Source organism: Lathyrus oleraceus, chromosome 3 (assembly GCF_024323335.1).
Source record: "Lathyrus oleraceus cultivar Zhongwan6 chromosome 3, CAAS_Psat_ZW6_1.0, whole genome shotgun sequence".
Taxonomy (NCBI): Eukaryota; Viridiplantae; Streptophyta; class Magnoliopsida; order Fabales; family Fabaceae; genus Lathyrus; species Lathyrus oleraceus.
In genome coordinates, this window is record NC_066581.1 from 288,106,979 (window position 1) to 288,179,067 (window position 72,089).

General features: G+C 35.8%; 6 protein-coding genes across 6 annotated transcripts; 4 read left to right on the top strand and 2 right to left on the bottom strand.

Annotated features, from left to right (window-relative positions):
- Positions 1-6,398: 6,398 nt before the first annotated feature.
- Positions 6,399-7,058, top strand: LOC127129170 (kiwellin-1-like). The gene has a single exon (XM_051058451.1). It carries the CDS (start codon positions 6,399-6,401, stop codon positions 6,966-6,968), a length of 570 nt encoding a protein of 189 aa, XP_050914408.1. The 3' UTR covers positions 6,969-7,058.
- Positions 7,059-33,351: 26,293 nt separating this feature from the next.
- Positions 33,352-33,981, top strand: LOC127127105 (kiwellin-1). Its single transcript, XM_051056221.1, has one exon. The coding sequence runs from the start codon at positions 33,352-33,354 to the stop codon at positions 33,916-33,918; it is 567 nt and encodes a 188-aa protein (XP_050912178.1). The 3' UTR covers positions 33,919-33,981.
- An 8,781-nt stretch (positions 33,982-42,762) lies between these two features.
- LOC127130902 (uncharacterized) lies at positions 42,763-45,069 on the top strand. The gene is made up of 2 exons (XM_051059860.1): positions 42,763-44,643; positions 44,761-45,069. The coding sequence occupies exons 1-2, from the start codon at positions 42,763-42,765 to the stop codon at positions 45,067-45,069; spliced, it is 2,190 nt and encodes a 729-aa protein (XP_050915817.1).
- A 4,470-nt stretch (positions 45,070-49,539) lies between these two features.
- On the bottom strand, positions 49,540-50,557 carry LOC127127107 (putative ripening-related protein 1). Its single transcript, XM_051056222.1, has one exon. The coding sequence runs from the start codon at positions 50,113-50,115 to the stop codon at positions 49,555-49,557; it is 561 nt and encodes a 186-aa protein (XP_050912179.1). The 5' UTR covers positions 50,116-50,557; the 3' UTR covers positions 49,540-49,554.
- LOC127127104 (kiwellin-1) lies at positions 50,506-51,193 on the top strand. The gene has a single exon (XM_051056220.1). It carries the CDS (start codon positions 50,506-50,508, stop codon positions 51,070-51,072), a length of 567 nt encoding a protein of 188 aa, XP_050912177.1. The 3' UTR covers positions 51,073-51,193.
- Positions 51,194-51,845: 652 nt separating this feature from the next.
- LOC127127103 (60S ribosomal protein L8-3) lies at positions 51,846-53,385 on the bottom strand. Its single transcript, XM_051056219.1, has 2 exons — positions 52,870-53,385; positions 51,846-52,372 (listed from the first exon to the last, which is right to left on the bottom strand). The coding sequence occupies exons 1-2, from the start codon at positions 53,307-53,309 to the stop codon at positions 52,033-52,035; spliced, it is 780 nt and encodes a 259-aa protein (XP_050912176.1). The 5' UTR covers positions 53,310-53,385; the 3' UTR covers positions 51,846-52,032.
- Between the last annotated feature and the right edge of the window lie 18,704 nt (positions 53,386-72,089).

Sequence of the window (72,089 nt, forward strand, 5' to 3'; positions counted from 1 at the left end):
GAATTTAGTGCAACCATCATACAAAGGTTTCTCTGCATCACTTACCAACCTCTCAAACATTTCGGGACAATCCTTAAGATCTCCTTGAAGTGCTTCTGCAATCTCTTCAACTCGATCACAATCGTATGTATCTGCGCCACTATAGTTTGAGGCATAGGTCGTACTATCCCCCGGTTCAATATTCTCGTTACTTTTCTCACCATGCAAATTCCAACATGTATAACTTCGACCAATTCCATGTCTCATCAGATGCGATGTCAACTGAACTGCGTCAACCTGTTTCCCATAACAACAACCCAAGCAAGGACATATCATTCTACTGGGGTCTTCGGCGTGCGCAACGGCAAACTTAACGAATTCTGATACTCCATTCTCGTACTCTCTCGACAATCGATTGGAAGACATCCATGTATTATCCATTACTAATTAGAATAAACAAAAAACAATTTCAGAAGAGAAACCAAAAATGGGATGAGACAAAACAATTTCGCTTTATTGAGTTAGTCTCTGTGCAGGGCATTCATGTCTCCATTTACTCTATCAAATAACATCCATACCTAAACTTCTTAAGTTACTAGCTACGCTATGTATGTTAGAATGAATACACTCATAAGCTGCATAGTGTACCTTTGATTGGTAGAAGGTGTTTTAGATATTGCTGCCTGAATAGTCAAAATTTTGAAACTTTTTTAGGGTTTTACAAAATGTTGTTAAACTACAATCTAAGCCGCGAAATCAAAGGTTTCTAATGTCTCTATAATGCAACCATAACTGAACCCTAACAACAGTCTTTGAATGTGATTCATAGCGATATCAAATTCAGCAATTTAAAAACCAACCGTCAATTGATGGTCGAAACAAACGTAGCATAGACAACAATAACATAAAACTGAAATGGGGAAAAGCTAAAACAAAGCAATAGTGCAAGTAATAATGTATGCTAGAATAAATACACTCATAAGCTACATAGTGTACCTTTGATTGGTAGAAGGAGGAAATGTCGTAGATCTAACAGAGGTGGAAGGAGAACGCCTTAGAAGTAGCGAAAATCGTAGCAGTGAGAACCCTAACGTGAAAAAGAACGAAAATAACAGAGAGTGAAATAACAAAACGCGCAGTATGTTATAATTTTAATGTTTACTAAAGGGGACCTTAGAGGGCGCTTGTGGAAAAAAAGCGCCCTCTAAAGGGGGCCGAAGAGGGCGCTTATGAAAGCGCTCTCTAAGGCTTTCCTGAAGCGCTTTATAAACTGGAAATGCACATGGACTTATAGAGCGCTTCTTTAAAAGCGCCCTCTAAGGGTAACCTTAGAGGGCGCTTTCTAAAAAGCGCCATGTATTGTTGTCCCTCTATCTCCTCCTTATTTTTTCGCTTCACCTTAGAGGGCGCTTTATTACAAAAGCGCCCTCTAAAGTGCGCTGTCTATTGCTCCTTATTTTTTCACTTCACTTTAGAGAGCGCTTTTGTAATAAAGCGCCCTCTAAGGTGCGCTGTCTATTCCAGTTTTTGGCGTAGTGACTCTTCATTTTTTGAACAGTCTTCACTGCTATTGTTCTCATCATCCTCTACTTTAACCCTTGAAAGAATATGTTGGAGTAAGCCCTGTTAGAGATAGATAGTAAACAATTAGTTTGTATTTCTTAAAATTCTAACTTGTGGCTAATTATGATGAGTTGTAAGTTAGTTACTCCTATCTCTTTATAGAGATCTTTGTATTCTTTCACATTAAGATAAACAATATGCAATTATGATCTAATCCTAACAGAATTCTAACTGAATTATATATATATATATATATATATATATATATATATATATATATATATATATATATATATATATATATATATATATATATATATATATATATATATATATATATATATATATATATATAATGGTATCTAATGGCACTCTGTCATTGAATATTTTTGGTCAAATAAACGAATCAAAACAAGTTAAAGAGGAGCGAAAATGAGTAAGAAAGGCCAAAGAAAGATGCCAAATTGCCGAAGTATGAAGAAATAAGGACTTAGTTAAAATCAGGTGGAAAAGGAGAAAAAGCGTGCAGCTATTTGAATAATCATGCACCACATCGCGAGCGTGATACAAAAGCAAAGTCATAATCGCTTTCCTGATGATTATGTTTTCTTCGATGATACTTTTGGTTCATTTGTTCAATGCTACAAGTGCAAATTATATAAATCTGAAAGAAACAACAGCTACAAACTTATTCATTAAAGACAAACATTACTGAATTAATACAATGGGGGAAGAGTACTTATAAGTGTTATTACCCTTTGTTAGGTATACAGTCAAAAAGAAAAGAAAAAACTTCTATAAATAAAGAAAACTTGTTACATGTCTTTTCATATGTTATCATTGCGGAAAAGATCATGCATGTCATTCAGAGTGTTGTTTAAGTCGTTATTATGTATGGTCCGTTCTGCTCGTGCTTTATTCTCCTTACTTGCTCTTGATCTTGATTAGTGAAGTAATTCTCTATCTCTTCAGCGGTTGCAAAGCGTGCTCTCAAACTTTGAGCAGTCATGTGGTCTTCTTGCTGGTTGTAGAAGTCTATGAATACAAGAGAAAATCTTGGGGGTTCAACATAAAAAGTGGGTGAAACTTCCGTTATCCACCTTGTAACCCCCACTACGTGAGCTTTCATTCTTCTTTGAAAATTTGAAGCATGTTGACTTTGCATTTGTCCTTATTGGTGTTGCAATTGAGGTTGATAGAAATCATCTTGATCATTTTGAGTTGCTTCTATTGGGTGATTATGTTACAGCCTCCTGATTGTTGAAGCGTTAAAAAAATATAGATTGAAATTAAAATTAAAAAATAACACAATTCACCTTAAAAATTATTATTTAAATTGAAAAAATAGGGATTAAAAATATCATTCCAATTTCATAAATGTTTACAAAAACAATTGCAATAATTATGAAATCTTGAAAAATATATATTAAAGGAGACTGATATGTAATAAAATTATCTTAAAGATAATAAGTTTGAATTTAAAACTAAAAATGAATAAAAAATAATTTTGGTAAATTTTAAACAAAAGCCTATTATTATTTTTAGAAAACATTTAAATCTATTAAACTTTATTTCAAAAAATTGTTTAATTTTAAATGAAAAATATTTTATTTTATTTTAAAATGTAAAAAACAATATAAAAGAAAATCCGCAGCAAAAGCCACAGACAATTTTCCTGTGCAAAGACTACCTGCACAGAAAAATATGATAATTTGCAAACTTTGCAAGAAAAACCGCAGGTTCTCGTGCGGAATTTGCTGCCAAGACCTGTACAAACGACAGTATAAAAATAACTTATCCCCTCGGTGTTTACATAAAGTCGTGGTAATAACATTGAGATATTACCTCGGCATTTACATAAAACCGAGGTAATAACATTGGGCGTGTCATCCAGTTCTGAAAATAATAAAAATGTGATGCTATGGATTGAACCCAGGACCATTCAATTTATAACCTCAGTTTTAAAAACACCGAGGTGACAAGTGATTACTTTTCATGCCGCCTTGTGTTACCTTGCTTATGTTGCCGATGTTAAATGTATTTTGCGATCAATGTTAGATGTGTTATTTGTAGTAGCGTAAGAATCAAACCTCATATGTTTACATAATACAATTGTTACTAGTATTAAACAAAAAAAAATGATCATATATACTTTTTAAAAAAATCATAAAACTAAAAAAATAAATACTATTATATCGGTCCATAGTTGTTTTTCAATTCTTCGTCAACGTCGTCTCAACTATCTATCAAAATCCTCACTTTACTTCTACCTTATAACGCAATGTAACTCATAAAATCCTAAGCATGTTCACCATAAGCCTTGCCGGTTGCAACATCAATTGTAATCGGGTAGCGAACACTACTACAAATAACACTTTTTATGACAAAGCTTTCACCTCGAAATATTAAAAACCGAGAGTATAATTCCTGATAGTGTCATGCTAACAACCTTTTACCTCGGTTATCCATAAAACCGAGGGAATATATCTATAAGGAGCGCTATTTTATTTTTACTATAACCTATTATTTTTAATATAACCTATTAGCATGACATTTTTCATATAAGGAGCGCTATTTTATTTTTAATATTAGAGAGGTCACTTCGAATCCGGTTACTTCATTTTTATGTTTTTTTCAATTGTTTAATTAATATTACTGACTTGGAGCCTTTCCAGATTTCATTTTTTCTTTGCTAATTTTTTTTTCTACATTTCTTTCTAAGTTAATTGGAAAAAAAAACTCAAAATCTTTATTATCAATAAAAAAGATTACGTAATAATACGATTGAAAAGGAAAGGAAAATTTTCATTAATAATCAGGGAACTATTCCACATATTCAAACTTCTGACTCCACTCAACTTCAATAGTTAATTCTGCTCTTTTTTACCTTTGAATTATCCCTAACTAAGAGAAAAATTCAGAAAGAAATCTTCCATATGCTATGAGGAATGTTATTTCCTCGCGAGAGGTCACAACCATTTATTAAGAAGTTAAAAATAGTAAGAGGAAGATTAATTTTGACGTTATGGATAAGGAAGTACAAAAGATGCTTGTCATTTGAAGTAAGCGTTTATAATTGATTCTCTCTTGGACGGAGATTTGACACTAGAAGTTGATGTCAAGCTTTTTCAATTGAGATGAGAGTAGCAGGACTGGTGAGGTTATTATAGTTGGCATAAATTAGGAGAAGATGGTTTGAGAAGACATTGTTGAATCTATATTGTTCAACATAACTACCTTTCTCTTTACATTTTATTGTCTGAGCAATAAGTGATGGAGTAATGGTGATAGCAAAGGCATATACATAGGAAAGTCATGTACAAGCAACCTTTCAACTTATATTTGAAAATAATTTTCATTAGATCAAAACCTTGGTCTTTTAATTCATAGAAATCAACAAATTTTTCATTGATAACGAACAAAAGATTTTGATCTCCGTCGAAGGTTTTTGTAGATATTTTTTGAATAAAAAAATATTTTTAAACTAGATTTGAAGACACAGAGAGATGAAAATAAAATGAGACCTGAATAGTGTATAAATAAATTGGAAAAGAGGAGGTGAAACAATTAGAGAAGCTCAAACGCCTCCTGGAAAATCCAAAAGATACGTTACATTTTGAATAGGTATGATCATTACTATTCCAGTGATATGACTACAAGACGCGATGATCATTACTATTTTTTTAAAATATAAAACTATCTTTGGCATTGCGATCAAATAATAGATGAGATAAAATTTTAGATGGATGTTTCAACATGGATAGTTCAAATTTACCATTACCACAACATAAATATTCCGTCGATTTTTAAAAAAATCGAGAAAATAGATTATATATATAATAAAATATGGCACTCACAGACTGTTGGCAGCGCCATTATGAAGCTACGTGAAATATGTCCTAACGCATTGCACGCTCAAATATACAATAGAGTCAACACCGAACTTTATTTATCGTAAAAGAGGGAAGGGAAATATATCGATAAAACTCAAAGGAAACAGAAAAATGGATAACAAACTCAAAGGTATTAGTCCCCCTCACATCCATGATACTTCATGAGAACTGTTTTGAATGCACTTGCGTGAATGGGTGTTGCTATCTTCATGTATCTGCAAACAGAAAATAGGTTAGAAAAAGAATGTTCGAGGAGGATTGTGGCACTCATGTCTAATATATAATAAAATATAGTATATATCCCTTGGGTTTTTTATTAACATTTTATTTGTTTCCTCATGAAGACAGCAGCATGTTTGATAGTAGTTACTTTTTTCCACGCTACTGATGAATTCATATAAGACACATAGGAGAATTATAATATCCCACTCCATGCATATACTTGTTTATGACAGACAGCGTATATACAAAATTCTACTTTGTAAAGTATTAGTTTGTATTAGAAGAAAGGACAAGAATTTGAGATATATATTCATTTAATAACTAACAAAATAAAAGTCTTAAAGCTTTCGTTGAATATTTCAAGTACATATGTTTACAAACTATTCGTCTTGCATATACTTTCTAAAATTATTTAGTTTATTATAACTTGAGTAATTCTCTATAGATGGTTTGTAAATTTGTACCTTTAATTTTCTACTAAATCATAATCTTTTGTTAATGTTTTAAATCAAAAAGGACCAAATACAAGAATCAGTAAGGTAGTGTAGAACTTGTTCTTTGACCTCAAAACTGATCATTTAGTGATGTAGTAGTAAACACATGCCTTTGACCCAATATCTAACTTGTAGTAAACACAACAAAAAAGATAGAGTGGAATTCTCTATATATACTCACTTAAATCTCCCCCCAAATCATCAAACAACAACAACAAAGAGAAAAACACACAGTTGCATACACAAAATGAAGAGATTTTGCTCCAAAGTTTCTTTTCTTTTGTTGCTTCTTACTTTTATTTTAACAACTTGTGTCTACTCGGAAGCTCAAAATTGCCGCCCAAGCGGTAGAATTGAAGGAAAGAATGCTCCTGCAGGACAATGTAATCAAGAAAATGATTCTGATTGTTGTGTACAAGGAAAAATGTACACGACTTATCAATGTTCTCCATCAGTGTCTACTTACACAAAAGCATATCTCACTCTTAATAGTTTCCAAAAAGGTGGAGATGGAGGCGGTCCTTCAGAATGTGACAAACAATATCATTCTGATGACACTCCTGTTGTTGCACTTTCCACCGGATGGTTCAACCACGAGAGTAGGTGCCTCAAAAACATTACCATCAGTGCTAATGGAAAAAGTGTGGTGGCCATGGTGGTTGATGAGTGTGACTCTACAATGGGGTGTGATGAAGAACATGATTACCAACCTCCTTGTCCAAACAATATTGTTGATGCTTCCAAGGCTGTGTGGAAAGCTTTAGGTGTGCCTCAAGATCAATGGGGTGGCCTTGACATTACTTGGTCAGATGCTTGATATTGTACATTGCTGTTTCTAAGGTGTTTAATTTAGTTATATTCTGCACTTCTATTTCTCATCTTATTTGTATCATATACTTGTTGTCAACATTCATTCTGTTATTAATTAAGAAAATACAGTACATATCTTTATTTATAAAGCTCAAATCCTTAAATTAAAGATATGTTTTCATATAAAAACTCCAAATTTTCATTTACTAAACTTGGTTGGCAGAATATGAAATTTTATAGAATAAATTAAAAATTGCTTTACTGAATTGATTCTAATTTAGATGGGCTATTCCTAAGTGATTTATTTGAGTTGTTATCGCAAGAGGAGAAATATTCATCTTCATTCTCTTCCTGTGATTTATGCTCTACGACCTTGACCTTTGACATTCTTACTCTTTGTCACGTAGAACGGTTGCTTACTTTTTCCTTTCACTAGACTTGGACAATAAGTCTTATACTGTATATTCTCACTTCTTTAAAAGATTAGTTTTTTTTTTAACTTCATTAACTTCTTGTCAAAATGGTTGAGATCATTTTCCCCATATATCTATCGTAATGTCTAACAATCAATTTCAACTCTTCATTCTTTGAACAGTCTTCACTGCTATTATTTTTGCATCGTGATACAAAAGAAAACTCACCATCGTGCGCACGATGCAAGTTATAACGCGCATGATGGTATTTTTTCTGAGCTTTTTCTTACGGGTTTTTGACCTATTCTGACTGTTATAAAAGAGAAAGTTTGGTAATTTTCCAAGGGTGTTGCGTTTTAGACTGAAAGTGATGATTACAACATCTGAAAGCATATTAAGAAAGTATTTGGAGCCATTAGAGGCAAATTCTTCAAGGGATCTTTTATGCAAACCTCTTATTTGTATTTTTTATTTTAATTTGCATTATGAGTAGCTACTTCTCTCTAGGTTAGGTTTTGTGTGATGAACCTTGTCATACCCCAATTTTGTCTTGGCCTTTTTAAAACTCTCGTGCATATGACTTTATTTTTGCTTTGCATCATTTGTATAGAATAACATGCATTTCATCACGCATTACACCTAAAATGTCGACCATAATAACTTCTCGGATATACAGACAGACCGGTTGAATCAATTTTCAAATGTATGTGAAATTAGCGGAAAAAAAGTTTTGAAATCAAGCTCGCAGACTTCAGTATTATTAATCTATGATTCACGTAGTTTACCCAGATGTGCTCGTTTTATTTTTTAAACTACCTTTTCGGCCACATTCTTATCAGTGTATGAGCAGTTTAACCGATAGTTTTTTATTTCAAAAATTTGTTAAAACATGTACGTTTCCGAGAAGTTTATTTCATGCTGATCATTTTGGAACATTCATTTTAATTTTTCGAGTACTTTTGCGCTCGAATTTTATTCATCTTTGATCTGTATATTTTTATTGTTTTGTCAAAATAATCAATAAATTTAAATAAAATTAAATGAGTAATTGGTTTGAGTTTGTGTTGAGTATTTGATTTTATTACTCAATACATTTATAACATTCAAAATAAATAGAAGAAAAAAACAAGTAGAAAAAGAAAAAAATAGGACATGAGGATTTTTCACGTGATGGTCCCCCTCACAGTCACTTGGCAGCGCCATTGTGAAACTACGTTAAATATGTCCCAACGCATTGCACGCTCGAAGATACAATAGAGTCGCAACCGAACTTTATTTATCCCAAAAGAGGGAAGGGAAAAATATCGATAGAACCCAAAGGGAACAGAGAAACGGGTAAGAAAGTCGGTTATGCAAGGGTAAGGTATTAGATTCCCCTCACATCCATGGTACTCCATGGGAACTGTTTTGAATGCTCTTGCTTGAATGGGTGTTTGCCATCCTCATATACCTTCAAAACAGAAAATAGGTTAGAAAAAGAGTGTTCGAAGAGGATTGTGACCCTCATGCCTACGTATTTTCACAGTGCAATGTGAAATTCAGAGCATCGTAGTTCGTGAAACCAGAGAGAGAAAGGGGGGAGGAAAGAAGGGTGGAGAAAGGTGTTCACCAAGGATTCACATCCTTGTGCCTACGTATCCTCATAGTGAAATAAAAAAATCAGAGTTTCGTAGTTCGGAGGACAAAAGAGAGATGATTGGGGGTGGTGTTAAAACCAAAAGGAAAAGGCTTACCAATCCACTGTGACTGACATGGTAAGGAAGGAAACAAGGAAATGGTGTCAAAACCAAGGACAGGAAGATAAAATTGGTTTCAAAACCAAGAAAGGGTGTTAACCATAAAGGTGTGCCCCAGAATTGTGGTGTCAAAACCAAGAAAAATGGGGGTTAACCATAAAGGTGTGTCCCAAAAAGAAAATTGTGTCATATCAAAGAAAGGGATGTATAACCATGAAGGTGTCAATCCAAAAAGAAAGTGGTGCCATTACCAAGAAAGGGGTGTATAAACATAAAGGTGTCAACCCAACATGTGGTTTATACTCTACGACCGTTGACATTCTTGCTCTTCGTCACGTAGAACGGTTGCTTACTTTTTCCATTCACTAGACTTGGACAATAAGTAATGTACTGTATATTCTCACTTCTTTAATAGTTTAGATTTTTTTAACTTCATTAAATTCTTGTCAAAATGCTTGAGATCATTTTCTCCGCATAGTTATCGTAACGCCTAACAAACAATTTGAACTCACTACGCCAAATAAGGGAAAAGAGAGCGCTTTTTTGGCCTATAACAGCGCTTTAAAGCGCCCTCTAATCTGGCGCTGGCATAGGTAAAGACAGCGCTTTTTTTCCTGGTGAAAGCGCTCTCTAAAGTGGCTCTTTAAGCCCTTTAAGGGCCACTTTAGAGGGCGCTTTTTAAAGAAAGTGCCCTCTAAAGTGGAAACTTTTAAGGGTTTAGAGGGCGCTTTTACTGGAAAGCGCCCTCTAAAGTGGAAACTTTTAAGGGTTTAGAGGGTGCTTTTACTGGAAAGCGCCCTCTAAAGTGGAAATTTAAAGGGTTTAGATGGCGCTTATTTTGGAAAGCACCCTCTAAAGTGGGTGGTTATTTAAATTTTTTTTTTAAAAAGCGCTATTTTTTTTATTTATTTTAGACAACCTGTATAATGAAGCAGTACACCCAAAACTGTATAATTTGAAACCCTTTTTCACACATTGCATTCAACAAGCCTTATATACCACAATCCATACATATACAACAATCCACTGATATATAATCGTTTAACTTCTAAAGATTCTAAATATACAACCAATTCATAACTTAAAAAGAAATAAAACTAAGTAGCAAAAGCATCTCTGAGATGTATGTTTTTTTTGCTAGCCGCAGTCTTCTTAGCAACAACCTCTTTTTGTTCAATATCAATAGCATGAACCTAAAATATCATAAAATTAATTAGGTGAAGTATAAGATCAAGAATTAACATTTTCTATGCATAAATATCATATAATTGTGTTTATACCTTTTTTTTTATGCAACTGACTCGATTTACTGCGTAATCCCCTTATATTTTTGGTCCCTTATCTTTTGAAGATAGAATTGATATTTGTTTAGATGGACATGTTCCATTGTCGTAGAGGGATACTTTCAAATATCCAGCATCATCATCTACGCGAATGAGGCTTGACAACAATGGTACATCTCCATCTAAACAAATATCAATTGATACTTTCAAGTATCCCTTGCCCCTTGCACGAATGATTGACTTCATAATAGCCATTTTACCTGTAATAAAGAAAACAATTAAAATCAGATGACAAATATAAAAACAATTAAAATCATAAAATCCATTTTACCTGTAATAAAGAAAACAATTAAAATCATTTGACCTGTACCTTTTTCACTAAGTTCTCTTTCTTTTCTTGGTTGGAATATGTTCTACATGTCTCTTAACAACACGGACGGTTGGATTGATCCAAATACCCTCATTATGATCATTTCTAATATATGAATCATTTGATATAATATTCTCATATTGATCATTTCTGGTAAACGATTCAATCTCAACATCAATATCACCTTGATCTCTAGTGTTTTCATCAATTACTTTGTTGGAAAAAAGAACTATAGACCATTTCGTACTTTTCGGATCATTGACATAGAACACTTGTCTAGCTTGAGAGGCTAGAATAAAAGACTCATCTTTGTATCCCACCCTATTAAGATCCACTTGCAAAAATCCTGACTTATCCATTCGAATGTCGTTATTATTTTCAACCCACTTGCAACCAAATATAGGAATCTGAAACTTCTCATAATCAAACACCCAAATGCGCTCGATAACACCAAAATACGACAGATTTGCAAATTTGGGGTTTAAGTCCTTCACACTTGATATGTGCATTGCTTCAGCTACCACGGTGACACCACTATTCTGCATAGTACTTTTATCATCTTGTTCTTTGGTATAAAATGTGTATCCATTAATCGCGTATGCGCTATAAGAAAAAACATGGAAACTTGGACCATATGCTAAGCATCTCAACCTTTCTGTTATTGAAGCGGGATCTGAATAATACTTTGAATAAATATGATCCTTAAACGAAGGTATAAAACATCGATTGTGCTCTCGTACTATCCAATTTTCATTTCTACTGGGATTTAAACCTCGGAGATCATCCATGTGAATTTCAACATACGGCTCAACCTCATTCTCATTGTGCAGAACATACAAATGCACTTGATCCCGTTCGACCCTTGATACTGCCACGATTTTATTTCCAATTAGATTTTTTCCTTCTTTCTTTTCGACAAGCTGAGACTTGGGGAGTCCGATTGACTGAACATTAGACAAATATTCAGTACAAAACTCAATCGCTTCTTCAACAATGTATCTTTCAACCATACAACCTTCTGGTCGACTTCGGTTCTTCACGTACCCTTTTAATATTTTCATATAACGTTCAACAGGGTACATCCATCTCATATAAGCTGGTCCACACAATTGTGTCTCTTTCACAAGATGAACAACTAGATGTACCATTATGTCAAAAAATGATGGAGGAAAAAACATTTCAAGCTCACACAAAGTAATAACGATTTCTTTTTGCAACATTGAGGTCTTTAAACTCTTTAACTTGAGGTCTTTCATAGACACAAGTCTTCTAATATCTGAAGAGTACCCTTCTGGAACTTTAACTTCACTTAGAAACTTACACAATGTTTTTTCTCCTTTCTAGATAGAGTATAAGCAGCAAGCGGTAGATATGTTCGTTTACCTTTCTTCAAGGGTCCTAATTCAGTTCTTATTCCCATCGCTATCAAGTCCTTTCTTGCCTTAAGGTCATCCTTAGACTTTCCTTGTATATTGAGTAACGTGCCAATAACACTTTCAAATACATTTTTTTCAATATGCATAACATCAAGAAAATGTCTCACATACAAGGACTTCCAATACGGCAATTCAAAAAAAACTGACCTCTTCTTCCACCCACTTTTGACAAGTGTGTGGGCAAAAGGCTTGCCAAACTGAGTATCCAAATCTTTCACCTTTTCAAAAATTTGATCACCCGTCAATATAGGTGGAGCTCTGCCTTGTTCTGTCTCTCCATTGAACGCCTTTCTCCATCCACGGTAGTGATGATTTGAATTTAAGAATCTCCGATGACCGAGAAAGACATTATTCTGACCAAACTCCAAGTGCTTCCAATCTGTTTTATCTTCACAAATAGGACACGCACATTGACCTTTTATGTTATACCCTGATAGATTTATGTATGCTGGAAAATCATTAACTGTGCCAAACAACATCGCCCTCAAGTTGAAACTTTCTTTCCTATATCCATCATAAACCTCCACACCGGTCTCCCACAAAATCTTTAAATCTTCAATTAAGGGCTTCAAGTACACGTCTATGTCATTCCCTGGTTGTTTAGGTCCAGAAATCAACATAGACAACATCATGTACTTACGCTTCATACATAGCCATGGAGGTAGGTTATAAATCATAATAATCATAGGCCATGTACTGTGTGAGATACTCTGGATACCGTGTGGGTTCATTCCATCAGTAGATAATGCCAAGCGAAGGTTTCTTGATTCTTCTCCAAATTCAGGATAATCATTATCAATTTTCAACCACTGTGGTGAATCTGCCGGATGTCGATACTTTCCATCTATAATTCTTTCATCTGCATGCCAGGTCAAGTGTCTTGAATCGGTTTCACTACGAAACATGCGTCTAAATCTCGGAATAACAGGAAAATACCACAAGACTTTTGCTGGAGACAACTTGTTCTTATATCGCGAGACACTGCATTTAGGACACTCATTTAATGATGCATACTCATTTCGAAACAAAACGCAATCGTTTGGACATGCATGTATCTTATCATAGCTCATGCCAATAGAGCACAACATCTTTTTGGTCTCATATGTTCGATTGGGAAGAACATTATCCTCAGGAAGCATATCTTTCAAAAGGGCTAATAACTCTGTGAAACTTTTATTCGACCATCCATTGTCCGCCTTTAAGTTGTACAACTTTAATACCGCAGACAATCTTGTGAATTTAGTGCAACCATCATACAAAGGTTTCTCTGCATCACTTACCAACCTCTCAAACATTTCGGGACAATCCTTAAGATCTCCTTGAAGTGCTTCTGCAATCTCTTCAACTCGATCACAATCGTATGTATCTGCGCCACTATAGTTTGAGGCATAGGTCGTACTATCCCCCGGTTCAATATTCTCGTTACTTTTCTCACCATGCAAATTCCAACATGTATAACTTCGACCAATTCCATGTCTCATCAGATGCGATGTCAACTGAACTGCGTCAACCTGTTTCCCATAACAACAACCCAAGCAAGGACATATCATTCTACTGGGGTCTTCGGCGTGCGCAACGGCAAACTTAACGAATTCTGATACCCCATTCTCGTACTCTCTCGACAATCGATTGGAAGACATCCATGTATTATCCATTACTAATTAGAATAAACAAAAAACAATTTCAGAAGAGAAACCAAAAATGGGATGAGACAAAACAATTTCGCTTTATTGAGTTAGTCTCTGTGCAGGGCATTCATGTCTCCATTTACTCTATCAAATAACATCCATACCTAAACTTCTTAAGTTACTAGCTACGCTATGTATGTTAGAATGAATACACTCATAAGCTGCATAGTGTACCTTTGATTGGTAGAAGGTGTTTTAGATATTGCTGCCTGAATAGTCAAAATTTTGAAACTTTTTTAGGGTTTTACAAAATGTTGTTAAACTACAATCTAAGCCGCGAAATCAAAGGTTTCTAATGTCTCTATAATGCAACCATAACTGAACCCTAACAACAGTCTTTGAATGTGATTCATAGCGATATCAAATTCAGCAATTTAAAAACCAACCGTCAATTGATGGTCGAAACAAACGTAGCATAGACAACAATAACATAAAACTGAAATGGGGAAAAGCTAAAACAAAGCAATAGTGCAAGTAATAATGTATGCTAGAATAAATACACTCATAAGCTACATAGTGTACCTTTGATTGGTAGAAGGAGGAAATGTCGTAGATCTAACAGAGGTGGAAGGAGAACGCCTTAGAAGTAGCGAAAATCGTAGCAGTGAGAACCCTAACGTGAAAAAGAACGAAAATAACAGAGAGTGAAATAACAAAACGCGCAGTATGTTATAATTTTAATGTTTACTAAAGGGGACCTTAGAGGGCGCTTGTGGAAAAAAAGCGCCCTCTAAAGGGGGCCGAAGAGGGCGCTTATGAAAGCGCTCTCTAAGGCTTTCCTGAAGCGCTTTATAAACTGGAAATGCACATGGACTTATAGAGCGCTTCTTTAAAAGCGCCCTCTAAGGGTAACCTTAGAGGGCGCTTTCTAAAAAGCGCCATGTATTGTTGTCCCTCTATCTCCTCCTTATTTTTTCGCTTCACCTTAGAGGGCGCTTTATTACAAAAGCGCCCTCTAAAGTGCGCTGTCTATTGCTCCTTATTTTTTCACTTCACTTTAGAGAGCGCTTTTGTAATAAAGCGCCCTCTAAGGTGCGCTGTCTATTCCAGTTTTTGGCGTAGTGACTCTTCATTTTTTGAACAGTCTTCACTGCTATTGTTCTCATCATCCTCTACTTTAACCCTTGAAAGAATATGTTGGAGTAAGCCCTGTTAGAGATAGATAGTAAACAATTAGTTTGTATTTCTTAAAATTCTAACTTGTGGCTAATTATGATGAGTTGTAAGTTAGTTACTCCTATCTCTTTATAGAGATCTTTGTATTCTTTCACATTAAGATAAACAATATGCAATTATGATCTAATCCTAACAGAATTCTAACTGAATTATATATATATATATATATATATATATATATATATATATATATATATATATATATATATATATATATATATATATATATATATATATATATATATATAATGGTATCTAATGGCACTCTGTCATTGTGTATTTTTGGTCAAATAAACGAATCAAAACAAGTTTAAGAGGAGGAGCGAAAATGAGTAATAAAGGCCAAAGAAAGATGCAAAAATGACGAAGTATGAAGAAATAAGGACTTAGTGAAAATCAAGTGGAAAAAGAGAAAAAGCGTGCAGCAATTCGAATAATCACGCACAACATCGCGAGCGTGATACAAAAGCAAAGTCATAATCACTTTCCTGATGATCATGTTTTCTTCGATGATACTTTTGGTTCATTTGTTCAATGCTACAAGTGCAAATTATATAAGTCTGAAAGAAACAACAGCTACAAACTTATTCATTAAAGACAAACATTACTGAATTAATACAATGGGGGAAGAGTACTTATAACTGTTATTACCCTTTGTTAGGTATACAACCAAAAAGAAAAGAAAAAACTTCTATAAATAAAGAAAACTTGTTACATGTCTTTTCATATGTTATCATTGCGGAAAAGATCATGCATGTCATTCATAGTGTTGTTTAAGTCGTTATTATGTATGGTCCGTTCTGCTCGTGCTCTCTTCTCCTTACTTGCTCTTGATCTTGATTGGTGAAGTAATTCTCTATCTCTTCAGCGGTTGCAAAGCGTGCTCTCAAACTTTGAGCAGGCGTGTGGTCTTCTTGCTGGTTGTAGAAGTCTATGAATACAGGAGAAAATCATGGGGATTCAACATAAAAAGTGGGTGAAACTTTCGTTATCCACCTTGTAACCCCCACTACATGAGCTTTCATTCTTCTTTGAAAATTTGAAGCATGTTGACCTTGCATTTGTTCTTATTGATGTTGCACTTGAGGTTGGTAGAATTCATCTTGATCATTTTGAGTTGCTTCTATTGGGTGATTATGTTGCAGCCTCCTGATTGTTGAAGCGTTAAAAAAATATAGATTGAAATTAAAATTAAAAAATAACACAATTCACCTTAAAAATTATTATTTAAATTGAAAAAATAGGGATTAAAAATATCATTCCAATTTCATAAATGTTTTCAAAAACAATTGCAATAATTATGAAATCTTGAAAAATATATATTAAAGGAGACTAATATGTAATAAAATTATCTTAAAGATAATAAGTTTGAATTTAAAACTAAAAATGAATAAAAAATAATTTTGGTAAATTTAAAACAAAAGTCTATTATTAGTTTTAGAAAACATTTAAATCTATTAAACTTTTTTTTCAAAAAATTGTTTAATTTTAAATGAAAAATATTTTATTTTATTTTAAACTGTAAAAAACAAATATAAAAGAAAATCCACAACAAAAGCCACAGACAATTTTCCTGTGCAAAGACTATCTGTACAGGAAAATATGATAATATGCAAACTTCGCAAGAAAAACCGCAGATTCTCCTGCGGAATTTGCTGCCAAGACCTGTTCTATATTTTAATTATTAACATCGCAACAAAATCCGCAGGTAAACTGTGTAATAACTATGCACCCAGCAGCAATGTTATATATATTGATGCGAATAACAAAGATGTTTATTTTTTATATTAATAATAAGAATATGATAACAGTTTATTATAAATAATAATAAAAATGATAAAGTGTTTATTATTTGTTATTAAATTAAATTAAGACTAGCGGGATGCGTAGTTGTAAATTTATTTATTTATTAATTATTGAATTTTAAATATTTTAAAAAAATTATTTTACCAAAAAATGATTAAGAAATTTATATTATAATAGTTTTTTGTGAATTATAATTGAAATAATAGTAAGAATTAATCACATATAAAAATGTACATTTTATTTGAAATTAAAATATATACTGATAAATTGTGAGTGACATCCAGAATTTAGTTTTGCAAATTTAAAAAACTATAAAGTAGTTTTTTTATTCTTATGTGTTTCGTTAATTATATTTGATTCAAATATTTCATTTTAAGTTTCTAAAGATCTTAAATAAAATTCAAAATTTATTTGTAACTATTATCAAATAAAACTTTCAATAACTTTATAAATTTATGTCTATTTTGTCAAACTATTGTTATATGATGAATAAAGAGTTAAAAATGTTAGTTACTATATTGGCTTATTTATTTTTTTGAATGAATTATTTCAATTTTTAATAATGGAGTCATAAAAAAATTATCTGATTTTGACGTTGATATTTTTTAAAATATGAGTGTTCTTCTTTTAGACATTTTTATCTTTGGTTTTATTATACTCCCTTTGATCACTATTATAAAAAAAAGTAAATTATAACTCACTTTGAGAAAATTATATATCCTTGTATTTAAGAAATCAAGAATCTTATTATTTGTCTTTAGTTTATTTATTCGATATGATATGAATAATGTATTAGTAAAGCATATAAACACAATAAAAGATTGTGGTATATTCTATTATATTTTAAGATTAATTGAGAATGAATTATCTTTAAAAATTGTGTAAGAACGAACTACTTTGAGATTAAAGATATTTGTTTCAGAGTGTTATTTTTATTGCTATAATTTCAAGAAAATAAAAAATATTTTATAGAGTTTGGATTCACATGTCTTTTTTCATTTTAAAATACATAATTGGAGTAATATAATTGGAGCAAATCTTGTTAGACCATTTAGTTCAAAATAAGTTTTTTTTGTCTTTGTTGGGGTTCGAACCAATGACCTCCAATATAGAATAGATATTGTATTTATCCTTTTGAAGAATGAAAATAAATTTTGTGAGGTGCCACATAAGACTATGAGGTAAAGTGGCACAAATTGAGTTGAAGTGTTGTTTTAGTATATTAGAAATAGATATTGAGATCAGGTTTTGTATAATTTGGATGTTTGATGTTGATTGTGCTTTAGAATCCTATGCATTTGTATGGTGAATAAGCGTTACTCTAATCATCCATAAGTTCTACAAATATGATTGATTAATTTATATATAATATTAATATTTATGATGTGATGCTAGTGTATTTGGTATATTGTGTTGTTTTCGATCATTCAATTAGTGTAATGATTTTTATAAATTTTAATGATCAATATTTATTCTTTTTCGGAATCTAACAATTGTACGGTGAAACAATGATATTTTGATCAATAATATTGAATAATTTTTTTGATACATAGAATATTGAATAATTGATCATGATATTTTGATGGTATGTGCATGTTTCGTTAGGGTATGTGACAGCGCAAGTGTTGTTCCTTTAGGGTTTGCAAAAAAAACATCAAGTAATGATGCGTCTGTAACAACCCGTATAATATATATCTAGAATAATATCATACAAGTGTTAAATTTTGGTACTGTCACAACATAAGTGCCTAATGGCATCAATATGTATACATGTCCAAACTAAAACATCAATGGAACATGTTATACAATAATGCCTAAACAATAAAAAATCTAAGAACTATGTACAATATCTTCATTGCACACAACCCCACAGCGGAAGATCATAATGAACAGCAACCCTTGAAACATCCATAACAGTTTCTCTTAGATCCAACCTGTAAAGAATACCTGAAAAAATAACAACAATGATGGGATGAGATAATAATCTCAGTGAGTTCTCCTATCCTATGGGTCCACTCGGCTCTACAGGGTATTCTAATCGATATTCAACTCATATCCAACACAAGTCAACAAGGGAACGAAGACTTGAACGATGGGGAACTAACTCGCAATTGTATGGCAACATGCATCTGAGTTCTCATAACTCAACCACGATCATTATTCAGATTCACGCAACATCGATCCCCAACCGGACCTACGTCTAGGCCAAGGCTTGGTTCACGCATGTCCGTATGATTCGACTTTCGCGGTGGATATCAGGTTCCCCTATGGGACTTTAACCCACTTTTAAGAACCATCACTCGTATGGGACTCTAACCCACTTTGAGTATCTTTCACCGTATGGGACTCTAACCCACTTAGGTGTCCACCTTTTCCCCATGTCCGCCATGGTTGGGGCTCAAACCCAATTGAGGCTCGAATCATTGGTCCCACATCCCAATGCTTACACGTTTAAGCATACCAATAGAGATGTGTACCATCACAGAAAACACACATTCTGAATACATGATCGGTTCCACAAAACATTGGTTCCACGAACCATAACAAATTCATCAATCATAGGTGACTTCATTCACCATAATACACAAATAATAATAATACACAAATAATAACATGGCATGTTCCATACAATGCGTCTCATTCTCAATCATGGCAACAATTTGTCCACGACCTCACATAAGCGTCGTACAAATGAATACCGTATTCTCATACATGCATCTCACATGTTCCATAACCTAGATTATCTTTCTAGGTTATTAATCAAATTATTCTTCTAGGTTTCCTCACTCATCTTTGTAAGGTTTTTAATCGTGTTATTTCACCTTCCACATAACAACAATATTTAATTTCATCATGATAAAATTCATGGCATTTTTAAATCACATACTATTTTATAACATGGAACAATAATAATAGTCCTTTACGTTATCTTTAGTCATGTTATTTCACAATCAACCATATCAACCATGTTTAACACCCATCATAAATATAATTCATTTAATTTGTAAGACACATAATATACTATAATATGATATCATAATAATAGCCTTTTTCATTATCTTACTAATGCATCCGTCCGCATCCAAAACGGAGTTATAACGCTCAATTAATTCATTAATCTATCTTAATCAAGATTTAGATTAATATTTATTCATTGCATAAGCATTCAACAACAACCTCTCTAGCCTAGTGGTAAGGCATGTACAGTTCAAAGGAGGTCCTGGGTTCGAACCCCACTGCTGACAAATTCTGCACAGACAGAAAATTTAATTCTGTTTCAGTGTTAACCGGTTAACCTATACCGTTAACCGGTTGTTAACCACTCACGATTTTGTCCAGAAAGTGAATTTTGCTACGCGTTAACCGGTTAACGGTATAACTTCTTTCCTTAATTAACTCCTCTTTTATTTTCCTTTCCATATACCATTTTTGCCTACAATTTTCACATAACATGATTTTTCCACAACAATCAACATGATATCAACACATAGCACGGATAGGGAGTATGAACACAACAAGTTTATCACAAATTCACACAAACCCTAACCCCACAAATATAGATTATTTTCCCCCAAAGGCTAAAACTATCTAAGAACTCACCTAGTAGAAGAAGATGAAGTTGGTGATGATGAAGATGATTTTCCATCTTCTTCCTTCCTTCCTCTTCTTCTCTTCTTCCTCTTTCTCTTTCTTCTTTTCCTCTTTCTTTCTCTTTTTCTTCTTCTCTCTTTCTTTTTCTTTCTGATAACTCTCTTTCTCTCTTCTTCTATTCTTATCCTTTCTTCTTTTCTTTCCTTTACCACACATAATACATTACATATATAATATATATAATATATAATATTAAGTAGTAATCAAAATATCCCAATTGATATTTCATCTTCCAACACCAATTGACCAATTATTAATGTTACCAAAAATGTCCTCTATTGTACTTATTAATATTGGTCTGTCTCTTTATTAATAATTAATCCCTTCAGAGTTCACTGGTTACTCTATTGGTCCCAATTGACAACATTTAGAGCATAAAGGAGCTCTAATTGTTACAACTAACAAAAGATATAGTACACAGGTACTCAATTGATCTCAACTGACAACTAATTGAGCATTTAAGGGAATATGGGATATTACATTCTCCCCCCCTTAAATTGAAATTCGCCCCCGAATTTCCTTCACTAAGCAAACCAACAAACCTTGCATCAACATCTTAGACCAACACTTGACTTCTCTTCAATTTCAAGTCTCGGACATACTCATTCTTCTAACTTGTCTTTGCTGACAAATTTTCCTTCTTCCCTGAACTTTCGAAACTTCTTGATTTCCATCACAATCTCATTCTAATATTGGATTAACATTTAAACTTGCTTCCACATAATTCCTCTTATATACCGCTCAACATCAGTGGGTCACTTTCTTCTCGGAAACCACGACTTCCCTTCCTTTCACTAAGTTACACAAAACATAATTACAACATCTCATCTGGAAAATTTATTGATTCCCTGACCACAAATAATATTGACTGCCCTTTTCTTGTTATTCCTTCAACAAATGCCACAACTTTGTAATCCATTTATTGATAATCTCATAAACTTCACCTGGCATAATGCTACATGTTGCAAACCTCTACTCCAATTGTTTCCCTTCTCTCGTACTACTCCAATAAGATAGAACCATTAGCACGAGTATCTTACTCTCATCCTTACCTCCATTCTTACGAGTAACTATCTCCCTGATCCCCATAGACTTGATTGAGCTCTTTCATCCATCACCTTCCATTGTGATACTCTGATCCTAATAGTGGAACACTCGGGATTCCTAGGCACTACTATTTAGCTAAGAATCTTCAAAGAAACACACTTACCCTCAGAGTGCCTACTGTCCAAAACAGTACGAGAACCTTACCGACTTCCATTGGTATAATAACTTCCTTGATGACTCCCAAAAGTTCAAAATAAGACCAACATTCTTCATAAGATAGGTATCCAGGAGTTACATTGTTACAACCATAAAAACATAGAACATCCAAATTCATTATGTGTTTGGTGCAACTAAACCAAATTAGTTTGACAACATCCGGTTCTGGTTACTATATTCCATATCAAATCCTCTCATATGGTTTTGATTCATTCAAGATTTCTCCCGACACATGATCTCGACCAAGACAATGTAACACCATCAAGGAACTTTAAATCATCAACAAAACACCACTTCTAAGAAACTTAAGCAATCTAGAACGTAACTATGAGTGTCCATACACCTCACAGAGTCACACAAAAATATACTTCACACATATCTAGAGATGACATCACTTCGTATCCAAAATCATTCATCTCAATCATCCTGTCTCATCTTCCATAATCTTAGCTCATGCCCTTACCAACATACAGTCCGAGTTACATGTTTAACTTTAAGAATCTAATTCTCGTTCCATCTTGGAAGTAAAACTTCACAAATCCTTCCAATAGTCTAGAGCATCATTGTACACATCCATTACCACTCTCAGGGAGTCTACATCTAAGGCTATGAATCCAAATGAATCAATCAATTTCATACCATGACCAACCGCTTCACACCCTATCAATTTATACCACATACCTAGATAATCTCTTCCAGATCACCACTTAGTAGGTCTCTTCCAAGTCCGTTCCGTATAGTTATTCATAATCATAATAGTGGTACTTCCCAGACTTACTTAAACTGATCATGGTTTATCAGGTTGGGTTCCCCCCACACATCTGACTTCCATGAACTCTCTACAGACGACCAACTATGCACTACACCTTCGGAAATCCCAATTTCAAAACTACCAATCTGACTTGCGGTGACTTGCAACTCCATCCTTAATTTGTACATCCACAACGGTACACTTATGACATTTAGGACATCCTTAGCTCCAACACGGTGTGAACGTTTACACTCCGCGACCAACCAACCAAACACTTCTCAAGAAGATAAATAACAACCAGACTTCCAATAAGCCAATATTACTCTTTCAATCCAAATAAAATGCACTTAAGATGAACCTTATCATTGCCACACAATTATGACAAGAATTTTCTTTTAAACCAATACCTACTACACACTGCATTATACCGGGGTTACTTGTCTCTATAACTTCCCACGAATAATCCTCATTGCCTCCCAATAAGCTCTTACATCATAACATATTTCAAATCCTACACTTAGTCCATATGCTCCAGCTTAGCTTATCTTCCATTGTCTATCATCAACTCAACTTCTTAGAATACAAGACTCACTGCTCAATAAAAGGTATGTTACTTACATCCATCTCAAGACAAGGAATCCATTACACTTACTTGTGACCATAATGCTATACTTCTCTTAATACCAAGGTTTAACTTCCTCTATTCCGCTATGTAACACCCCAGACTGCTTTCAGGATTATCAACTAACCCCACAAATCAACACGGGTCTTTTCAACATGTTTTGTCCTCACTCGCACGCTTTCCAGGAAACTTCCCAGAAGGTCACCCATCCCAATACTACTCCAAGTTAAACACGCTTAACTATGGAGTTCTTATTGATTAGGATACCGAAAAGAAGATGTATCTTGTTGATATAGGTAGTACCAATTAATCCTTATAAGCCTTCTTTCAACCATGTAGTCTCATACCTGCACAGCCTCAGGATCCCTCTCATTCCGATGTGAATTCGGTTTTTCCCCTAGAAGCTGCTAGGAGTGTCTCATTGTCATGCATCATGCATCGACAGCCACTCCATCGCCCTCGGATGTTACATGTAACCACTCTTTGGCCTCTCCGACCTCGAGTGTTACACACTACATACTCTAGAAATCCTCGATGTGAACAATCATCAACTACACGCCCATAACTTTGTCTTAATGAATCTTAATGGTCCCATTGTGCCTCTATCTAAAATGTGCCCCATTGCAACAGTTGTATTGCAACATCCACACTACTTCCGCACTCGGTGTTCACTTGTCTCCCTATGGTAATTCTCTTCGTTCCAATTACAAAAACCATTCTACTAGAAGTCCTTAAATCCAACTTAATTGCCCTTATCCTCAATCAGTTCTCATACAACCAAAACCCACTGGAGCTTCCATTACTATATAATGGGCGTTATCTCATTCCAACACAAACTCTTATAATTGATCCTTAGGTAACTCATCATTCCATTACAGTTGCTCACTAACACTAAACCTCTGACTAGCTATCTTGAACCCGATCTCCCTTCTAAGACTGGATATACTTGGTTTATCTTCTAGCTTCCATTTGGTCTATACATGTTTCACTTGGAATAGGCAACCATGTCCTCGAGTCTCTCCTTAGACTTCACCACTACCTTAGGCTCCCAACAAAACTGAACGTCCTTAACCCTCAAGTCTTCAACCACTTGCAAGATACCATTCCAAATATATATATTCCATTAAGTACTCTCGTTCTTCCAAAATATTTTAGTGGCCTTAGAAACTGAAACACTGATACACTACCTCACTTCCAAACCTTATGACAGATGCGTAACATAACCATCCTTTCTACTTTACCATACGGAATTATTCACAATACTATTCCATATTATTGAGTATATCTTACTCCACTAACAAATTCACTCATTCCTCAAAATTCTGACAATTCATCCAATAGAGATCCTTAACTTCTTAACTCTGTTAACACCGCAGAATCGCTTGGATGATACACTACTCTTCAATCCCATAATACCCAAATCATAACTCCTCTGAAACTTCAACTGGGCCATCAAGTTCTCCTTACTTTCTAACTCTTGGCTTGAGCCTATTCTCAAAGCACAAGTTCAACCCACGCTTCGGAATCCTCGTGGTCGCTCAACCATGATCCTACCTACCATGCACATAATATTAGGTTGATCAGGCCCAATACTATATACAGTGATATTAAGAATCATGTTGGCTAAACACACATATGAGGCAGGAATAGATTTACTTATGATGTTTCAAGGCTAGGTCGAGAATCGACCTGCTCTGATACCAACTGCAACAACCCGTATAATATATATCTAGAATAATATCATACAAGTGTTAAATTTTGGTACTGTCACAACATAAGTGCCTAATGGCATCAATATGTATACATGTCCAAACTAAAACATCAATGGAACATGTTATACAATAATGCCTAAACAATAAAAAATCTAAGAACTATGTACAATATCTTCATTGCACACAACCCCACAGCGGAAGATCATAATGAACAGCAACCCTTGAAACATCCATAACAGTTTCTCTTAGATCCAACCTGTAAAGAATACCTGAAAAAATAACAACAATGATGGGATGAGATAATAATCTCAGTGAGTTCTCCTATCCTATGGGTCCACTCGGCTCTACAGGGTATTCTAATCGATATTCAACTCATATCCAACACAAGTCAACAAGGGAACGAAGACTTGAACGATGGGGAACTAACTCGCAATTGTATGGCAACATGCATCTGAGTTCTCATAACTCAACCACGATCATTATTCAGATTCACGCAACATCGATCCCCAACCGGACCTACGTCTAGGCCAAGGCTTGGTTCACGCATGTCCGTATGATTCGACTTTCGCGGTGGATATCAGGTTCCCCTATGGGACTTTAACCCACTTTTAAGAACCATCACTCGTATGGGACTCTAACCCACTTTGAGTATCTTTCACCGTATGGGACTCTAACCCACTTAGGTGTCCACCTTTTCCCCATGTCCGCCATGGTTGGGGCTCAAACCCAATTGAGGCTCGAATCATTGGTCCCACATCCCAATGCTTACACGTTTAAGCATACCAATAGAGATGTGTACCATCACAGAAAACACACATTCTGAATACATGATCGGTTCCACAAAACATTGGTTCCACGAACCATAACAAATTCATCAATCATAGGTGACTTCATTCACCATAATACACAAATAATAATAATACACAAATAATAACATGGCATGTTCCATACAATGCGTCTCATTCTCAATCATGGCAACAATTCGTCCACGACCTCACATAAGCGTCGTACAAATGAATACCGTATTCTCATACATGCATCTCACATGTTCCATAACCTAGATTATCTTTCTAGGTTATTAATCAAATTATTCTTCTAGGTTTCCTCACTCATCTTTGTAAGGTTTTTAATCGTGTTATTTCACCTTCCACATAACAACAATATTTAATTTCATCATGATAAAATTCATGGCATTTTTAAATCACATACTATTTTATAACATGGAACAATAATAATAGTCCTTTACGTTATCTTTAGTCATGTTATTTCACAATCAACCATATCAACCATGTTTAACACCCATCATAAATATAATTCATTTAATTTGTAAGACACATAATATACTATAATATGATATCATAATAATAGCCTTTTTCATTATCTTACTAATGCATCCGTCCGCATCCAAAACGGAGTTATAACGCTCAATTAATTCATTAATCTATCTTAATCAAGATTTAGATTAATATTTATTCATTGCATAAGCATTCAACAACAACCTCTCTAGCCTAGTGGTAAGGCATGTACTGTTCAAAGGAGGTCCTGGGTTCGAACCTCACTGCTGACAAATTCTGCACAGTTAACCACTCACGAATTTGTCCATTTAAATATGATGATTTATTTTATTTAAATATGACATGTGTGTCGTGATTTATTTTATTTAAATAGGACTTGCATGTCATGCCATTTAATTTTTGTCGTGTCATTTAATTTTTATTTATTTTAAATATCATAATTGTTCGAGTTCAAGAGTTGATCTCTAAGGTAACGCCAAATTATGACGTCGATGAAGAAGTTTGAAAAGCTTGCTCGTGGGTCAAAGAGTTGTAATAAATATTTTATTTTATTGTTGCGTTTTAGATGGTCATAACGTATTACCAAATTTTATATGTATATGATACATGAAATGAAACGTATATTTATATCTGTGTGCATGAGATAGAAATCAGTGAGATCAAACTTAAGAAAAATCTCTCAATTAATTATTAAATGAATTGCTTTCCAAAATTTAGCACTCATTAAAACTAGTATCGAATAATAAAGTTTTAGTCCAACGCGAGGAGCATATTTTATTTTAGTAAGGTGCGATGGATAAATGTAATATCCAATTGTTAAATTTTCAAGGTTGAATTAATTAGATTAATTATAATATGATTATATATGTTTATAATAAAGAGTTGAGAACAATTCATATGATAGATAAGAATAAGGAGTTATCCACTCAACTAATAAAATTTGAGAGTTATATTAGATACAATTGAAAAGAGTTTCTACCTAAATAACCGAGTTTTGTGTAATCCTCCTACGCGGACTTAAAACAAAGTGAAATATGGATCTTTGTTCACTAGAAAATATTCTAATGGGATTTTCCAAATCAATGTTGAAGGTCATTTGGTTTGAGTAAAAATAGTGAGAGCATTTTAATAAAAGTTCTTATTAAAATGATTTAATTTGATGGATTTAATTGAAATACACTGACAGTGTAAAAGGATTTTACACCGTCAGTTAATCATAGTCGTTGGATGTTGAAACAAATTTGACTTTTATTTTAAAAATTTATAAAGTAATGCAAACGGGTGATGGTGATGAATCGACTGTGTAAAACTTTTTACACTGACAGTGCATAGTAATTAATCTCTAATTTGATACAATCTTTTTACACTTTTTTTATAGAATTTATTACATTTTTATTTTATATTTTACTTAGAAATGTCTTTACGAAGGACATATGCTTTAGAAAGGAGTTTCTGAGTTGGTACAAAAATTAAGAATTATTCTCAAATATGATAAAAGTTGTATGTTCTCAAGCAAACAATTTCTAGAAACATATATAAATAGATTCAGAGAATGATACTTATGAAAAGCATTATGTCGAACAGCTAGATATAACATATCTCACAATTGCAGTTCTAACGAAGAATGATATGATCATTAACTGCCATGATTTTCTTTTAATATATAGGAACCGCAAGGTATGAGAAATGTAAAACTTCTCAAGGTCTTTTCTATACAAGTTAGTTCAAATGAATTTAAAATAGTTTTGACATTTGATAAGTTTGGATTTCCTTATGTATCAAATAGTTGGTCATTGTTTCTCTTGAAGATTGTCCTGAATAGGTGTATTAGATTCGTTATGAATGAATTGTAGAAGTATATACCATAGCTTTTTGAAAGAATAAGAAAGTGTGTAATGTTAAGTATATGATAATAATAAGAATGAAATTCATATTACGTTCCTTTGAATTTGGGAAAAGAAACACGGTTCTAAAGGAATACAATGATTTCATATTCTGAACGAAGAAACCTGCTAATGATTATTGAAAGAGTCAAAGGAGAAGAAATAAATAAGACTTCTTCTTCATACATTTGGTTATATAAAGTTAAATTGACTGCTTCTACATTAAGGGTATACGAAGGAATGAATGTTTTAATAATATAAAAAGTGTTCAAATTATCCAAACATTTTTTCTATACTAATCAAGTTGTGGATTGAGATCCATGATCTTGATAAACTCATATATAACAAATGTGGATGGATCAAATAAGATTTGAACCTTTTATATATATATATATATATATATATATATATATATATATATATATATATATATATATATATATATATATATATATATATTGCATTAATGTTTAGTCTAAATAATTGAGAAATTCATTTAAAAGTCTATGTGAATGGATTGTTGAAATCATTTGATTTTATATCTTGATATATGTAAGTCTTGTTTTTAAAAGATATTCCTGATGCCCCAATCATCGACTAAAGTGAAAGGACTTATGATATATCTTAATTGTATACATGTATGATGTATATGGACCTCTAAACATATTTCCTAGATGAATTTTGTTTCTACTACTTCATTTATATTACTGACAAACTCATTATTATGAGTTTGTGTATGAGACATGAGTAAAATTATTTTTATTATGAATTTGTGTATGAGACATGAGTAAAATTATTTTAAGAAGAGTTCAAGAATGAAGTATAATGAAGCAACTCGAAAAGGTATTAAGACCATACGAATAGTTTGTTAAGGTAAATACATGTATAAAGAATATAATGACTATTTAAATCATATCATGTTTGAGATTGTTCAATATAAGATAGTTTGATTATATCTTTATGACTCTTTTTATAAATTATTTTACTTACAATTATTCGTATTCATAACTAGCTCCATTTAAAGTAGCCCTAGAGACACCATATTTGATATGGAGGTAAGAGTATCTAGTTTGTCTTTATGATAATTTGGGTTGTAAGATTTATTAAGTAAATTTGATCGTAATCTAGATGAAGATGTATTTATAGATGTATCACAATGAAAATAAGGGAAAGCTATTCTATAACACTTTATAGGAAAAAATTGTCTTGTCGCTAGAACAAGAGTCTTCCTTTAAAGATGATATGTATTTAAAGGAGCCAATGGGAGTGATGTAGAACTTGAATAAATTCAAGCACCATAAAATACATATCTTTATGAAACTGAAACATGAACCATTTCAACAAGGGAGTTGTTTTTGGACCATTAGTTCAAGTAGCGCGAGATCTAGAGAAGGTCACAAATGATCTCAATTTAAATAGGTGTATAAGTTGTCTAAATACAGTTATGAGTTAAAAAAATCTTCTTAGAGTTGAATCCTTTAACTAATCTAAGTTTTGTTAAAACTTGGATTAATAAATGAAGAGTTTAAATCATGTTCACACAAGAAGGATGAGTGTATTTGCATTAATCTAGTATAGTATATAGGTGACATACTAATTGTTGTGAAAATGATGTCGAAATTACAAAGTATAATTGGTTTCTTGATCGGTAAGAAACTCATAAGGGTATAAAAGAAGAAAAGAATAAGAACACAACGAAATTGGTTATAAATTGTTATTCTTTCCTTTATCTTTGAGACAAGATTACAAGTGTTACAGAATAGCAAATAATTTTTCTCATCCTAATTAGGATTTGAATTATTCAATTGTGAGAGACTCGTATGTTATTTATAAGAAAACTAACATACGAAACTAATATGCTCTTACACACGGGCCCATTACACAATTTAACTTAGAGAACAATCTAACTTAAACAATCAGGCATAACAAACAGGCTCAATTCGACATGCTAACAATCCTAGCATACTTCGACTGCAGCATATGAATAGACTTTGACAGCATGCTAAGGTCATGTTGAATTTTCGAACCAAGAAGCTATCATTCGATCATACTAGAGTTCGATCCAATATCTCACAAATCTCCACCTTAGAACAAACTTTATAACATCAAGGGAACAAACTAGCTTTCTTCATGCAGCTTTATCAACTGCATACAGTGAAAAAACTTGCAAATTGGTAATGTCTTGGTGATCATATCAGCAACATTGTGATATGTCGAAACCTTCAGCACTTGGACTTCTCCATGCTCGATTACCCCTCTGACGAAATACAATCTCACATCGATGTGCTTGGTTCACTCATGATAGGTTGCATTCTTCGACAGGTGTATATCACTTTGACTATCACATTTAATAGTGATAACTCGACCTTGAAGTTTTAGTTCCTTAGCAAAACCTTCAAGCCACAATGCTTCTTTCACAACTTCAATGAGGGGGATATATTCCGCTTCAGTGGTTGATAAGGCAACAACCTTCTGAAGTGTTGCTTTCCAACTGATTGATATGTCAAACATAGTGAAACATATATCCAGAAATAGATTTTTGGGAATCCATATAACCTGTATAATCAGAGTCGACATACCATTCGATTTCTACTTTACTATTCTCACCACATGTTCCACCATAAATTAGGACTCTATTCAGAGACTAATTTTTGTACCTTAAAATCCACTTCAATGCTTGCCAGTGAGCCTTTCCAGGATTCTCCATGTACATGCTTACAAGACTTACTACATATGTTATGTAGGGTCTAGTACATACCATAACATACATCAAAGAACCTATTATGTTAGCATATGGGATGCTATTCATATAAGCTCTTTCGACCTCAGTACTAGGACACTGATCTGTACTCATCTTGAATTAAGGGTTTGTCGGAGTCACAACAGGATTTGAATTCTACATACCAAACTTGTCGAGAATCTTCCGTAGGTATGTCTCTTGAGATAAGCATAATTTTGACCTCTTTCTGTCTCTTCGGATGTCAATTCCAAGAATTCTGGATGTTGCTCCCAAATCCTTTATATTGAACTCCTTATTGAGTTCAGCCTTCACCTTCATTACACCCTCTACATTGTTGCTTTCTATGAGAATATCATCCACATAAAGAAACAAAATAAAAAATGAATTTCCAGGTCGAAATCTGAAGTAGACACAGTGGTCGAACTGACTTCTAATGAAACTTATGTGTTCCATAAACTTGAATGGACATGTGCTTCACAACAGGGGAGAACATATCATTGAAGTCGACACCTTCTTTTTGAGTGAAACCCCTTGCGACCAATCTTGCCTTGTATCTCTTCGACGTCACTCCTTCGATTCCTTCCTTAACTTTGAAAATCCACTTACAGCTGACTAACCTGGCTCCAACATGTTTCTTTATCAATTTCCAAGTGTCGTTATCATGAAGAGACTTCATCTCATCATCCATGTCCTTCAGCCATTCAGTCTTATTTCGACTCCTTATAACTTCCTTATAGTCTCTAGGTTCTTCATCTAGAACCTCACTTGCAGAGATTAAGGCATAAGATATGATATCTGCATACCCAAGTCTTTGAGGTGGCGTGATGAATCTTCTTGGCCTATCTCTTGGAAATAGGTAGTCGTCGACAGTTTCCTTATCTTCCTCAATATCTTTAGAATCTTGTGATTCTTCTTCAACTTGATCTGGGATACGCAATTCAGCATCGACATGATCCACTTCAATAGGAATATCTTCTTGTTCCATCTCTTCTTCAGATATATGTGCACTTCGACTAGTCTTATCCGTTTTATTGAAAGTTATCTCAGCTTCATTAAAAACTACATCTCAACTGGTGATACACCTTTTATGACCTGGCTCTATGCACCATAGCCTATAAGCTTTGACTCCTTCAGGGTATCCCATGAACATGCATCTCAGAGCTCTAGGTTCGACCTTGTCCTGCATAATGTGAGCATAAGCTATGCATCCAAATATTCTAAGTTTGTCGAGATCTGATGGATGTCCCGACCAAATTTCTTCAGGTGTCTTCATATCTAACATGGTCAAAGGACATTTTTTTTATTAGATATGTTGTTGTCGAAATAGCCTCTGCCCAAAACACATCTTATTTAACCCAGCACTAGTGAACATGCATCTAACTCTTTCTAAAATGGTTCGACTAAACCTTTAAGCCAAACCATTTTGTTAGGGAGTACCTACAGTATTTTGTTTCCTTTACCTGCATTCTATTCTGTATAAAATTGTTTCAACACAATATTATCATTTATGAATTGTATAATAAATTATTATATATTTTATTAATATCCACAACCTTACTATTATAATAGCTGTTAGAAAATTTTAAATTTAGAATCTTGATATCATGATTTTTACTATGTTCTAATTTCTATTAAATCCATGATGCCAATTCTTGATTCTTGATGTGAATTATTCTTTTCTCTCTTCCTTCTTTCTTTTATGTATATCTTTGATGATGAAATTTTATTTTTGTGAGAAATCATAATTTATTGCTTTTCTAATGATTCTTATTTATAGGGGATCTTATTCCAACAATGACATATCATCTCAATAATCACATCTCATCCTAACAATCATGTTCCACTAGTCATGAAAGACAAGAGAGATTTAAATTTTATTTTGAAATTCAAAATAAAAACACAATTAACTTAATTATCATCAAAGTCCAAATAATCATCACATTAAAACATCTTTTATTTAAAATCAAAATTTCATTTACTCATTTTTAATAATAGATTAATAAATTAATCCTACATAGTGCTCTAACTAAATACTCTGGCACATATCATTGGGATTATGGTCAACCTCCAAAAGCACAACAAACAGTTTTGTAACTACATTTTACTCAAAAACAGACAAACATGATGTGGCCGGTTAAAGAGTTGCGATTGGACCTTTCACACCATGGATGCATATCTATTAATCTCTTTTATTTAATTTTCTATTAAGTTAATAATAATTTGAACAATGTTTAGACTTGAGAAAGTGACATTTGATTGTCAATTAATTTGAATAATACATTATAACCAATAGTAAGAAAAAAACAACTAAGTATGTAAAACCTGTTCATTGACCTTAAAAGCAATCCTATATTGTAGTAGTTGTCATTTGAGCCAAACACGGCAGGTAAGTATCCATTGCCTTGACCCAAAAACTAACCTCCACCCTCGGCTTCTTCATTACTATTTACTTTACAAACAGTAAATTTCATATATATATATATATATATATATATATATACCCTACTAAAACCTTCATCTTAGCATCAAAGATTAAGAGTAGAAATATATTGTTGTATAAACAAAATGAAGAGCTTTTGCCCCAAAGTTTCTTTTATTTTATTTTTTACTCTTATTTTAACAAGTTGCATATTTTCTCAAGCTCAAAAGTGTCGTCCAAATGGTAGAATCAGGGGAAAGAAAGCTCCATCAGGACAATGCAACAAAGAGAATGACTCTGATTGTTGTGTCCGAGGAAAAATGTACACGACTTATGAGTGTTCACCATCAGTTTCTACTCATACTAAGGCTTATCTCACACTTAATAGCTTTGAGAAAGGTGGAGACGGAGGCGGCCCTTCAGCATGTGATAATCAGTACCATTCCAATGACACTCCAGTTGTTGCACTTTCCACGGGATGGTTCAACGACAAGAGTAGATGTTTGAACAAGATTACTATAAATGCGAATGGAAAAAGTGTGGTGGCCATGGTTGTGGATGAGTGTGACTCTACAATGGGGTGTGATGAAGAACATGATTACCAACCTCCATGTCCAAACAACATTGTGGATGCTTCCAAGGCTGTGTGGGAAGCTTTAGGTGTGCCTAAAAATCAATGGGGTGGTCTTGACATTACATGGTCAGATGCTTGATTGTAGAAGAAGAAATATATGTTTGTGTTTCTGTGTTGTGCTGTAATACTTATGTAATACTAATATGGTGTACTTTTATTCGTAATCTTATGTGTATGTTATGTAAATATTGATACAAGTGAGCAATCTGTTATCAATTAAGAAAATTCCATGGTTTTAAATGTGGACTGCGTGACATTATAATATGATGCATATTCCAATTATAATAGTGTTCGCAAACTTCATAGCACTATTGTATTTTGAAAATAACAAGAAAATCCACGTCATAATGCCTATGTTTTAAACAAAAAAACACAGTAGAACTCTTTAGTTGGTAGGTACCATTTTTGTAAAATTCAAACAAAGTGGCGTTCATTGTAAAAAAAAATCATTTTTAATCAATGAACTAAATTGGATAATTTTCGACTTTGTTTGAATTATGTTTTTGAAATCTTAAATGATGAAGGAAAATAAATTATATTTCGAGATTGTAGTAACTAAAAAGCATTAAAAGTAGTCAGAGGATGACGGAAGGAGTCGAACCCGCATTTAGAGGGTTTGGCAGAGATGGCCGACTGTGGCAGAAAGTAGCCACCGAAAATCGAAAATCGACGAAAGGTAGCAGCGGGCTGATTATTAGGAGAGTGGTGAGCGAGGGTGTTAGAGCCATGGTGACCAATAGTTAGTGAATCAATATAACATTGAATAGTAAACCTACATGAATCAGTGAGTTTGGGTGGAAACTTTCGATAGGTTATTGCAGTGCACTCTTCCGTCAAAGAGATATTCTTGCTATATTTTAATTTATGCTTTCTTAATAAGAGTTTCCTTATGAATTTAGCATAAACTGGTATTTGGTCGAGAGCTTCACAAAATGGAATGTTAACATATATTCTTAAACATTGTTTCATGATTCTTAAACATTTGGGTCTTAAACATTGTTTCATGATTCTTTCATACTTGTTCAAAACTTGACTAAGTGGCTTTCATAAAGTTGGTCAAAGCATCTTCAAGTGGTGATGGTTTCCTTTGTGGTGCTTGAGGAACCTGTGGAACTCCTTGATTTTTACATTCAAAGTTTAATTATTCCTTCATTTAAAATTTGGGAGATCTTTTCAACCAGAATTGTATGTGTTGGAATAAGGATTATTCTTCTGAAAGTTTGCATATTGAGCTTCAGCACTAGCCCCTTCCGGTACACAGTTTTCGTTTGCATGTCATTCCCCCCATAAATCACGTCTTAGTGTCTAAACTTGACTCACACTTGCAAGAATTAGTGTGGATGCCACTAACTATTTTGAAATAACCTTGAGTTGAGCTAGAATTGTTGTGTTTGAGTCTTATTGAAGCACACATCTTGGTTTAACTGTTCGATCACTATAGCGATACTCGTTCTGATACATTCTTTTGATCAATTCTTTCACCTTATCTGCATTCTAGTTTTTATGGTACCTCCAGATGAGGCATCCAAAAGCATTCTCACTTGAGTTTGAGACCACTTATAAAAATTGTCATATGTTTCATATCACTCATATTATGATTGTGACATCTTTAGAACATGTTGAAAAATGTTGAAAAATGTTAAACTTGAATAAAAGATCAAATGAGAAAACTATAAGGTCTTATTCAAATCCCCTAATTTTTTCATGTTGACGATTATGCATTATTCTAATTGATTTTTTTTATAAATTTACAGCGAATTAATAATACCAATGTACCCGATTCTTTAATGTACAACTCACTAATTTGAACTGCAATTTTGTAACTCCCTATGCAAGTTGGATAGAAAAATTAGGTGATCTAAGTGTGTTAATTCTTTGGCCACAACTTATAATTACATATTTCTAGTTTATTACTAAGTTGAACAATTACTTTATTTCTGATCGATAGCATTACGATCAATAATCACTACTCGCCTAATTTCACTTTAGGAGTTACACATGTCACGGCACGAAAAATTTATGGAGCGCTCACACGCTCAATTTGATAACAGAGTATCCACAGAACTTTATTTGTTCTACAATAAAAAAAATACCGATAAAACCCTTAAAAGAAAAAGAAAATTGTCATCGCAACCAAATTCGATTTGGGAGTTGATTACGCGAGGGGAAGATATTAGCACCCCTCACATCTGTTGTACTTAACGAGAACCATTTAATTAGTTTAGGAATAGAGTGTTAGCTTACGTTATTTTTTTTCCTCTAGTTTTTAAAAGTTGCAAAGGAAAAATAAAAGGTCGCAAAAAGGTTTTTATTAGGGTGTTTGAAGAGATTACGAGTTTTACTCCTATGTATCCTCATGGTCGATGAGGAATTCAAAACGACGTAGTTCTGGGAAAGAAGGAGATGTTTTTGGCTTTTTTGTTATAGAGTTTGACGATATGTTGAATCTCGCTCCTACGTATGTAAGAACAAATTTAGTTCTACAATGCATCTCTAAGATTTTGGTGATAACAAAGGATGAAACAAAAATGGTACCCTAACGAAATTTTTCTAAGTGTGTAGGACTCTGATCAAAACAATTAGATAGACAATCATCAGATAGAGAATCAAGCGCTAAGATGCTACTCAGAAGATACGCAACTAGAAGCTCTACCTCTGATCAAACGCAAGTGCAAGCTAAACTAAAGAAGTCAGACACTCAAAAGTGGAAGAATGACTCTATGTCTGAAGACGTACGCTCTAACATAGTCAAAGTAAAAAGAAACTCTAAAGACAGTTAGCAACAAGCATCACCTGAAGTGGCAATGAAGACTCTGACTATAGGATCCTCTGATTCAAGAAAGCTTAACCTTGAAGAAACTCGCTTATGGAAAGAAACTATTTTTAGAAGGATGTTATGACGCTCCAAATATTGCTTTGGGAAGAACACGGAGATTAATGACTTTAATCATCCTTCAATACTCAAGATTCTGACATTAACATCACTCAACGGTATGCTCATTACTCCTACATAAAGAACGGGACGCCATCCAAATAAATACACCTGAAACACACGAGAATTCAATCCTTCCACCTTCATCATTCTTTCTCTCACGAGTTGCTGCTCTAACGTGAGAATAACTCTTGTACTTATCTTGTGTAATCTCTGCTTTTTGTTAGAAGCACTTTTCATTACTGTAATCATATTATTGCTAAGATAATTCCTCAAGTGACTTTGTGAAGTCTGATTACTTGAGAGGGCTAAGGGATTATTATTCTCTTAGACGGTTGGTTGTGTAATCTTTCAAGATTAGTGGATTAAGTCCTTTTTGAAGGCGAAATCACCTTGGTCGGGTGGACTGGAGTAGCTTTGAATTTCAAGCGAACCAGTATAAAATTTTGTGTTGAATTCTTCTGTTTCTGAGTGTATCTAATTTCTAATAATTTTTTATTTTCCTAAAACAATTCAACCCCCCCCCCCCCCCTTGTTTTTCTCTACCTTTAATTGGTATCAGAGCTTCGGCTCTGTTATTGATTTTCTAATCAAACACTTAACAGTGCAGAGAGATCCAGCGTGAGAAAAACACTATGGCCAACACCAATGAAAGAGATAGTTACAATGATAAACCTTCAATCTTTGATGGAGAAAAAATTGATTACTGAAAAGATAGAATTGAAAGTTTCTTTCTGGGCTATGATGCTGATCTGTGGGACATAGTTACTATTGGCTACATACTTCCTATATCTGACGATAGCGTTACCATTACCAGAAGCAAGATGACAGATGATCAGAAGCGTGACTTCAAAAACCATCACAAAGCCAGAACGATACTGCTGAATACCATTTGCTATAATGAATATGAAAAGATCACCAACAGGGAAACAACTAAAGAAATACTTGACTCCCAGAGGATGACTCACGAAGGAAATTCTCAAGTCAAAGAGACAAGGGCTCTGGCTCTAATTCAGAAGTACGAAGCCTTCAAGATAGAGGACGGTGAAGCTATAGAGGTAATGTTTTCTAGATTTCAAACTTTAATTGCAGGACTCAAGGTTCTGGACAAAGGCTACAGAACTGCAAATCAAGTCAAAAAGATAGTCAGAAGCTTGCCAAAGAAGTGGAGACCCATGGTTATAGAATTAAAATTGTCAAAGGATCTAAACAGTATCAGCCTTGAAGAACTCGTGAGTTCACTCAGAAGTCACGAGATAGAACTTGAGGAAGATGAGCCTCAAAAGAAGATCAAATCTGTAGCATAAAGTCCAGATCTGAAAGACGCAAACCAGAAAGGAACAAAGCCTTCCAAGTTGAAAAGGAAGACAATGACGACTCTGAAAAGGAAGACTCTGACGATGAAGAAGAGTTATCCCTTTTGACCAAAAGAGTAAAACAACTCTGGAGAAAAAGGAACAACAACTTTAGAAGACCAAGACCCAAGGGAGATCGCTCAGAATCAACTTCCAGAGGTAAATCTAACAAAGAAATAACTTGCAATGAATGTAAGGAAACAGGTCATTATAGAAACAAATGTCCAAAGCTGAAGAAGGAAAGCTCCAGAAGAGAAAGTTTCAAGAAAAGCTCCTTCAAGACCAAAAAGGGACTGATGGCCACTTGGGACAACAGTGGATCTGATTCCTCTGAATCAGACTCTGAAGAATAGGAAAATGTTGCATTCATGGCTACCACCTCTAGAAACACATCATGGAGAATATGATCCTGAAGAGGTATTTTCTGATCTTTCTCGCTTTGACCTTAAATCATGCCTTTCTGAATCTTTGAACTCATATCATAAACTTAAAAAAAAATTTAAAGCACTAAAAAGGATTCTTGAATGAACCATCGAAGAATGTGATAAGCTTGAGATGACAGTTTCAGAACTAAAAGATGAAAATCTAACTCTGACAAAAGAAATAGACTCCACAAATAAACAATGTTTAAAACTTGAAGAAACTTTATCTCAAGCCCCACAAACTTCTAACACAATGATATAAAAATATGAAAAATCTTTTCAAAAGTTTCTGAAAAATGGGATAGAAAGAAGCAGAATGGCATCCATGATTTATGGAGTCAGTTAGAATAATAAAAGAGGAATAGGGTATGATCCTAGTGAAGATAAAACTTCCACAGATGACAAACCCAAATCTCCTTTTTCTTATCACTACACACATGCACAAACACAACGTTTTGATAATGCTAGAAAACACAAAGTTCTAAGAAACTCTGGGAAAACTAATCACAAAGGACCCAAAAGATTCTGGGTACCAAAGGATAAGATTGTTTATGTTGCAGATATCTTATGCAGTAGAGTTAAGACATCAATCATGGTACCTGGACTCTGGATGCTCGCGACACATGATGGGAAGAAAGTATATGTTCTAAAGCCTGGAACTTAAAGATGCTGGCTTCGTAGGTTTCGGAGGAAATCAGAAAGGAAGAATCAGAGGCTCCGGAACTATTGGTAATTGAACTCTTCCCTTTATATCTGATGTTCTCTAAATAGAAGGATTAATGCATAACCTGTTATCAATAATCCAATTAAGTGACAACGGTTATGATGTAATCTTCAATCAAAAAACATGTAAAGCAATTAATCAGAATAATGGAACAATTCTATTCACTGGCAAGAGGAAAAACAACATTTACAAAATAAATCTTTCAGATCTAAAAGATCAAAATGTAAAATGTTTGATGTTTGTTCACGAAGAGCAATGGGTATGGCATAGACGCTTGGGCCACATTAGCATGAGAAAACTTTCTCAGCTAAATAAACTCGAGTTAGTCAGAGGTCTACCTAAGATGAAGTTTTCTTCAGAAGCTCTTTGTGAGGCATGTCAGAAAGGAAAATTTTCCAAAACATCTTTTAAAAATAAAAATGTTGTTTCCACCTCTAAGCCTATGGAACTTTTTCACATTGACCTTTTTGGGCATGTTAAGACAGCGTCAGTCAATGGAAAGAAGTATGGACTAGTTATTGTTGATGATTTTAGTCGCTGGATATGGGTAAAATTTTTAAAGCACAAAAGTGAGTCTCACTCTGTATTCATTAGCTTCTATTCTAAAGTGCAAAATGAATTTGATTCTAAAATTATCAGAGTCAGAAGTGATCATGGTGGAGAATTCGAAAATAAGTTCTTTGAAGAACTGTTTCACTCTAATGGAATATCCCATGATTTATCCTACCCTAGAACTCCACAATAAAATGGAGTTGTAGAAAGGAAGAATAGGACACTCCAAGAAATGGCCAGAACCATGATCAATGAAACAAACGTGGCTAAGCACTTTTGGGCTAAAGCAGTAAATACAACGTGTTATATTCAGAATAGAATCTCTATAAAACCTATTCTGGAAAAGACTCCCTATGAGTTGTGTAAGGGAAGAAAACCCGACATTTCTTATTTCCATTCGTTTGGATGCTCTTGTTTTATTCTCAATACTAAAGAACATCTGAACAAGTTTGATTCAAAAGCACAAAAAGGTATTATGTTAGGATACTCAGAACGCTCTAAAGGCTACAGAGTATACAACACAGAAACCAAAATTATGGAAGAATCAATACATGTTAGATTTGATGATAAGCTTGACCCTGAAAAGTCAAAGCTAGTTGAGAAACTTGCAGATTTGGAGATAACTCTTGCAGGCTCTGACGAAAAGACTAAAGCATCAGAAGAAACTGAGAAACAAAGTCCATATGCAACTGAAGTTTCAACTATCCAAAAAAGATCAAAAAATCTCCCTAACATCTCTGAAGATTTGATTCTGGGAAACAAGGATGAACCTGTCAGAACTAGGTCAACATTCAAAGTATTTGAAGAAACTCCTCTAGGATTAGTATCTTTGATTGAGCCTACTTCCTGTGATGAGGCACTTCAGGAAATGACTGGGTTTTTGCTATGAAATAAGAACTGGATCAATTCTCAAAGAATGATATCTGGGATCTCGTCCCAAATCCTGAAGGAACTGATATTATTGGAACCAGATGGGTATTCAGAAACAAACTAAACGAAAAAGTAGAAGTAGTCATAAAGAAAGCACGACTGGTGGCACAAGGTTACAGTCAACAAGAAGGAATTGACTACAATGAAACCTTTGCCCCAGTCGCCAGGTTAGAATCTATTCGCTTACTTGTTTCATTTCCTGTAAATCATTCCATCGAACTATATCAAATGGATGTCAAGAGTGCATTCCTTAATGGTTATATATCAGAAGAAGTGTATGTCAATCAACCTCCAGGCTTTGAAAATCCTAAATGTCCAGAACACGTTTTTAAACTAAATAAACCAATGTGTGGACTAAAACAAGCTCCTGGAGCTTGGTATGAAAGATTGAGTATCTTTCTCCTGGAACATGATTTTAATAGAGGAAAGGTTGACTCTACACTCTTCTGTAAAAACATTAGAAATGATCTCATGATATGACAGATATATGTTGATGACATTATTTTTGGTTCAGCTAACCCCTCTGTGTGTCAAGAATTTTCTGAGCTAATGCAGGCAGAATTTGAAATGAGCTTAATGCAAGAACTAAAGTTCTTTCTGGGAATTCAAATCAATCAAGCTTCAGAAGCTACTTATGTATATCAAAGTAAGTACATAAAATACATTTTATAGAAATTCAAAATGGCAGAATGCAAGCCTGCTAAGACACCCATGCATTCAACCTGCATTCTGGAGAAAGAAGAAACTAGTCAGAAGGTTTGCCAGAAGCTCTGTCGTGGTATGATAGGCTCTCTTCTCTATCTGACTGCTACACGCCCTGATATTTTTTTTAGTGTATGTCTTTTCGCCAGATTCCAATCGGATCCTAGGGAATCTCACTTAAAAGTTGTTAAAAGAATCCTAAGGTATCTGAAAGGAACCCCTAACCTTGGCCTGATGTATGAGAAAACATCAGAGTATAGGCTCTCTGGTTATTGTGATGCAGATTATGCAGGGGACATAATGGAACCCAAAAGTACATCTGGAAACTGTCAATTCTTGGGAAATAATCTCATATCATGGGTTAGCAAAAGACAGTCAACCATCGCCTTGTTTACTGCAGAAGCAGAATATATATCAGCTTCACTTTGCACTACTCAAATGCTCTGGATGAAAAATCAACTAGAAGACCTTCTAATCTTTGAGAGTAACGTTCCTATCTTCTGTGATAATATTGTTGCCATCTGTTTAAGTAAGAATCATATCTTGCATTCCAGAGCTAAGCACATAGAAATAAAACATCATTTTATCAGAGACTATGTTCAGAAAGGGGTAATATCATTAAAATTTATTGATACAAACCATCAATGGGCTGACATTTTTACTAAACCCCTCGCTGGAGACAGATTCTCTTTTATTTTGAAATTTTTAAACATTCAAATTTGCCCAGATGAACCCAAATGTGCTTCTCTGAAATAGCAAAATAAGGCTCTGAATTAAACATCTGGTATCTGGATCTGACTCTGATACTTCTACTAGTTAGGAGTTACCTGAATCAAAAATCCTCAGGATCCAATGCGTATGTATTCCTGAAGATCAGATAAATCAACATGTGGGGCATCATGCGTCTGACTTTGGATCTTCTAGACAGCTGTCTAGCAGAAATCAAGAGACATGCCCTTGAAATCTCCTCGAGTTGTGTGCTGATTTGGGGATTAGACCTCCATCATGGGCTGTAATCATTTCTCCCCTAAGCGTGTAAACTTGGATAACGTGCATCATTAATTTCATAACTTCTAAACTACCTCTAACATTTTTCGTTTTGCATGCATCTATTTGGGTATTAATACTTTTCACTCATCACAAGCTCACACTTTACACTCACGCCCTACATAAACCCTCTCTCTCTTAGTTCATCATCTTCATCAAGGTCTTCATCATCTTCAAAGCAAGTTCTTCATCCTTCAACCATTTCAACAATTTCTACATGGATGCTCAATAACAATCAGTCTACAACTACTCACAACAGATGGAATCAACTGATCAAACACCCATTTCTACTCAACAAACAATTGCAACTACTGGTGTCGTCTCAACCCCCATCTACAGAGAACCCCACATTCTTGACCGTGAACCTCACATCCATCTTGCAACACCATTTGAGAAGCCTGGGGTATTGTGCGAATCGCTGGTGGATTTCGAAAATATGAAGAGAAATGGCATAGACCTCACTGAGGAGTTAAGAATGCAAGGGTGGGAAACCTACTTTCAGAGACTCTATGGTCCGGTGTACACATATCTGGTGAAGGAGTTCTGGAGTTTCACAAACTCAGATGATCACTATATCGTCTCTCACGTTCTGGGAGTCAAAATAGTCATCACTGAGAAATCAATAGCCTCCCTTCTGAATATGGAAAAGACAGGAGGAAGAAGAATCTACAACATCAATCCTAGGGCAAAATACTTGTCCCAAGAAATAGCCCCCACCATTTCTCAACAGAACGCTGAGGGCAAACACTCCAAGAACAAAGAACTTCATCAGAATCTCCACGTCTTGCTGAAGATCATCCTGGGCACCATCCATCACCGCCCTGCATCAAACTCTTCTGACTACATCAACATGGATCAGAAGTTCATCCTTTACTGCATCCACAAGGGGCTGAAACTGAATCTGCCAGCATTGCTCTTCAAGTATCTCAGAGATTTTGTCAAAGATACCATAAATAATATGACGCCCAGAACCTACATTCCTCTGGGAAGACTTATCTCAGATGTTCTGATCGAGAGTGGATTGGTGGATCATTTGATTCGTCACAATCTGATGGAAGATATCACTGTTGACACTGGAAGACCTCTGAATGCTCGAAATTTGAAAAGTATGGGGGTAATTGAGCAAGTCAGAGCTAAACCAACTCTAGACACTTCCTGGGAAGCACTGAAGGACCAGAGGAAGATTCCCAACAGTCTCTACCTCTTCTCCAAGATTGACCCTCCAGAAGTGGTGGCTCACTATCTACAAGATCTTGCAAACCAAGGGGTGGAAATTTCTGAGTTCTTAGTGGACTGGCTACCTGAGCGTCCACCAAATTTCATGAAGAGACAACGGGAGCCATCTAGAAAGTCCAAGAAGGAAAAGAAGGCAAAGTTGGGAGAAACTTTTGGGTCAAGACCTCCAGTCCCTCTGGCTGATTCTCCAAGTAAGTATATACCTCATTCTCACTCTGTTAAGTTAAATCCTATTGCTTTTTCTATCCCCCAAAACACTCTCATCTACACCCCATCAAAAACACCTCCCTCAATCACCAGAACTTCTAACCCACCATCCCTCAAATCCAATCTCGCAACCACTACCCTACCTGTTTTTGAAGCAGAAATGCTGAACGAAACCACCTCACCATCATATTCCTCCCCACCATACTATATTCTCTCATCAAACAACGAACCATCTGACCCCCAATCCCCCACTCTAGCTCAACTTCAGGCACGTGCTCTGGCCTCACAACAGCCATCACAACATGAACTTGAACCTGAAGTCACCTCTCCACCCCCTGAACAACAAAATCCACCTCCATCTGATCAACCTCAAACACCAGCCCCTGAACAACAAACTAACTCACCTCCTGAACAACCAATACCTTCACCATCTGAACATCAACCAAATCCACAACCTGAACAAACAACAACACCTCCCTCTGATATTCCCCTGCCACCAACCTCTGATGCCATCATCACTCCCACTCACGATCCCGCTGACACCAATCCAACTCCACCATCCTCCCCATCCTCTAACTTTGAACCAGAAATTACCTTCCCCATATTAGAAGAAGCAATAACTTTATTTGCAGAGTCTTCAGTGGAGAAGATCAAGTCTCTGTCTGTCAACTTTGGCATCAGTGATGATCCCTCTGCAGTAAGAATCCACTGGAGCAGAGTGATCAGATGGATGACCTCTGAAGCCTTCAAACTGAAAGGCCTCTCTGAACAAGTCCGCAACGACTTCACCAGAGATGCTGGAATAAGGCTACAGGCTCGCTTTGCCAAAGAGGCTGAGGAAAAGGCCAGGAAGGAAGCAGAAGAGAAAGCTCACCTGGAAGAAGAGCAAAGGATCAGAGAAGTTGAAGAAAAGGTTGTTGCTGAAGTTGCTGCTGCGGCAGCTGCTCCTGAGGCTGAGGCACAAGCAAAAGCCGAAGTTGAAGAAGCGGAACGCATTACTACAGAAGAAGCTGCCAAGGCCAGTGTTGATGCTTTGACTCAGGGGGAGCAATCTAACTCTGGTTTTGCCCCTCTGGTCTTAAAGACTCTGGAGGAACTGCAAAAGGAACAACAAGTGGTATGAGCAAGGTTGGATCACCAGGATTCCGTCAACACCAACATTAAGAATCTGCTGACTCAGCTACTCCAAAGGATGCCTCCGCCCCTAAATCCTTAGGCACTTAGGCTCTTTGCTTGTTGCTTTTCTTATGATGTTTTTTTTCTTATGCTTTCTGATATATACTTTCATTGCCGCCTATCTGTACATGTTCTCTCTTATATATGAATATCCATTTCCTGCCTATATTTCTGTCTTTTTGATTCTGACAAAAAGGGGGAGAACTAAAACAGCTATGATAAAAATATATATCTAAACCTCTCAAGGCACTGCGAACATTAAATATCTTAATGACTTATGAGAACTAAAGTTATGCAGGATAATAGCTAAGGTACAAAACCAACTACCACACAAGGAATGTCCGATAAGAACTTCTGTTAAATTTGATGATCTAACTCAGGGGGAGTCCATTCTCTTTATCTAATTCTAAGATATTACTTATTGTTTCATCATCACTCTGACTCGTTTTGTCATCATCAAAAAGAGGGAGATTGTAAGAACAAATTTAGTTCTACAATGCATCTTTAAGATTTTGATGATAACAAAGGATGAAACAAAAATGGTATCCTGATAAAAATATTCTAAGTGTGCAGGACTCTGATCAAAACAATCAGATAGACAATCATCAGATAAACAATCAAGCGCTAAGATGTTACTCAGAAGATACGCAACCAGAAGCTTTAACTCTGATCAAACGCAAGTGCAAGCTAAACTAAAGAAGTCAGACACTCTGAAGTGGAAGAATGACTCTAGATCTGAAGACGTACGCTCTGACATAGTCAAAGTAAAAAAGAAACTCTGAAGACAGTCAGCAACAAGCATCATCTGAAGTGGCAATGAAGACTCTGACTATAGGATCCTCTGATTCAAGAAATCTTAACCTTGAAGAAACTCGCTTATGGAAAGAAACTATTTTTAGAAGGATGTTATGACGCTCCAAATATTGCTTTGGAAAGAACACAGAGATTAATGACTTTAATCATCCTTCAATACTCAAGATTCTGACATTAACATCACTCAACGGTCTGCTCACTACTCATATATAAAGGACGGAACGCCATCCAAAGAAATACACCTGAAACACACGAGAATTCAATCCTTCCACCTTCATCATTCTTTCTCTCACGAGTTGTTGCTCTAACGTGAGAATAACTCTTGTACTTATCTTGTGTAATATCTGCTTTTTGTTAGAAGCACTTTTCATTACTATAATCATATTATTGCTAAGATAAGTCCTCAAGTGACTTTGTGAAGTCTGATTACTTGAGAGGACTAAGGTATTATTATTGTCTTAGAAGGTTGGTTGTGTAATCTTTCAAGATTAGTGGATTAAGTCCTTTTTGAAGGTGAAATCACCTTAGCCGGGTGGACTGAAGTAGCTTTGAATTTCAAGCAAACCAGTATAAAATTTTGTGTTGAATTCTTCTGTTTTTGAGTGTGTCTAAGTTCTAATAAGTTTTTATTTTCCTAAAACAATTCACCCCCCCCCCTTTTTTGTTTTTCTCTACCTTCTGCGTATCCCTAGGTGCGATGGGAAACTCAAAGCTACGTACTTATTCGTAGCAAATGAGTGTTGGTTGTTTGATTTTAGTGAACGGATGTTTAGGTAGAATTCTAGCGGTTAAACGTTGCTTGTATGCTTGCAATTAAAGTCTTAAGCTTTTGTTTGTATCACGGTAGATAAGACTAAACAGTATTCGTTTATGAAAACATATTTGATCGCGCGGGGGTGAGAAAAGATAAATTTGATTGGTTGAGAATGTTTTTGGGTGGAAGACAAGTACTCACATGGATGGCTCTACAGCCAGTATCCAAGTACTCGGGGAAGAATGAGGTTTACTCCCAATTAATCATTTTTCAAACAAGTTTATTGTGAAATATGTGAGGCAAATTGAGTCATGGTTCCTTAACGGAAGATGAGTATTCACACAACGAGCTCTACAGACAGTATCCAAATACTCGAGGAAGAAAGAGTCCTACGCCCAATTAATCATTTTTATTATATGAAAGAACAAGCCAAATTTTTTTAATTATTGTATTTTGATATTGAAGACAAGTATTCAAATAGTAAGCTCTACAACCAATGTCCAAACACTCGGGGGAAAAAGAGGCATACGCTCAATTAGTCCGTTTTCATACGGTTTATTTGAGAAAAGACTTTGACGCGAAATGGACTTTGATTGTGAAAGAGGTTTGATACGAATCAAGTTAAGATTTTTAAACGAATGACAAATGCTCGAATGATCGAGCTATACGGCTCGTATCCAAATAATTAGGGAAAAGAGTGATATCCACCAAATTAATCCTTTATCAGCTAATTTGTTATGAAAATAAGATTTGTCAAGTTATGATTATGAAAGGTGTTTAATTTGAATCAGGTTAGAAAGCTTTAAGCGGATGATGAATGCTTAAATGGTCGAGCTATATGGATCATATCCAAACAATTGGAGAAAAGAGTGGTATATACCAAATTGTTTCTTTTTCATCTGATTTGTAAAAGATGTTTTGAAGTTATTAGATGTTTTTGTTCTGATTTTAAAAATGAACTTGATATCAATCAAGGTTTGATTTATGTTGAAAAATGATTTTGAAATGGTTTACAATCGATGGTGAAATGGTTGAAAAATATTCAACAGCATAAGCAGAGTACGTGGCAGCAGGGTCGGCCCTGTAGGGGTGCGAGGAGTATTACCGCACCGGGCCTCCGACTTTTTAGGGCCTCAAAATTGATAGATAAGATTAATATAAATATAGCACTAACGAATATATCATTAATTCCATTTTAGTATATTATTATTTTATAGCCGAGTGATGGCTATATCATTTTGGTAGTAATACAATCTGGGTTCGATTCCTTGTTCTTACATTTTATGTATATTTTTACTTTTATAAAAAAAACGCCAACATATTATTTTTAAATTTAATTTAATGTTGCAATTAATTTAATAAATATTTTCTTTTATTAATATATTGAAGTATATCCTATCCAACCGCCTATAATCTAAATAAATTACATTTAAATTTATTTAAAATTTAATATCTCAATAAACCTAATCAAATTTTTTCTTTTATTAATATATTTTATAGATCTATGAAAATTTTTGAGATGTAAGTTTAGAAATATTTATATTTTTGTATCATTGTGAATCACTACATTAATAAATTTGAAATAGTAGTTGTGAGACTTTGAAATTTTATAATTTTACATTGTTAATTGTTTATTAAATAAAACACTTCGTTATTAATATTGTGGAAATTGTTCAAAGAATTTTTTTTTCTTTTATTAAATGATATAAAAAAATTTATAAATCGAAGATGGTAAGAGAAGAAAAACGCGAATAACTAAACTTCGATAAATCAAATTTCTACACAGTATTTTGTATTATCTTTGTCTCTATATATTTAATTTTATTTACAATTAAATAAAATATGTTTTTTTAATTTGTTGTGTTTTCATCTATTAAATATTTAATTTTAAAATAGAACAGCGCCTCCAAATTGATTGGGACGGCTCTGCGTGGCAGCTGCTGAAACAACGAGTCAAGCTATATGACTCCGACAGATACTTGAAGACATGAGTGAATAAAAAAGATAAGCCTACTACAATCAATTGCGACAACAAATCAACAATTGCAATGGCAAAGAATCTAGTGCATCACAGCAGAACAAAACACATAGCAATCAAGTATCACTTTATCAGAGAGAGAGAGAGAAGTTGGAGCAACTGAAGAGGTCAAATTCAACTACTGCATGACAGAAGATCAAATTCCAGACATATTCACGAAGGTGTTATCAAGACCAGGACTTGAATAGCTATGAGCTACGCTCAAAGTCACAGTAATTTGCATTAAGGAGGGGTGTTGAAATTACTACAAATTTTTAGAATATTCTTAAATATAATGTGTATGAAAATGGTAGAAGAGTCTAGAACTATAATGTGTATGAAAAATGTAGAAGAACCTAGAATTATAAATGTATGGAAATGATAGAAGAACCTAGAACTATCATGATACTAATCTATCGTGAAATATCTAGAAATAACTAAAATAATGTAGAAACATTCATCACCATTAAGAGATTGGTGACCTACATTATTAGAAAGAACTAATCTATCGTGAAATACTAGAGAAAATTAATAATAATCATAAAAAGAAAAAAAAAATGAACCCTACTACAATTTGATTATAGCTTCTTATCAATGCACTTTTATGATGATTAATACTCATATAATGCTTGAAAAATTCTGTAAATTCACCCCATCACGACTCATGTAGACAAGAAAAAAATAGATGATTCATTGGTAACATTAATATAAGGTACTATGTTCTATGAACAAACAAAATGTTCACATTTGACACAAGATGAACTATATGAGACATATTGCAAAGGTAAAATATGAAGCATAGCAGTAAAAAATATTACAGATAACCTCACAGAACACATACTGAACCATCAAACATCTGACCATGTAATATCCAACCCACCCCATTGGTTCCTAGGGACACCTAAGGCTTTCCACACAGCCATTGAAGCATCAACAATATTATTGGCACATGGTGGTTGATAATTATGTTTTGCATCACACCCCTTTGATGAGTCACACTCATCAACTACCATTGCAACCACACTTTGACCATTCCCATTTATGGTGATATTATGAAGGCACCTTCTCTTAGTGTTGAACCATCCAGTGGATAGTGCCACCACCGGCGTTTCATCGGAATGATATTTGCCATCACATGTTGAAGGGCCGTCACCATCTCCACCTTTTTCAAAACTGTTAAGAGTGAGATATGCCTTCGTGTGACTAGACACCAGTGGTGAACATTTGTACGTGTGATATTTCTTACCTGGTACACAACATAAGTCATTCTCGTGACTGCAATGCCCGGAAGGGCTTTTACCTTTTACGATACCATTAGGGTGACATTTTTGAGCTTTAATGCATAGAGAATTTGTCAAGAAGAAAAAGAGTAAGAGAAAAATGAATGTATTTGAGAAGAAGCACTCCATTGGGTCTGTACCTTGTTTTGCAGTTTGTATTGTTCTTTTGAGTGCTGGATATAAATAAATAGGATGTTGCTCAAATTGGTTTCTTAAAAATGATTCTGTTTTTTGTTTCTTTTAAAAAGATTGCATATGACTAGTATCAAAGTATCTGAAATGGACACGGCAGTATAGAACTGGTTCATTGACCTTAAAAGCAATCCTATGTTACGGTAGTTGTCATTTGAGCCAACACGGCAGGGTAGACCTCATTGCCTTGACCCAAAAACTAACCTCCACCCTCTGCTTCTTCAATACAATTTACTTTACAAACACTAAGTTTCCTATATATAACCTACTAAACTCTCCATCTTAGCATCAACATTAACAAGAACAACTAAGAGTTGTATAAACAAAATGAAGAGTTTTTACCCCAAAGTTTCTTTTCTTTTATTGTTTACTCTTATTTTAACAAGTTGCCTATTTTCTCAAGCACAAAAGTGTCGTCCAAATGGTAGAATCCGAGGAAAGAAAGCTCCATCAGGACAATGCAACAAAGAGAATGACTCTGATTGTTGTGTCCGAGGGAAAATGTACACGACATATGAGTGTTCACCATCCGTGTCTACTCATACTAAGGCTTATCTAACTCTTAATAGTTTTGAGAAAGGTGGAGACGGAGGTGGACCTTCAGCATGTGATAATCAGTACCATTCTGATGACACTCCTGTTGTTGCACTTTCCACTGGATGGTTCAATGACAAGAGCAGGTGTCTGAACAAGATTACTGTAAGTGGTAATGGAAAAAGTGTGGTGGCCATGGTTGTTGATGAGTGTGACTCTACAATGGGGTGTGATGAAGAACATGATTACCAACCTCCATGTCCAAACAACATTGTGGATGCTTCCAAGGCTGTGTGGGAAGCTTTAGGTGTTCCTAAAGAACAATGGGGTGGCCTTGACATTACATGGTCAGATGCTTGATTGTAGAAGATGAAATCTATGTTAGGGTTTTTGTGCTGTAATATTTACTAGTACGTGATACTGTGTACTTGAATTCCTCGTCTTATGTGTATATTATGGATATGCTATGCTGTTACAAGAATTCGGTTCATAATTAAGAAATAGTTCCAACCGTTTCATAATTTGATCTGCATCACCTTATGATATACCTGCAATATTTCAGTAGTGACTACACTTACCATTGCGTAGCAGCCTTAAATTTTGAGCATCACAGAAATATCGGCTTCATTTATCCTATAATAACTGGCAAATACAAAAACACATAAAAGACCAAAACAACCATTCACAAGATCACACTTGAATTCCATCGTAGATATACTGAGAATCGGATGATTGTTTACTGGTGAAAAAACAGAAGTGATGACATATAAGTAGTAATAAAAATAAGTAAATTTTTAAAAGTTGTGTTTGTAAAACAGTTCATTACAATTTCTATTTATTTGTAGTCAATTACTACAGCTGGTTAAGATTGGAATTATTAAATGCAAAGTACTCTAGAAATTTTATAATAATTAAGTTATGTATGAAATACATAGTAACTATGATCTATCAATAATAGATTCTTCAAAATCTTCAGAGCTATTTGGAGTTTAACAAACATTTGCATAACCAGCTTTAAGAATACAAATATGCAGTCAAAAAAATTGATGATGCAAAGAACATCTAAGAAAAACAAACATGCCAAGATATGAGACCATGATGATATTCAGAAAGAGATAATTCAAGATGAAAAAGAAAAAACAAGGCCATCAAAAACATATAATTAATCTGAAGTAGAGAATAAAGATGCAACCATAACAAGCTGTCTAAGAAAAACTCCATAACTTCTAGGAAATAGTTCTCAAAACAAAAACAGAAATAGTTCTCAAAACAAAATTGTAACGCAAGCAAATAATATATAATTCAAACAATCTAAACTTCTTATTTGTCGGCCTTGGCAGCACTTGCAGCAGCTTGACCCCTGAGTCGCCCAGTCCTCTTGGCAGCAATGAGACCAACCTTCTGTCCAGGAGGTGCATCACGTCTGACAGTACTAGCATGACCAATATGCTGGTGGTTACCTCCTCCATGGGGATGCTCAACTGGATTCATAGCCACACCACGAACCTTAGGCCAGCAGTTCCTCTTCACCCTAAACTTGTGGTATGCATTACCAGCCTTCAACATAGGCTTCTCAGTTCTACCACCGCCAGCAACTTGACCAATCATAGCCCTGCAATCACTTGGCACAATCTTCTTTGCACCTGAAGGAAGCTTGATCCTGTGAAACAAAATTAACATCTTAGTACAAATCTAAACAATAAACCAAAACCTAAATAAACATAACCCTAAACAAACTATAAGGATCATAACATTTTCTAAATATTTAAATGTCAAAAATACACCTGATTGAAAACAAAATGTGGATGCATTAGACACCTAAACATAATTTTTAACTGTATTGAAGACATACAACATCAAATTTAAGATGTACAAATCAGATTCAAAATTCAAACAAACAACATGACATCAGCGAAATTCCAGCTGCAGAAAATCAGGATTAAACAAGTTCTCCTAAAACAGAGCATCATATGGGATATTCTGAAAAGAATTCTAGTTTAACCAAATAAAATTAACACTAAAGTATCATTTCAAACAAAACAAATCAAATCAGCCTAGTAAATAATAATTCTCAAGAACTTATAAACACAAACATTATTTGTATCAATAACCAAATAAAGTAGAATAAAAACTTAAACAGAAAAGATAGAACAAAACCTAGAGGTGTCGTTATCAGGGTTGTGACTGATAACAATAGCATAATCACCGGAGGCTCTGGCAAAGACACCACGGTCACCAACATGTCCTTCGACGTTGCAGATAACAGCTCCCTCAGGGATAGATCTGAGAGGAAGCACATTACCAACAACTAGAGTAGCCTTTTTCCCACAGTAAATGAACTGACCGGTGTACAAACCCTCAGCCGCAACAAAAAGCTCATTCTGCTTCTTGTAACGGAAAGGATGACGGAAAGTAACCTTGGCAAGAGGAGCACCACGACCTGGATCGTGGATAACATCAGTAACAACTCCCTTGAGGTAACCGTTACGCTCGCCGAAATCGAGACTGCGGAAACGAGCAGGTCCCTTCCGGTGATGCGTGTGAGATTTGAAAACTGAACCCGCTCCCTTACGTTGTGCCCTAATCACACGACCCATTGCTCCGCCTCTGAAAGTTGAAAGGGGAAGGGGATGAAGAATGAAAAACTGCTAACCTAGTTTTGGTTATGAAATGAGAAACTAGGGTTTTAATATAATGACTTGGACGGGAATGCTTATGGGCCGGGTCATAGAAGCCCAATATAGTTGTATATTGAAAGAGTCTAATTTCCATTTACCACCCCAATTCCAACATTGCATTTTTAAAATAAATATTTTGAATTATTCTTTTGTATTCTATGATATAAAATTTTGACCAAAAAAATGACATAAACTATTTTGATTTTTATGAAATTTAATATTCCATTTTTTAAATAAAATTTATTAAAAACGATTGAAATATTTTTTTTAATTAGCCATTTTAGTGTTTTTAAAAGAATATTTGGATATTTTTATACGTTTTGATGATAAGAAGTAAAATTGTGGAGGTGGAAATTGATTATTCTAATGTTGTATTATTAAAAAGACACCTTTTATTACATAAAAAAATGGATATGTGTCTAAAATATATACGCTTTAATTTTAAGCCTAGATGAGAATTAAAATTATTTAAGTTTAAAATAAAATTTAATTTTGTAGATAGTAAAAAATAGAGAGCTAAACTATAATTAATTTAAAATTTGATTTAGCTAATGAAACTATATGGATTGAATGGTATAATTTTAAATTAAATGTATATTTACATCACTTTTTATTAATATTTTTTTTAATTTCATTAAATTTATATAGGGAGTCACTTGATTTGGTGGAAATAATATCAGTTTTAATCCATGAAATAAAATGTTAAATAGCGTTGTTACTTAAAAAAAATTATATAAAAAACAACCATAATAAATAATTTTATACATAGTCGATAAAAAAAATTATTGATTAAAAAATAGAAATAAATTTTTTTCTCTCCTTCATAATCACAACCATCTTATAAATTCAATTGAAAATAAATTAAAATTTAAATAAACTTAAAATTTTCTCACTTCTTATTAAATATTTTTAAGAATATGAATTTAGATAAGTTTTTATGCAAGTATTCTTCATTTTCTTAAACTATAAAATTTCTTCAAACAAAGTTTTGAAATAATTGCAAGATGTAAGCAAAGAGAATCGAAAAAGACAAGTTCTGGCAATTAAACTTTTTATAATTAGTTAGAAACCTTCAATTAATTAATTCAATAATTTGATCACTATTATATTTATCACACTTGTTAAACTATCCTAATTTATCCTCTTATGTAGTTATGATAAATGTATCAAATAAAAAAATTACTATTTTTTTTATAAAAATTTAGTTTGATATTCTAACACTTTGTCAAAATCATGTATACCAAATAAATTTGTAATACATAACAAAATGCATATCAAAATTGAAGTATTCATCATTATTATTTCTTCAATTTTAAAACAAAATAGCAAAACTAATTCAAAATTAAAGAGATTAAACAATTTCGTAAAAACAGTTTAATTAGTAGTTATTGTTTTTTTTAAGTAAATTGCAGTTATTAAACTATTTGACACAAATTAAAATATATAAAAAAAAAGACTAAACATTATTATCCATGACATTGCATTCTCTAACGGAATAATCTTTCATGAAATAAATATTTTAGTGACGTATATACACAAAATCAATTATGTAGTGATATATTCATATATATATATACCATTCAATGGTGGGGATATCATGGTTGTCCATAAGAAGAGACATCATTTTATCGTCCGCGATCGAGGGCAGCCTCGTCTTCAACGCCCATCACTCGCCCCGTTGTGGAAAACATAAAATACATGTCTCGATCAGAGAGAATTCAGAGTCAACAACTCAGAGTGTGTCTCTTTGAAAGTATGGATTCAACGAACTATTACTCTGACTAAGTGGGCGGTTATCAATCTCGAGAAACCTTAACTTCATACCTAGAAGTCTCTATAAGTATCTCATTCTTGGCCTGAGAGATAAACAACTCATGACATACACAAAATACGTAGAGAATACAGAGTTTCTCATCTTACGTGAGATTGCTTTCTCCATAGACTAAACACCTCCAAACAGGATCTCTTGTTATTGTGAGCATGTCATAACCCATAAAAAATCACTAAGGCCTTTGGCCACCCCTGCCGGCATAAGGTTGTCATGCATTATGTACTTTTTGATAAGTACATTGGCATTCATCGTGAGGCCCTGATAAAACTAGCATGAGCCACACCTTTCGTCATCGTTGCCATTTTCACTATCTTCTCCTAAAATGACCAAGAAAGACCCAGACTTCTTCTTTAGCACCATAGTCAGAGGTTTTGTCAGTGGAGGAAGTTCCAGCGTCTTCTAGAGGAAATATGTCAGGCAAATTTTGACTACGAACGTAATATCTCTAGGACTCTCCAAAGCCAAACGGAGAAAACTATGAGCTAGCATCACCTTCTCTAACAATTGCGCCATTGGGGTCCTCCCTAGTGACAATGACCTCATGGTCATCATTATGCAACACGGTAACTAGGATAGCAAACGAGTATTGATACACTTGGGAAGCTCCATTAACGTCCTATTTTGGGATACCTTCCAAAGACTCCAGCTTGATCTCGACAACATTAAGGTGTTCCAAGGTTCACTAGTAGGTTTTCCAGGTGAGCATATCCAAATAAGAGGACATGTAACCCTAGAGACAACATGTGGCGTATAGTCAAATTCCAAAGCGATTGAAGTTAGTTATCTCACAATGGACACTTTATCGCCCTACAATTTTATCCTTGGCATGCCTCCATCAACTCGTTAAGGGCGGCTACCCAGTACATGGTCCTAAAATACATGTTACCAAGTGAATGAGTCGGGATGGTTCAAGGAGAACAACAAAGTTCCAAATAATGTTACCAAAGTAGCTCGACGATGGGAACGGAAAGAGCTTGCCCTTGATGTTTTCCATTTCCCCGAAGCGCGTGACATATGGACTATTGGTTGGGACCCCAGATTGGGTGTGGAAAATGAGAGACTCATGCCCACCGAAGATATGAAGGAGGTTCAAATAAGCCATTCGGCTTACCGAGTGACAAAGATAGGCATCTTACTTTCTAAATAATATGAGAGCAAACTATTCTATCAACTCATTCGAAATTTCGACTTTTTAACTTGGGCCCCCTCCGATATGCCAGGTATAGATACCAAAATGGTGTGCCATCGCATCACCATTAACCCCGCTGCAAAACCAACGTCACAAAGAAAACAAAAATTTAGCTATGAGAAGAGAGTCTCCATCGACGAGGAAGTAAATAAAATTATCTAGCATTGGTTTCATCACATAAGCAAAGTACCCTACCTAGTTGGCCAATGTAGTGTTGGTGGAGAAAGCATTAAGCAAGTGTCGAATGTGTGTGGACTTCACCAATCTCAATGCGACTTGTCCCAAAAACCTTTATCCCTCGCCAAATATTGGTCTCCTAATTGATGCATCTTCGGGTTATCAGATGTTGAGCTTTACGGATGCTTATTCGTTTGGTACAATCATATTAAGATGGGTCCCTTCGACGCACCTAAGATGACGCTCATGTCAAACTGTACTAACTACTATCATAATTTCATTCCATTCAGCCTCAAAAACATTGACGCCACGTACCAGCGGGCCATGGACGTCGTATTCTCCTATCAAATAGGGTCGAGCTTGGAAGTCCACGTCTACGACATGATAGTGAAGATTGTAGAAGAACATAGTCATGCACCAGATTTAGAGGATATCTTGCAAGCAGTCTCGAAGTACAACTTGTGTAAGAATCCCTCCAAGTGTTCCTCTGGAGTGTAGAGAGGTAGATTTTATGGCTTCGTGTTGATAAAAAAAGGCATTGAGGCTAACACGGATAAGTGTCATACGATCATTGAAATGAGAAGCCTCACCAACATCATAAAGGTGCATTAGCTAGCAGGTCGCCTTGTTGTTTTTTCTCGCTTCCTCTCTTGTGTGGGTGATAAGGATTTTCTATTCTTCTATACCCTAAAAAAGAAGGAGAAGTTCGAGTGGGCAGAGGAATGCGATAAGGAAATTTCACGAATAAAGACCTTCCTCACACTGTCATATATCCCCACTCACCCAAAAGAGTGGTTACCATTACTCTTCTACCTTTCGGTCATAGATCAAACGACGAGTTCAATACTAGTCCAAGAGATAGACAGGCAGAATAACCTGTGTATTTTCCAAGTAAAGTTTTTAAATGTGTTGAGTCACGTTACTAGAAGAACGAGAAGCTAGCTATGGTCGACGTTGTCACAGTGAGGAAGCTCAGGCCCTGTTTTCAAGGTAGTAAAGTACTTGTGAAAACCAATTACCATGTCTGACAAGTCCTTAAAAAGCCATACCTTGTGGGAATAATGGTATCTTGGGTGATGGAAGTCTCAGAGTATGATATCCAATATGTCCCAAGAGGAAGCATCAACTCCTAAGATCTAGTAGTTTTTTTGGAGGATATCAGCTCGTTAGTAGACAAAAAGGCTTACCTATAATGGACGTTGTTCGTCGATGGTGGCTCAAAGGTTAAACTGAGTGGCATCGAGATAGTATTAGAAGGTTCGAGTGACATACTGATCGAACAAGCATTAACGTTTGAATTAAAGTAAGCAATAACTAGGCTAAGTATGAAGCCATCTCAATGGTATGATTCTTGCCCTGGAAATGGGTGCCTCCAGATGAAGAGTAAAAGTGATTTCCAGTTAGTCATCAATCAAGTTCATGGTGAATACCAGGCAAAATAATCATAGCTCATTGAGGAGTGCCAAATTGGACTATCATTAATATATAAAAACTTGGCATTTTTTGAACTATTTTGCGGTTTCATTAATTAATTTCCTTATGTTTGCCACAAATGTCATATAATTTGCAATTAGCATTAGTAACCTTGATATGTGTGGTATTCTACAGGAAAGTGTTGCAAGAAACCATAGAAAAATGCATAATTCAAAGAACAAGTAACAAAGCCAATATGAGAAGTTTCAGCATGCTCGCCAGGCGAGAGCTGGCGAAGGAAAAGCGAGCTCGTCGGGCAAGCTAAAAGAAATGGATTCCATGAGCAAAACTCGTGTTGGTCGCCCGACGAGGCTTGGTGAGCTTGAGTTCACCGGGCGAGAATGGGTTCGTCGGGTGAGATCAAATATTTTGCACAATAACGGTTTGATGCACTCTGACTTCCAGCAGGGCCATAAAGTAACTTTCAATGGGCGAAACAACAAATTTCCAACTTTGTATAAATATATCCAAATCAGATTTTTGGGTCTTCTCTCTTAAATCTATTTGACTCTCAAATGATACATAGTTAGGGCTAAAGAGAAAACCATTTTGGGAGAGAGTGAGGCTTAGAAAACAACAAGTGGAAGTTGCTTCTTGAAGATCCGGAGTTGGATTCGCTTCTATCGTTGGAAAATCGTGGTGGGTGTTTGTTCCTCCTCGTCCTTATTTTTATATCTAGCTAATATATGTATATAAATCCCTCTCTTGTTGGAATTGGATGTAGGTTTACAGTTATAGTATGTATTTTTATTAATCATGGCGTTGTATACAATTTTTTCACAAATCTCTATCGATGTTATTCTTATTTACATATTTATCTTATGATTTAAACTATTACTGAGAAGTACTATTTGAATATAGATCTAGGATAAACATTCTGGTAGATTCTAAACTGTAGACATAGATTTAGGTTTAACATTCACCGTGAGTATCGTTTCTTAGTGCTCTGTATTTTTAAATAGGCCAAGAGATCGTCGAATAGACAATAAGGTAGTGAAGCTACGCAAAACATACGTGAGCGCATCGCACGCTCAAAGATATAATAGAGTTGTCATCGAACTTTATTTATTCCCAAAGGAAAGGTAAAACATCGATAAAACCCAGGGGGAGAGAAAAGGGTAAGGAAGTCAGTTATGCTTGGGGAAGGTATTAACATCTATCACATCTTTTGTACTCAACAGAAATCATTTCGGTTGTTCTTTGCAGGAACGGGTGTTACTGTCTAAAGATTACTCGCGAAAGTGTAAAAATAATTATAAACAAGTGTGAAAAAAGAAAAAAATAATTAATGTGATCGCCAAGTGTCGCATCGCGCGAAAAACCGGCGGGAAAACAAGAACAACAGAGCCGCCACCGTGCGTTATTTATCCCAAAAGAGGGAAAGGAAACGCTCGAAGTAAACCTGGAAAAGACATGGTCTCGCGACCAAAGAGAATGGGTTCGGGAGTCGGTTATGCGAAGGGAAGGTATTAGCACCCCTACGCATCCGTAGTACTCTACGGGATCCACGCACAATAGAAAGGAAAATGGTTGCTAAAACACTGCTCATAAGCACACACACACTGGCTGAAAGAGACACAAGAAACTGACTGAAACTGACTCGGCAGGATATCGTATCCTGGGCCTACTTAGTCTATCAGGCATAGACATCAGAGTCGAAGTAGTTCGGAATGGGGAGACGACACATGCTCGCTAGGATATCGCATCCTATTCATACGTATCTTCTCGGACGAGAGAAGAATCAGAGCATTCGTAGCTCGGCTGACACGCACACAAACAAACACAAATAGGCAAACGTGGAGCCCGACTGCCAATTACTGGACTTATGTCAGCATCCGAACCAAGACACACACAAGAAGGCAAACATGGAGCCTGAATGCCAATCACTGGGCTTATATCAGCATCCGAACCAAAACACACGCACACTGGAACCCAAATGCCACTCGATGGACTTACATCGGCTTCCAAGCACACAACAACGCAACAGGTTGATAGGGAGTCGGGGACTCAGCCTATAACTGTCAAACAAAACACAAAAAGAAAAGAAAGGCGCCCGGAGAGATCAGCTCAATCTCCTGCCTACATACTTCATCTGGTATGAAGATCAGGGCGATGTAGTTCCCCTACGCAGGGATAAAGGACTAGCCTAACCAGATAACAGAGGGAGACACAACTCTAGGGAGACTACGACTCGAGCCTAGATGTTGTCATGCAAAAATCAACCCTAAGTTAAGGTTTCTAGCTAAATGGCACGAGGGCCAACCTATCCTAAGCATGGCTCACACAGGAAGCAAGCCACACACACTTAACTTGCACAGGAAGCAAGCCAAGCAAAACCTAACTTGCACAGGAAGCAAGTCTAAACTAAACCTAACTTGCACAGGAAGCAAGTCAAACAATCCTATCTTGCACAGGAAGCAAGTCAAACTATCCTAACTTGCACAGGAAGCAAGTCAAACTATCCTAACTTGCATAGGAAGCAAGTCAAACAATCCTATCTTGCACAGGAAGCAAGTCAAACAATCCTACAAGCACAGATAGCACACGCTATACACAAACAAGTGGCTCAAACAAGGGTTAGGTTTTAGTCAAGGGGTCATATCAACCTCAACAAACAAACCTCTGGAATGGGGTGAGCGTTGCTCTTAACCTTGCCATTGAGGGGCTAAGGTGAAGCAGATGAAAGGTGAGTGAAGGTAAGACTTCACGGCTCTTATCCCTGGCCAGGGAGAGCTCAAGACAAGAATGTGTGGGTTCAGAAAGTGGGAACCCTTCTACACATTTAAAACTGACTCAGTTGTACAATTGTACAAGATCTTGGGTTTGTATCTGAAATGCATCAACACAGTGGTGTGAGCAAAGCAGATGACACACTGAATAGTGGGGGATAGATTGCATATCCCTACCTTCCACCAATTGCCTCTTCACTTAGGAGGGCTTTGACTCTATGCAAGGACAAAGTTAAACAGTCACAAACATTGCCTCTTAAGGAGGACTTCAGACAGTTGCCTGGCCAGGTAACAGGCCAGGTCTTCCAGACTACATGAAGACAAAGAGACATACCTCAATGCAAATTGCTTATACAAGCAAAGCAAAGCAAAAAGTTCACAAGGAACTAAGCAACTAAAGCACCTGAAACAGTCAAGCAGATGTTAGTATGCAACTTCAAACAAAGTAAAAGGAAACATAGGTCAACAGTTAATTGGAGGCACAAGGATGTGCAAGGCACAAGGCTTATGGCATGTGAGCCAAGCCATCTACAAAACAAAGAGGTTAGACAATGATATTTAAGCAAGCTTAATCAAAAGAATTGGTCTCAATGGCCATTTGATGGTCAACCTGAAAACACAAGCTCAAAGGTGAGTAACAGGACCACTAGGGCAAGCCTAGGGTCAAAAATGAATGAGAAAGTCAAAACAGCAAGGGGCAAGCATCCAAAATCATGTTCAAATAATTAGGAAACAAAACCAATTGGGTTCACATCCATATCAATCACTATCATCATTTCATGAACCATTTAGGTCAAAACATGGCAAACAGAAGCTCATAGAAGTCAACAGCAAGACTTAGCTCAAAAGCAATCTAAACATTTTCCAAAAATCATCAAATAAATCATGATCAAACCTAACACATAGCATGGTAATCATGTCAAATTTCATCCCATTTGGACAGGTGGAAGGCAGTCAATGAAAATCAGAAAGTCAAGGCAATTTTGAACATGCTCAATGAAGCCAACCAAACATGCATCAACTTAGAAAAATCATAAATCAGGGATGGTGTATGATAAATGAATGGGACTAAAATCATGGCAAAGATGAGGATGTCTAGTTATCTCATGTAAAATTTCATGTCCATCTAATAAAGTATGAGAATTTCACAAATGAAATGGGAACATGTGTCACACAAAGTCAACATTTGACTAGGCAGGGAGAAAAAAACCTCAAACAAATGGAAAATAGTTCAAATAAATCCAAGGAAATTCACATGTAAACTAGACATACAAGGGTGGGTTCATGCAAAATTTCAAGTCAATTGGAGGTCAAGAAGCATGGCAATGAAAATCATGAAGTTGGACATCAATGGTGTGACACAAATTGTCACACCCTAATTCAAAAAATCATAACTCACAAACCACAAATGATAAATTCACAAACTCTACACCAAAATCACCATGAATGTGTCTAGTTTAAGCACAAAAAATTTGGGAGCCATTGGATACATTCTCATCATTTCACAATTGATTTGGAAAAGTGTACAAAATTTGGTCACATGTCACAAACCCTAAGGCCACTTAAAAAACCACTCATCCAAAAATACTGGAAAAATAATGATAAAAAAGTAGAGATCATGATGAACACAACACAAAAAATCCCATTGAATTTGGATCAAAAATGAGCAAGTTATGAATTTTGGAGGATGGGATATCAAAATGAAATAACATGAAGAAATAAATGGAAATAATATTGAAAGAATGGCATTTTTGTAAATAACCCTGCCACTTATCAAAACGACCGTGTTTTGGTCCATGGAATAAAATAAGCTGATTGGCTGGTGAAGAAAAACGCATACATGCACGTGAATGAAGCAAGAATTCTGGAAAAATGGATTTGGGAACTAGGGTTCATGTTCATCCCTCTCAAAAAATCATGATTTCACAATCTTGCCCAAAAATCAAAATTGAGTACATGGAAATGATCAGCCTGGCAAGGTCAACATGAATCCACCATTGATTTTCATTAAAACCACACAAAAGTCAAGAATCGAGCAAAAACACATTTTAACACCAAACTTCAAAACAATACATCTTCATGAATAAGCAACCATTTCAAAAAGTGAAAGCATCATGACAATCAGCATGGATAGACCTTTTGAAAACATGTATCAATTTGAAAAATCATGGAGCTCGAAAACTTACCAATTTGGAGAAACAGTGGTGATTCAGTTGGTATTTGGTGACTTTGACTCCAAACAGGTACACTTTAAGCTTTCAAATGATGAGTGTGAAATTGGCTTGGCTTGTAGAGGTTTGGAATGACTCAAGCAAATTCTGCCATGGCTAATGCTCTCTTGAAAACAATGCTGGAAATGTGGCTTCCAGTTGGAGAATGCTAGTGAAAACCACTTCCAAATGTTGTGTGAATGTTGTTTTGGCAAGGATGAAAAGTTGAGATGAACCAAATGGTTGGCAAGGCAGAGTTTGGAATTTTGGTGTTTATGACAGAAAATTTTAGAAATGCCAAGCAAGGGTGAGTGCAGTTAGGATGAGTGAGTTTTTTGTGAAGGCTGCTGTTGTCTACAAGTGACAGGAAATGCAGTTTGGATTGTGTCAAAGCCAGGCCATGCTGTTGGATACTGCTCTATGGTATGGAAGGTTTGGTTACTTTGGAATTCTTTTGACAGAAAATTTCTGAATGCAAACAGCAAAATGAATGCAGTTTGGAATGAGTGAGTTTTATTGTCTGCTAATGGTTCCTCATGACAGGAAATGGGATTAAGATATTGCCATGTTGTTTTGAAATGCACTTGCCACTTGGAGAAAGGAATGCCTACTGTTGAGTGTTGCTTTTGGTTTGGAGTTTTACAGATTTTTGAAGAATGGCCAAAGTGCAGTTTTTTAGGACAATGTGCTTATGCTGTGTTGTGGCTTGTGGCAGGGTTTTGGTGCTCTTTGTTTTGGACAGAAAAAATGCAAATGGCCAGGTGAGTTAGTTGGTTATGTTGGTTTGTTGGTTGCAAGGCAAGGTTGAACTATTGGGAGTTTGGACAGATTTTATGCCATGTTAGCAAGGCAAGGCAAGGTTGGTTCTATGACAGGAAAATAGTGATGCAACATTTAATCAAGGCAGCTTCATTGGGTGTTTGGACAGAAGAATCAAATGCAAGTAATCAAGGGTTTTGGTTGGTCTGCTACTGGTTTACCATGGTGAAAAATGATGGTGAAAAACAATGCAAGGCTTGATAACCTTAAGGTTTTGTTCATTGGAAGTTTGGAATGATTTTTGGTCAATGCATCAAAAGTGAAGCTTGATAAATGTGTAGTTTTCTTGGTTAGAGGCTGCTGCAGTGTTATCCAAAATGATAGAAAAAATTATGAACCAGCCCCCCTTAGCATTTGCTTTGTGGTCTTTTTTGTTTTAGTGAATTTTTTTGGCCCTTGTCCCATATGGCTGCAGCTAGTAATGTTTAGTGACAGAAAACCCATCACCAAACCTGCTGTTGAGAGGTTGCTTCTGTGGCAAGGCAGTGTTTAGTGCTTTTGTGTTTTTTTTCTGACAGAAAAATTTCAATGCCCACTAACAAGGTGAGGTTTTAGAGGATATGAACAAATGGCTTTTGCTGCTATTACTGTCCTCCCATGACAGAAAAAAATTGCCTGAATTCTGCTGTCTTGTATGCCAAGCATGGTCTATGGTTTTTGTGGGATGGGGTTGTACTTGCTCTGCACATTTCAAGCAGCTAGGGTATGGCCTCCTGTTGGTCTTGGCTGCACAATTAGGCTTCACATTGTGTTTCAATTGACAGCAAATCATGCCTCTCCATGCTGTTTGCTGTTGCTTCAATTTTTGAGGAGGAAAATGCTAAGTGAGAGAATGGGGATCTGTGTGGTTTGGAGGCTGCCATTGAATTTCAATATGATAGAAAAAAAAATGCTGCATAATGCCTGCTGTCATAGTACAAAGCAAGGTGTGGAATGGCTGCAAGGTACCTTTTTCCAAATTTCAAACAAGCAAGGAATGGCCCCTTGTACTACTGGTTTTTTTTGCTGCAAATATGTGTTCAAAATGACAGCAAAATGATCAAGAATGCTGCTAGAAGTACCAAGCATGGCAAGGTTAGCATGGAGTGGTATGGGTGCATTTGTACTTTTCTTACAATTCAAGCAACCAAGCAATGGCTTTATGTACTGCATAATTTGAGCTTGCAAACACATTCTAAATGATATTCCTGAGCTGTTCCAATTGGCCAAATGTTAAAAAAATGTTTATATCAAAAAGTCAACCTTTGGTCAAACTTGCATTTAAATGAGAAAAGTCAAAATATGCCATTTTGATTGGTGAAGTTTTGGCTCATGAAATTTATATTTTTGGAAAGAGGGGATCAAATGTGACTTGTAGGAAAAAACCCCACCAAAATTGGCCAAACGGTTTGAGAGATATGGCCCTTTGAAGTTCAAGATTTTCTGAAATCGATTCGATCATAACTTGCCAACCACACATGGGAATTGAGAGTTCTTGGACTTTTTGGAAATGAGAGAACAATATCTTCAACTTTCATGTTGGGCAAAAATTCATTTGAGGCTTATATCATGATGTAAGTTTGAGGATCAAAACTTTCCATTTTTGGTAAGTTTTAGTTACAGGCCCAGTTTCCATTTTGGGAAGTTTCTGATCTGGCTTCAAATTCTTCCATGATGGTGTTTGACATGATATATGATGACTATTTGGACATGAATGAACTCTCACAAACCAATTCCAATCATCCAATCACTGATTAAATGGACAGTTGACCAATAGTTGACTTTTAGGGTTTTTGACTGTCCGTGTATGAACTGATGATCTCCAAGTCTTCAACCCTTGACCTAAACACTTCAAATGGACCTCCAAGTCATGTGAACTTGTTGGACCAACCCTAAGGCTTTTGCTCCTTGAGAAACAACTTTGCTTGATTGGTTGACTGATCTCCTGATCAGTTTGACCTAATTCTTGATTGGCTTGCACTTGAGGCAACTGAGGCAATGCAATGCTATGCAATGGACCATGATATGCTATGACCTAATATGAAAATGTATGCATAATGATAGGTGCAAATTTGAGGTGCTACAGCTGCCCCTATTCAATCAGCTGGGAACCCGAACGGATGATAGCAACGGCTGTCAGACTTTCAGGGTAAACAGGGATTGAATACCAAAGAACCGTAGAATTTGCACAGTACTGGATATGATACAAAAGAACCACGTCGTTTACCGATGACAAACTGCATGACAGCTTCAGAAAAAGCAAAACCATTTACCGATGGTTGGAGAACTGGAAACTTGATATTTACCGATATCAACTTCAGCACGACCATTTACCGATGGCGGCTGGGGAAAACAAACTTCTGAAAAGCAAAACCATTTACCGATGGTTAAAACTGGGACCTTGATATTTACCGATATCAACTTTAGCACGACCATTTACCGATGGCTGCTGGGAACAAAATTTGATGTAGAAAGGAAGCAAGACCATTTACCGATGGTGGCTTCAAAGAAATTTGACATTTACCGATGTCAACTTCAAACTGGCCATTTACCGATGGCTACTGTAACTGGGAATTCGACATTTACCGATATCGAAGGAAACTGGGCCATTTACCGATGGCATCTCCGCTTGGGGAGGAACAAAATCTTTGTGGTGTAACCAGACAAGACGTTTACCGACGATTTCTGGGGATCTTGATTTTATCAACCAAGAAAACAAAACATGACCAGACATTTACCGATGACTGGGATGAGACTCGACGTTTACCGACATCGAAAGATGATGTTTACCGACATCTAAAGAAATGACCAGACATTTACCGATGACTGGGAATGAGAATTTTATTGGGGAGATACAAATATTTGCAACCGGAAACCAGATAGGACATTTACAAATGACTCTACTGGGGATTTCTAGCTGGGGATTGTCAGACATTTACCGATGACTGAGGAAAAGACTCGATGTTTACCGACATCGAAAAATGATGTTTACCGACATCAAAAAATGACCAGACATTTACCGATGACTGGGTGAGACTCGATGTTTACCGACACCGAAACAATGGTGTTTACCGACACCAAAAATGATGACCAGACATTTACTGATGACTGGGGAGAATACTTGATGTTTACAGACACCGAAACAATGGTGTTTACCGACACCAAAAATGATGACCAGACATTTACTGATGACTGGATAAAATATCTGATGTTCACCGAAACAATGGTGTTTACCGACACCAAACAAAGAAACACACGCGGGTGCTAGCATGACACTTACCGGTATCAACATCTTAGATACATCAAGGCAAGGTTGACCATTTGCTGGGGGTCTCACTGAGGAGAAACAAACTTTCTGTCACCAACGGGTGAAGAAATAAACCTCTGTGGGGATATCAATCCTGAATGCTGTCAAGAGTAACTGTAGCAGACTTGCTGTACTGATGTTGAAAGAAATGATCCGCCTCTGCCGGGGATATGGTCTGGTGAAGTTAACACATGAATGCATATGTTTGAATTTTTCTATGGCGTAATGCTCCATTTATGAATGGAAATGCTACGCAGTTTTTGAGGGTGCAATGATTACTACGTGCAAAATGCAAATGAACCCTGGCTAGGGAGCCGAAATGATCAGATACTCTGACTCTATGGGGAGACTCCTCTTGGGGAAATACTCTGCGGGGAACTCTGCTTGAGGAATGGTAAAGCGATTTCACACTCTTGTTGAAGAATAGCACTGCTGCTGGGAAAAGGTAAACTCCGCTGGGGATATCCTTCAATCCACGGGTAGAATAAATGCTGGAGATAAATTTCAATGAACCTGCCTCACTCGGGGAGGAAATCGGCAAATACAGGCCTGCTGGGGATAGGCAATCCTTAGATCTGTTGGGGAATAGAAGGCACTATCCACAGACGTCTTCGCGGGGGAACATAGCTCTGATAGCCTCTAAACTTGCTTGGGGAAAATATCTGCTGAGGAAACGTCCTCATAGATGCCAACCTGAAAAACAGCACAACAAAATGCCCCAGGGGATACATGGACAAGATACGCTCAAGTGTCCTCAACATTCAAAATGATTTTCAAATGTTTCATCTTTCTGCAAATTATTGTGTAGCCTTCATGTTCTTATATGCAATGCTTATCAAAAAATCGGACATTTTTGCAAACAAAACAGTAAAAATAAAAACGAAAGAGCTATTTATCTGAATAACAACTTTTATTGATTGAAAATGTGCCTGAAGAGGCAAATACATCGGGAAGCAATTCCTAGAAAGAGGTAATTGCGCACAAAAGGAACTATCCTAATGGCAATGTGAACACGGCATCCACCATTTCCCAATTCTGTTATAACTCACAGATCATCAGTTTTCCTCCCAACTCCTTGCTTTCTGAGAAGAATGACTGGACAGATCACATCTTTCGAGATGGCAGACAACAAAGCTTGATGAAGTACAGATAACTCAGACTGTAGTCTTCGCTTTAATCCCTAACTTTTGCCTGGATTGCCCTTTCGGGTTTTCAATCCACCGGGATACCCATTTTTGCCTAAGTCGCCCTTGCGGGTTTTCGACTTACCGGGTGTACACATTTTTTTTCATTTTATCCCTAATTTTTGCCCGAACCTTTTCTTTCTGTTTTTTTGGTTCGCCGGGATGCCCCTTTTTTGCCTGGACTCTTTTTTCTTTTGTCCAGCGGGTCAATTTATGCGAAGTATTTTTTGACTACATCTGAGTTGACAGGAGACGGAAAATCTTCACCATCCATAGTTGTAAGCATCAAGGCTCCACCGGAGAAGACCTTCTTCACAACATACGGACCTTCATAATTAGGAGTCCACTTGCCCCTGTTATCTGTACCGGGAGGGAGGATCCTCTTCAAAACTAGATCACCGATCTGATAGCTTCGAGGACGCACTTTCAGATCAAAGGCTCGCTTCATCCTTCGCTGATACAACTGTCCATGACATACAGCTGCTAGACGTCTCTCCTCGATAAGGCTCAACTCGTTAAACCTTGTTCGAATCCACTCGGCTTCGTCCAGCTTGACATCCAATAAAACTCTTAGAGAAGGAATCTCCACTTCAACAGGTAGGACAGCTTCCATACCATACACAAGGGAGTAAGGGGTTGCCCCGGTCGACGTACGTACTGAGGTACGGTACCCATGCAAAGCGAAAGGCAGCATCTCATGCCAATCCTTGTACGTAACGACCATCTTCTGCACAATCTTCTTGATATTCTTGTTCGCCGCTTCTACAGCACCATTCATCTTCGGTCTGTAAGGAGAAGAATTGTGATGTTCAATCTTGAAATCTTTACAAAGCTCTTTCATCATCTTGTTGTTGAGATTCGAACCATTGTCAGTGATGATTCTCTCAGGAACTCCATAACGACAGATGATTTCTTTCTTGATGAACCGGGTAACCACTTGTTTGGTAACGTTAGCATAGGAAGCTGCTTCTACCCACTTGGTGAAATAATCAATCGCAACCAAGATGAAGCGATGTCCATTCGAAGCAGTAGGCTCAATCTTCCCAATCATATCAATGCCCCACATGGCAAACGGCCAAGGCGAATTCATGATATTCAGAGGGCTTGGTGGTACATGCACCTTATCAGCATAGATTTGACACTTATGGCACTTCCGAGCATACTTGAAACAATCGGATTCCATAGTCATCCAGTAATAACCCGCTCTCAACAATTTCTTAGCCATTGCATGTCCGCCGGCATGAGTACCGAAGGAACCTTCATGAACTTCCTGCATTAACATGTCTGCCTCGGGTCTGTCCACGCATCTGAGCAAGACCATGTCAAAGTTTCTCTTATACAGCACATCATCCTGATTCAAATAGAAGCTTCCAGCTAGCCTCCTCAGGGTTTTCTTGTCATTCTTAGACGCACCTTCAGGATACTCCTGAGTCTTGAGGAAATTCTTGATGTCATAATACCACGGCTTCTCATCGATCACAACAGTCTCGGTTGCAAACACATACGCAGGCCTCTCAAGTCGATTCACCGCAACATGTGGCACATGATTCCACCAATGAACTTTGATCATAGACGATAAAGTAGCCAAGGCATCAGCCATTTGATTCTCATCCCGGGGGACATGATACAACTTCACCTTCTTGAAGAACGTCAGTATTCTTCTGGTGTAATCTCTATACGGAATCAAATGCAGCTGATTCGTATTCCAATCTCCATTGACTTGATTGACCACTAGAGCGGAATCTCCAAATATGTCAAGTGTTTTGATCCTCAGATCAATGGCTTCTTCTATCCCCATGATACAAGCCTCATACTCAGCTTCGTTGTTGGTGACGTCAAACGTCAATCTGGCAGAAAAAGGTATATGAGCACCTTTAGGATTGATCAATACTGCCCCAACACCGTTACCGTTCATATTCACAGCCCCATCAAACATCAGTGTTCATTTGTCATCCGGGTCCGGTCCTTCCTCGACAAGAGGTTCTTCGCAGTCTTTCATCTTGAGATACATGATGTCTTCATCTGGGAATTCAAACATCATAGGCTGATAATCTTCAATCGGTTGCTCGGCGAGGTAGTCTGACAGAATACTACCTTTGATGGCCTTCTGTGACGTGTACTGAATGTCATATTCTGTTAGAATCATCTGCCACCGGGCAACACGTCCGGTGAGAGCTGGTTTCTCAAAGATGTACTTTACTGGATCCATCTTAGAAATCAATAGAGTAGTATGGTTCAACATATACTGTCTCAGTCGGCGAGCAGCCCAGGCCAAAGCACAGCAAGTTTTCTCGAGCAGTGAATATCTTGTTTCACAGTCGGTAAACTTTTTGCTAAGGTAGTATATGGCATGCTCTTTTCGACCAGACTCGTCATGCTGTCCCAATACACACCCCATCGAGTTCTCAGTCACTGACAGGTACATTATCAGAGGTCTCCCTGGAACTGGAGGTATCAGGATTGGAGGTTTCTGTAAATACTCCTTAATCTTGTCAAAAGCTTTCTGACAATCATCATTCCACTTGATCGCTTGATTCTTTCTAAGTAGTTTGAAAATTGGTTCACACGTGGCAGTTAGGTGAGATATGAACCTTGCAATGTAGTTCAATCTCCCTAAAAACCCACGGACTTGCTTCTCCGTTTTCGGTTCAGGCATCTCTTGAATAGCTTTGACTTTTGCTGGATCAACCTCAATCCCTTTCTCACTGACAATGAAGCCTAGAAGCTTCCCTGATCTCACCCCAAATGTACACTTGTTCGGATTCAACCTTAGCTTGAACTTTCTCAACCGGTCAAACAGCTTCTGCAGATTAACCAGGTGCTCCTCTTCTGTTTGCGACTTCGCAATCATATCATCTACGTATACTTCAATTTCTTTGTGCATCATGTCATGAAAAAGAGTCGTCATTGCCCTCTGATAGGTAGCACCAGCATTCTTTAGCCCAAATGGCATCACCTTATAGCAGAACGTGCCCCAAGGTGTAATGAATGTCGTCTTTTCCATATCCTCTGGCGCCATCTTGATCTGATTATATCCAGAGAAACCATCCATGAAAGAGAATACCGAGGATTGAGCCGTATTATCAACCAATACATCAATGTGAGGTAATGGGAAATCATCTTTCGGACTCGCTCTATTCAAATCCCGGTAATCGACACACATTCTGACTTTACCATCCTTCTTCGGCACAGGAACGATGTTGGCCACCCACGGTGGATAACTTGTAACAGCCAAAAAACCCGCATCCCACTGCTTCTGAACCTCTTCCTTGATCTTAGTTGCCATGTCAGGGCTCGTTCTACGAAGCTTCTGCTTGACCGAAGGACATCCTTCTCTAAGAGGTAATCGATGCACCACAATGTCTGTATCCAAACCAGGCATATCTTGATACGACCAGGCGAACACTTCCACATATTCTCTCAGCATCTCAATCAGCCTCCTCTTGACAGAGTCCTCTAAAACAGCCCCAATCTTGATTTCTCTTTTGGCGTCCTCAGTACCCAAATTAACAACTTCCAACTCCTCCTGATGAGGTTGGATGACCCTTTCTTCTTGCTTCAACAATCTGGCCAATTCTGCAGGGAGTTCGCAGTCTTCCTCACTCTCCTCTTCAGCCTGGTAGATGGGATTGTCGAAATCATACTGAGCCATAACAGAACTGTTCATAGTGAATGCCATAAGATCGCTTCTGCATGTTTAATGCTTTGTTTTTAGAAAAAGAGTTCAAGAAGTCACAAAAATAAAATAAAAACATTGCCATTTTTATTGTTTTTGAAAAAGAAAAATGAAAACAAAAATAG

Bases quoted from the DNA above. Each gene is read 5' to 3' on its own strand.
- LOC127129170 (XM_051058451.1), top strand. From the start codon at position 6,399: ATGAAGAGATTTTGCTCCAAAGTTTCTTTTCTTTTGTTGCTTCTTACT.
- LOC127127105 (XM_051056221.1), top strand. From the start codon at position 33,352: ATGAAGAGCTTTTGCCCCAAAGTTTCTTTTATTTTATTTTTTACTCTT.
- LOC127130902 (XM_051059860.1), top strand. From the start codon at position 42,763: ATGGAATCAACTGATCAAACACCCATTTCTACTCAACAAACAATTGCA. The intron at 44,644-44,760 runs GTAAGAATCCAC...ATAAGGCTACAG, and splicing joins TCAGTGATGATCCCTCTGCA to GCTCGCTTTGCCAAAGAGGC.
- LOC127127107 (XM_051056222.1), bottom strand. From the start codon at position 50,115: ATGGAGTGCTTCTTCTCAAATACATTCATTTTTCTCTTACTCTTTTTC.
- LOC127127104 (XM_051056220.1), top strand. From the start codon at position 50,506: ATGAAGAGTTTTTACCCCAAAGTTTCTTTTCTTTTATTGTTTACTCTT.
- LOC127127103 (XM_051056219.1), bottom strand. From the start codon at position 53,309: ATGGGTCGTGTGATTAGGGCACAACGTAAGGGAGCGGGTTCAGTTTTC. The intron at 52,373-52,869 runs GTTTTGTTCTAT...TTTGTTTCACAG, and splicing joins CCTGATAACGACACCTCTAG to GATCAAGCTTCCTTCAGGTG.